Source organism: Canis aureus, chromosome 9, assembly GCF_053574225.1.
Source record: "Canis aureus isolate CA01 chromosome 9, VMU_Caureus_v.1.0, whole genome shotgun sequence".
NCBI classification, from domain to species: Eukaryota; Metazoa; Chordata; class Mammalia; order Carnivora; family Canidae; genus Canis; species Canis aureus.
This window is the reverse complement of record NC_135619.1, coordinates 5381205-5453293: the sequence shown is the minus strand read 5'-3', so window position 1 is coordinate 5453293 and position 72089 is coordinate 5381205. Positions and strand designations below refer to the sequence as shown.

Below are 72089 nucleotides of genomic sequence, written 5' to 3'. Positions count from 1 at the left end.
TTCTTTATTGAACTAATTGAACTATTGAACGTATTGAACTAATGCAAATGAACTAACGCAAATAAGGAAGAATTAAATAATTGCAGGTTTGGCTCTTTTACCAAAAGAAGAAAGAAAACATATTATAAGGGATACCCAAACTGCTACTCAGGAGCCGACCAGTGAGCAGTGAGACGTGGCTTCACAATTCAATTCAGACTTATTATTGACATCTGATTACTACAATGCACGGTAGCAAAACTGTAAACTCTCCTAGGATTTTTGATGCACCAAGATGTTGGTGCCTCAATCGTGACCAGTGATCACTCTCTCTGTTCCTTGAAAGTTGCTTGTGATAACACAGTCTGGAGCATAGTTTTTTCCAGTTTACAAGCATAAATGTCTCTAAAAAATCTAGAAATGTAATTGCCCTATGACACAGCTATCCATTTCAGCTATATACTCAAAAATGGACAGTATATAAAAATACCCAAAATACTGAATTATGTATTCCTGATTCTACCAAAAGTTGAAAGAAACCAAAAGGTCTATCACAAATAGTAATGGATAAACAAAATGAGATATGCCCTGCACGGGAGTATTATTAAACCTCAAAAAGCAAAGACATTCGGCAACATACTGAAAGATGGAGGTACCCTGAGGACATTATGGCAAATGAAACGTCACAAAATGACCAAGATAGCATAATTCCACTTCTTTGGGGTATCTAAAGTAGTGAAACACATGGAAAGAGAAAGCACAATGGTACTTTCCAAGGACTGGAGGGATGGAATAATGGGGAGTTACTGTTGAATGAGCAGAAATATTCAGTTTCTCAAGGTGAAAAGTATTATAGAAATGGCTGGTGGTGCTGGTTGAACAACAATGTAATGGACTTAATACTACTGAAGTATACACACAAAAAATGTTAAAATAGTAAAACTCTATGTTAAAATGGTAGAATTTTATAATTAAATTTATAAAATGTGAGGAGGGGCTCCTGAGTGGCTAAGTGAGTTAAGCATCTACCTTCATCTTGGGTCAGGATCCCAGGGTCCTTGCATCTAGCCTGGTGTTGGCTGCCTACCTGACAGAGAATCTGCTTCTCCCTCTCCCTCAGCCCTTCCCCCCAGTTCCTGTTCTCTCCTGCTCTCTCTCACTCTCCAATAAACGAATAAAATGTTAAGAAAATTTCAAGGTGACACTCGTTAAGATTTCTACCCTACAGATCTGCCTTCCAAGCAAATATAAGAGGGTGGGCAGTGCCAGACCAATTATCAACCATCCATTACCATCGGAATTTTAAGGTCCTATGGGAATGGAGTTAAGGTGGAAGGAAGGAAATACAGAGATAGAGGATATTGCACTGTTGAACATTGGTCAAACAAAGAGTGCTGGGAAGTGTGCACACTGAGCCATAGGTTGGCAAAAAAGTGCTTTGAGAGAGTGTTGAAGTGAGGGGCAGTAACACACAAAGAGGAAAATCCACTCCCTGCTCCTTCACGGTGTCCCCCCAAGAGCTCCTAAGTATGGTCACTTGTGGATAAGACAGGTAGGAAGCTGGTAAACCTCCTGTATGCAAACTGAGCTCTCCTATGCCACAGCTGTTAATAAGATGGAATGGACACTAGTACAAACTACGTCACAGAGCAGGCCTCTCTGAAAACTAAATGTGAGTACAACTGACTCACAGCAAACAAACCTAGTTAAAGTAAACACTACACACAACACTGAGACCCTCACCTGTCCATCTTGCAGCTTGTGGCTTGCTACAAGCATACCCAACCAAGGAGGACAAGAAGAGTGAGCTTCTGGAAGTGGCTAGTGAGCATGTGCAGAAAGCAGCCTCACTCAGCCAGACTGGGAGAAATTACACAAATTCAGTCAACACCATCCTAGACAAAGCAAGCAAAAGGGAAACTCTCACCACCCTGTATGGCCTCATAGGATCAAGAGAGGCCATCGAGTTTGTACCACATTGTCCCAAGGCAGGAGGAAACAAATACACCAACCATGGTGAAGCTTTCAAGTCTGAATGTGTCTGGATCTGAGCTATGTACTCTCTGTACACTCTGAAAAAAGCAATTTTTTTTCTTTCACCGCATCAATTTTCCCCTCTGTGATCAAGCATTCAGGCCTATAGAAATGGCACCCTCTCTCACTTCTAACTTGACCTAAGATGAGGTAAACTAATAATATAGAAGCATGATTCCCTCTGACTCCATTTTAAGTCTTGGGGGAAATGGACCAATCAAGAATTGCCTTAATTCTACTGCACAGGAGTTAGCACTATAAGGAGGGAAAGAATCCAGTGTACTGACATGTTGGGTGACAGTACTAGCTCACCCTGTGTAAAATGTATTACACGAATCTAATCTCAAGAGTTTCCCAGTAAGAACAAGACAATTAGTAAATAACCAACAACCATCACACAGGGTTGAGTGGAGGCAGCAGGTGCCTCGGATGCACAGTGTGCTTGCTGCACAGAAGTACAGGTGAGTCTTCAGGCTGGGTGCCTGCGATGTGCAGGAGAGGTGTTGGGCCATCCTATTCAAGAAAACAGTGAGTCTTTGGTCTTCTTTTTCGGCCACAGAGGAACGAATGTCTATCATGAGCTGGGGACCTTTCCCAAATTCTTGCTTATACCAAGGCAAGTGTCTGAGCCACTGTCTGAATAACTCCAGTTGATGGCAGAGGTGTTTCCCTCCTGGACACTCAAAGTAGAAGGATGCGGCTCCACATTCTCTCCTTGGCTGACTCCTATGCAGAAAGAAAAGGTCAGAACAAAGAGAGCAGATTCCACGTGATAAAATTTCCAAATTCTCGTTTTTGCACTAATTGGAGGAAGCCTGAGTAAAAAACCATTCTTGACTTCTGAAGAATATCCACTAATATCCTCTCTTTCCCATAAACGCTCAATTCATAGTTCTCCTGCTGCCACAAGGACGTGATTAATGCTCTCATGGATGTCTTCATGGCTCCTGTCATGCTGATCAGCTTCAGAGCTTCAGAATTGCAGCCTTCAGCCAGCTCAGCTCCTTCTCCTCTCAGGCCGCCCCTTCTTTCCTCTAACAGTACTTTCCCACACCGTCCACCCAGCCAATAAGAAAAAGCTCCTGTTTCTGACAGAGCCTGGTCAATCAGAATGCACTAGAATGAACCCTCCACATGTTCTGTGTGTGTTCTGTGTCAGCACAGGTGCACTACTGTCAGTGGCCACATCTTGACCCATTCATCTGGAAAATCGTTCTCTCTTAATTGTACCCCTGAGAGACAAATTTCTGTAATCTGTCAATCTGTAAAACCACTTGAGAGGGGAGGAGCAAGATGGCGGAGGAGTAGGGTCTCCAAATCACCTGTCTCCACCAAACTACCTAGAAAACCTTCAAATTATCCTGAAAATCTATGAATTCGGCTTGAGATTTAAAGAGAGACCAGCTGGAATGCTACAGTGAGAAGAGTTCGCGCATCTATCAAGGTAGGAAGACGGGGAAAAAGAAATAAAGGAACAAAGGCCTCCAAGGGGGAGGGGCCCGCGAGGAGCCGGGCTGAGGCCGGGGCGAGTGTCCCCAGGACAGGAGAGCCCCGTCCCGGAGACGCAGGAGCTGCACCGACCTTCCGGGGGGAAAGGGGCTCGCAGGGAGGGGGAGCAGGACCCAGGAGGGCGGGGATGCCCTCGGGCTCCCCGGGACAGTAACAGCAACTGCGCGCCCAGGAGAGTGCGCCGAGCTCCCTAAGGGCTGCAGCGCGCACGGCGGACCCGGAGCAGCTCGGGGGGCTCGGGCGGCGGCTCCGCGGAGGGGGCTGCGGGGCCCCGGGAGCAGCTCGGAGGGGCTCGGGCAGAGGAAGAGGCTCCGTGCAGAGGGGGCTGCGCGGTTCCAGGAGCAGCTCGGAGGGGCTTGGGCGGCGGCTCCGCGGAGGGGGCTGTGGGGCGGGAGCGCGAATCCAACAGCGCAGGCTCCGGAGCACAGGGCGCCGGGACACAGCCCAGGATCCCGCCTCCCCCGGGACAGGCAGAGGCCGGGAGGGCCCAGGACAGCGAGGACGCTCCTGCCCCGAGCTGAGCAGATCAGCGGCCCCGCCCGGAGCCTCCAGGCCCTGCAGACGGAGTTCCTGCCGGAGCTGAATCCAGGTTTCCAGAGCTGCCCCGCCACTGGGGCTGTTCCTCCTGCGGCCTCACGGGGTAAACAACCCCCACCGAGCCCTGCACCAGGCAGGGGCACAGCAGCTCCCCCAACTGCTAACACCTGAAAATCAGCACAACAGGCCCCTCCCCCAGAACACCAGCTAGACGGACAAGTTCCAGGAGAAGCCAAGGGACTTAAAGTACACAGAATCAGAAGATACTCCCCGGTGGTTCTTTTTTTGTTTGTTTGTTCTTGTTTTTGTTTTTGTTTTTGTTTTATTTTGCTTTTTGATTTGTATCCTTCCCCCACCCCCTTTTTTTCTCCTTTCTTTTTCTTTCTCTTTTTCTTCCCCTTTTTTTTTTCTTTTTTTTTTTCGTTTTTTTTTCTTTTTCTTCCCTTTTTTTTCTCTTTCTCTTTTCTTTCCTTCTTTCTCTCCTCTCTTTTTCTCTTTTTCCCAATACAACTTGCTTTTGGCCACTCTGCACTGAGCAAAATGACTAGAAGGAAAACCTCACCTCAAAAGAAAGAATCAGAAACAGTCCTCTCTCCCACAGAGTTACAAAATCTGGATTACAATTCAATGTCAGAAAGCCAATTCAGAAGCACTATTATACAGCTACTGGTGGCTCTAGAAAAAAGTATAAAGGACTCAAGAGACTTCATGACTGCAGAATTTAGAGCTAATCAGGCAGAAATTAAAAATCAATTGAATGAGATGCAATCCAAACTAGAAGTCCTAACGACGAGGGTTAACGAGGTGGAAGAACGAGTGAGTGACCTAGAAGACAAGTTGATAGCAAAGAGGGAAACTGAGGAAAAAAGACACAAACAATTAAAAGACCATGAAGATAGATTAAGGGAAATAAACGACAGCCTGAGGAAGAAAAACCTACGTTTAATTGGGGTTCCCGAGGGCGCCGAAAGGGACAGAGGGCCAGAATATGTATTTGAACAAATTCTAGCTGAAAACTTTCCTAATCTGGGAAGGGAAACAGGCATTCAGATCCAGGAAATAGAGAGATCCCCCCCTAAAATCAATAAAAACCGTTCAACACCTCGACATTTAATTGTGAAGCTTGCAAATTCCAAAGATAAAGAGAAGATCCTTAAAGCAGCAAGAGACAAGAAATCCCTGACTTTTATGGGGAGGAGTATTAGGGTAACAGCAGACCTCTCCACAGAGACCTGGCAGGCCAGAAAGGGCTGGCAGGATATATTCAGTCCTAAATGAGAAGAACATGCAACCAAGAATACTTTATCCAGCAAGGCTCTCATTCAAAATGGAAGGAGAGATAAAGAGCTTCCAAGACAGGCAGCAACTAAAAGAATATGTGACCTCCAAACCAGCTCTGCAAGAAATTTTAAGGGGGCCTCTTAAAATTCCCCTTTAAGAAGAAGTTCAGTGGAACAGTCCACAAATACAAAGACTGAATAGATATCATGATGACACTAAACTCATATCTCTCAATAGTAACTCTGAATGTGAACGGGCTTAATGACCCCATCAAAAGGCGCAGGGTTTCAGACTGGATAAAAAAGCAGGACCCATCTATTTGCTGTCTACAAGAGACTCATTTTAGACAGAAGGACACCTACAGCCTGAAAATAAAAGGTTGGAGAACCATTTACCATTCGAATGGTCCTCAAAAGAAAGCAGGGGTAGCCATCCTTATATCAGATAAACTAAAATTTACCCCAAAGACTGTAGTGAGAGATGAAGAGGGACACTATATCATACTTAAAGGATCTATTCAACAAGAGGACTTAACAATCCTCAATATATATGCTCCGAATGTGGGAGCTGCCAAATATATAAATCAATTATTAACCAAAGTGAAGAAATACTTAGATAATAATACACTTATACTTGGTGACTTCAATCTAGCTCTTTCTATACTCGATAGGTCTTCTAAGCAAAACATCTCCAAAGAAACGAAAGCTTTAAATGATACACTGGACCAGATGGATTTCACAGATATCTACAGAACTTTACATCCAAACTCAACTGAATACACATTCTTCTCAAGCGCACATGGAACTTTCTCCAGAATAGACCACATATTGGGTCACAAATCGGGTCTGAACCGATACCAAAAGATTGGGATTGTCCCCTGCATATTCTCGGACCATAATGCCTTGAAATTAGAACTAAATCACAACAAGAAGTTTGGAAGGACCTCAAACACATGGAGGTTAAGGACCATCCTGCTAAAAGATAAAAGGGTCAACCAAGAAATTAAGGAAGAATTAAAAAGATTCATGGAAACTAATGAGAATGAAGATACAACCGTTCAAAATCTTTGGGATGCAGCAAAAGCAGTCCTAAGGGGGAAATACATCGCAATACAAGCATCCATTCAAAAACTGGAAAGAACTCAAATACAAAAGCTAACCTTACACATAAAGGAGCTAGAGAAAAAACAGCAAATAGATCCTACACCCAAGAGAAGAAGGGAGTTAATAAAGATTCGAGCAGAACTCAACGAAATCGAGACCAGAAGAACTGTGGAACAGATCAACAGAACCAGGAGTTGGTTCTTTGAAAGAATTAATAAGATAGATAAACCATTAGCCAGCCTTATTAAAAAGAAGAGAGAGAAGACTCAAATTAATAAAATCATGAATGAGAAAGGAGAGATCACTACCAACACCAAGGAAATACAAACGATTTTAAAAACATATTATGAACAGCTATACGCCAATAAATTAGGCAATCTAGAAGAAATGGACGCATTCCTGGAAAGCCACAAACTACCAAAACTGGAACAGGAAGAAATAGAAAACCTGAACAGGCCAATAACCAGGGAGGAAATTGAAACAGTCATCAAAAACCTCCCAAGACACAAGAGTCCAGGGCCAGATGGCTTCCCAGGAGAATTTTATCAAACGTTTAAAGAAGAAATCATACCTATTCTCCTAAAGCTGTTTGGAAAGATAGAAAGAGATGGAGTACTTCCAAATTCGTTCTATGAAGCCAGCATCACCTTAATTCCAAAGCCAGACAAAGACCCCGCCTAAAAGGAGAATTACAGACCAATATCCCTGATGAACATGGATGCAAAAATTCTCAACAAGATACTGGCCAATAGGATCCAACAGTACATTAAGAAAATTATTCACCATGACCAAGTAGGATTTATCCCTGGGACACAAGGCTGGTTCAACACCCGTAAAACAATCAATGTGATTCATCATATCAGCAAGAGAAAAACCAAGAACCATATGATCCTCTCATTAGATGCAGAGAAAGCATTTGACAAAATACAGCATCCATTCCTGATCAAAACTCTTCAGAGTGTAGGGATAGAGGGAACATTCCTCGACATCTTAAAAGCCATCTATGAAAAGCCCACAGCAAATATCATTCTCAATGGGGAAGCACTGGGAGCCTTTCCCCTAAGATCAGGAACAAGACAGGGATGTCCACTCTCACCACTGCTATTCAACATAGTACTGGAAGTCCTAGCCTCAGCAATCAGACAACAAAAAGACATTAAAGGCATTCAAATTGGCAAAGAAGAAGTCAAACTCTCCCTCTTCGCCGATGACATGATACTCTACATAGAAAACCCAAAAGTCTCCACCCCAAGATTGCTAGAACTCATACAGCAATTCGGTAGCGTGGCAGGATACAAAATCAATGCCCAGAAGTCAGTGGCATTTCTATACACTAACAATGAGACTGAAGAAAGAGAAATTAAGGAGTCAATCCCATTTACAATTGCACCCAAAAGCATAAGATACCTAGGAATAAACCTCACCAAAGATGTAAAGGATCTATACCCTCAAAACTATAGAACACTTCTGAAAGAAATTGAGGAAGACACAAAGAGATGGAAAAATATTCCATGCTCATGGATTGGCAGAATTAATATTGTGAAAATGTCAATGTTACCCAGGGCAATATACACGTTTAATGCAATCCCTATCAAAATACCATGGACTTTCTTCAGAGAGTTAGAACAAATTATTTTAAGATTTGTGTGGAATCAGAAAAGACCCCGAATAGCCAGGGGAATTTTAAAAAAGAAAACCATATCTGGGGGCATCACAATGCCAGATTTCAGGTTGTCCTACAAAGCTGTGGTCATCAAGACAGTGTGGTACTGGCACAAAAACAGACACATAGATCAGTGGAACAGAATAGAGAATCCAGAAGTGGACCCTGAACTTTATGGTCAACTAATATTCGATAAAGGAGGAAAGACTATCCATTGGAAGAAAGACAGTCTCTTCAATAAATGGTGCTGGGAAAATTGGACATCCACATGCAGAAGAATGAAACTAGACCACTCTCTTTCACCATACACAAAGATAAACTCAAAATGGATGAAAGATCTAAATGTGAGACAAGATTCCATCAAAATCCTAGAGAAGAACACAGGCAACACCCTTTTTGAACTCGGCCATAGTAACTTCTTGCAAGATACATCCACGAAGGCAAAAGAAACAAAAGCAAAAATGAACTATTGGGACTTCATCAAGATAAGAAGCTTTTGCCCAGCAAAGGATACAGTCAAGAAAACTCAAAGACAACCTACAGAATGGGAGAAGATATTTGCAAATGACATATCAGATAAAGGGCTAGTTTCCAAGATCTATAAAGAACTTATTAAACTCAACACCAAAGAAACAAACAATCCAATCATGAAATGGGCAAAGGACATGAACAGAAATCTCACAGAGGAAGACATAGACATGGCCAACATGCATATGAGAAAATGCTCTGCATCACTTGCCATCAGGGAAATACAAATCAAAACTACAATGAGATACCACCTCACACCAGTGAGAATGGGGAAAATTAACAAGGCAGGAAACAACAAATGTTGGAGAGGATGCGGAGAAAAGGGAACCCTCTTACACTGTTGGTGGGAATGTGAACTGGTGCAGCCACTCTGGAAAACTGTGTGGAGGTTCCTCAAAGAGTTAAAAATAGACCTGCCCTACGACCCAGCAATTGCACTGTTGGGGATTTACCCCAAAGATACAAATGCAATGAAACGCCGGGACACCTGCACCCCGATGTTTCTAGCAGCAATGGCCACGATAGCCAAACTGTGGAAGGAGCCTCAGTGTCCAACAAAAGATGAATGGATAAAGAAGATGTGGTTTATGTATACAATGGAATATTACTCAGCTATTAGAAATGACAAATACCCACCATTTGCTTCAACGTGGATGGAACTGGAGGGTATTATGCTGCGTGAAGTAAGTCAGTCGGAGAAGGACAAACATTATATGTTCTCATTCATTTGGGGAATATAAATAATAGTGAAAGGGAAAAGAAGGGAAGGGGGAAGAAATGTGTGGGAAATATCAGAAAGGGAGACAGAACGTAAAGACTGCTAACTCTGGGAAACGAACTAGGGGTGGTGGAAGGGGAGGAGGGCGGGGGGTGGGAGTGAATGGGTGACGGGCACTGGGTGTTATTCTGTATGTTAGTAAATTGAACACCAATAAAAAAAAAATAAAATAAAATAAAAAAAAACCACTTGAATGCTATGTGTCGTATATTCTGCAAAGTACTGAAAGACGGAGTAGAAATTCTGATGAAACATCCACCTGCAACCTCAAGATAATATAACCATATGACGTTATTATGAAGAGATTTCATTTTCTCCAATCAAAATGCACGGCATGTCCTCCAATGTAATTACTGACTCATAGCCTCAGGAGAATTTCTTTTGAAGTATTAGCCTTCTATCCTGTCATGCTTCCTACTTCCTGGCCAATTGGTTCACATTCCACACTCCATCATCTATCTCCTAAACTCCACTAGAGTGTCCGCTCCCCAAGACTCATTGATAAAGGTCTCCAGTCCGGTGAGTTCCAGTATTCTCTCTTTTTGCCAAAACCCCTTTCTCATTCACATTAATGTCTTGGAAGTTTCTGATGACCTCTGTAACAGTGAATCCAGGCAATTATAAAGATTCTGAGTGGAGCACCCTGGTGGCTCAGTGGTTGAGCATCAGCCTTTGGCTTAGGTTGTGGTCCCAGGGTTTTGGGATCCAGTCCCACATCAGCTACCCATAGGAAGCCTGCATCTCCATGTGCCACATAATGTGTCTGCTTCTGTCTCTGTGACTCTTGAATAAATAAATAAAATCTAGATAGATAGATAAATAACTAAATAACTAAATAACTAAATAAATACAATTCTGAGTGCTATGGGAATGGTGCCAACAGGAACCTGACCCTAAAGAATGATCAAGAGAAACGTTCTCCGAAAAACCAAGACTACCTCATTTCCAAAAGTCAAGCCCCTGTCCTATGATTCCTACAAATGGATCCTCTGAAATGACAAAGAATAAAACTACTCTTTCTTCTTCCTCCTCCGCTCTGAAAGATTTAAAGACAGTTATGGTGAAGAATATCAACTCAATACTTAAACATACGTGTATATATGAAATGTGTTTTTATACATGGAAAGCTTCTCATTCTGAGAATCTTCCATTCTCTCCTATTCCCCATAAAAGAAGAATTCTCAAAAAAAAAAAAAAAGAAGAAGAATTCTCCAAGTCTTTTTGGGCAAATTTCCTCTTCTTAGAGAAAGATACTTACGTCAATATCTGCACTTTTCACATGTGGCTCTCCTAACCGAATACAATGATATGAATGTGAACATTCCAGTGAATGACTCCTTCTGTGAATTAACTATCGAAAGGTAAGTTGTTGAAATTCCAGGCACCATGATGATTTCATACAATATTGTTTGACTTAAGGTCAAAGAGTTGTCTAGGAAAAGCTTTATCTATGCCATCTCAATGACTGCCTGCTGCATGAGTGCTCCGTTCCAGTGATCATTTCTGCAGACAGTGTGTAGTTTTGATTATAATACTCATCCTTCCTTCAAGGGATGCCCATCTGGGACACTAAATTTATTTGCTATGTTGGGGAAAGTCTTTAGAAATATATGTAGGTGTTCACATGGCAGCATCACCATTCACTTTCTCCTACAGAAACAGTGAGTGATGGATGAGTTTCCTGGTAGAATAACAGTGGCTCAGCCCCAGTCTCCTTTCTTGCCCAAGGTCCCAGACATTCACCCAAATTGGAACTCTCCATTCGGGCATTCCAACTGATTGGACCACGACTTTCTCAGACACACACGGCAGAGCTACGACTGGGCTTGCATTAGACACTTTGTCTTCACCCAGCAATTGTCCTACAACAAAAAGGCAGGGGAGAAATTTCTAAGTAGGAAGTGAGAAAATGCACTCTCTTTCTTGTCCAGCTCATTCACTACCTAATTGTTCCATACTGTCATCCTGAATGCAGTCTCTGTTGTATAAAATGAAGCTGGACCAAAGGACTTCTAAGGGCTCTTCCACCTCTAAATTTCTTTTATACTACATAACAAAGCAAATATTTATTGAGACCTGGTTGTGTGCACTCTGGACTGGTGTCATCAAGGGATGAAACTGCTGGCATCATGGAACCCCAGGACCATTTTCACAAACACATGTGATCTAGTGGTTTTGATGTTGATCCTAACCCACCCTGAGGCCTCCTCAGAAACTGGGACTTAGTCCTCAAAACCAGATCCTCTCTTGGATTTCAGTTCTCCTATGACATCGAATATCTATCAAGGAGAACTAAATCCATATTAACATGGAATAAAATGGGACTGTATTCACTGAGTGTCAAGTCCTTCACAGGCAGTGAGACCAGGGGGCTCCATCGCTGAGCCTTAGGTAAGTAGGATGTTCTTCAGGGGACATATTTCTTTACATAGATTACATATATGGTACAGAAAAATGGAAGAATCTCCACATACAAAACAATCTAGAGGAGGAGGGTGAGCTATTAATACGGTAATTGAGAGGCAAGTTCTAAAACAGCCTAGTTACTTTCTGGATCCAGCTTTCTCCTGAAAGCTTTAGTTTGAAGGTTTAAAATGTCCAGCCAGAGATGGTTCGAAAATCTTCGAGATCATTTCAAAATGAAAATTGGAAAAAAAAAAAAGAAAAGAAAAGAAAAGAAAATTGGGCATCTTATGTAAAAAAAAAAAAGAATAAAGGTGTGTTAGGTTGTTTCTAGGGGAGCATTTTTTAAAATGTTTAACTCTTTAAACGTATTAGTTTTATATCTCTCAATTTGATTTTTTTAAGAATTTATTTATTTATTCATGAGACAGAGAGAGAGGCAGAGACACAGGCAGAGGGAGAAGCAGGCTCCATGCAGGTAGCCCGACGTGGGACTCGATCCCGGGACTCTAGGGTCACGTCCTGGACCAAAGGCAGGCGCTAAACCTCCGAGCCACCAAGGGACCCCGTGAATTGGATTCTTTAAAGAATTTCTTCTTTTCAACCATTTCAAAAAAGATTCAAAGAAAAATTAGGCAAATGTACTGAGGTTTCCAGTGCACCTCCTGCCCCCGCACAGGCATAGCCTTCCATTTATCATCTTCCCCATGACAAATTTCACAATGAAGGATATCACCCAAAGCCTACAATTCTAGGGTTCCTTCTTGCTGCTGTACTTTCTAAAGGTGTGAACACATGTATAAAGCATGTACCCATTCTGTAGGTTGTCTTTGAGTTTTGTTGACTGTATCCTTTGCTGTGCAAAAGCTTCTTATCTTGATGAAGTCCCAATAGTTCATTTTTGCTCTTGTTTCTTTTGCCTTCGTGGATGTATCTTGCAGGAAGTTACTATGGCCGAGTTCAAAAAGGGTGTTGCCAGTGTTCTTCTCTAGGATTTTGATGGAATCTTGTCTCACATTTAGATCTTTCATCCATTTTGAGTTTATCTTTGTGTATGGTGAAAGAGAGTGGTCTAGTTTCATTCTTCTGCATGTGGATGTCCAATTTTCCCAGCACCATTTATTGAAGAGACTGTCTTTCTTCCAATGGATAGTCTTTCCTCCTTTATCGAATATTAGTTGCCCATAAAGTTCAGGGTCCACTTCTGGATTCTCTATTCTGTTCCACTGATCTATGCATCTGTTTTTGTGCCAGTACCACACTGTCTTGATGACCACAGCTTTGTAGTACAACCTGAAATCTGGCATTGTGATGCCCCCAGATATGGTTTTCTTTTTTAAAATTCCCCAAGCTATTCGGGGTCTTTTCTAAAGATATTTGCAAATGATATATCAGATAAAGGGCTAGTTTCCACTATCTATAAAGAACTTATTAAACTCAACACCAAAGAAACAAACAATCCAATCATGAAATGGGCAAAAGACATGAACAGAAATTTCACAGAGGAAGACATAGACATGGCCAACAAGCATATGAGAAAATGCTCTGCATCACTTGCCATCAAGGAAATACAAATCAAAACCACAATGAGATACCACCTCACACCAGTGAGAATGAGGAAAATTAACAAGGCAGGAAACAACAAATGTTGGAGAGGATGCGGAGAAAAGGGAACCCTCTTACACTGTTGGTGGGAATGTGAACTGGTGCAGCCACTCTGGAAAACTGTGTGGAGGTTCCTCAAAGAGTTAAAAATAGACCTGCCCTACGACCCAGCAATTGCACTGTTGGGGATTTACCCCAAAGATACAAATGCAATGAAACGCCGGGACACCTGCACCCCGATGTTTATAGCAGCAATGGCCACGATAGCCAAACTGTGGAAGGAGCCTCGGAGTCCAACGAAAGATGAATGGATAAAGAAGATGTGGTTTATGTATACAATGGAATATTACTCAGCTATTAGAAATGACAAATACCCACCATTTGCTTCAACGTGGATGGAACTGGAGGGTATTATGCTGAGTGAAGTAAGTCAGTCGGTGAAGGACAAACATTATATGTTCTCATTCATTTGGGGAATATAAATAATAGTGAAAGGGAATATAAGGGAAGGGAGAAGAAATGTGTGGGAAATATCAGAAAGGGAGACAAAACGTAAAGACTGCTAACTCTGGGAAACGAACTAGGGGTGGTGGAAGGGGAGAAGGGCGTGGGGTGGCAGTGAATGGGTGACGGGCACTGGGGGTTATTCTGTATGTTAGTAAATTGAACACCAATAAAAAATAAATTAAAAAAAAAAAGCATGTACCCAACACTTACTATCATACAGAGCAGGATCACTCCACTAAACATACCCTGTGCTCTATTTATTCATCCCTCTGCCTCCCCTCAAAACCAGGCAACCACAATCTTAATACCTCCATATGTCTAGCTTCTCCAGACCATCATGGGATCATATCATACCCTATATAGCCTTTTCAGATTAGCTGTTTTTACTGAGTAAAATGTATACGAGGTTGCCCTGTCTCTTCAAGGCTTCATACTTACTGTCTTCTTAGCGTCAATCATATTCCATTATTTAAACGTACCACCATTTATTTATTCATTCACCTCCTGAAGAACATACTGCTTACTTCCTCATTTGGGCAAATGTGAATAAAACTTCCATAAAACACCTGCGTACAACTCTGTGTGCACATAAATTTTCAACCTTGTTGGGGAAATAGGAAGGCCACTGCTGGATCACGTAGTATGAGTGTTTCGCTGTGTAGGAAACTGCCAAATCCCTTTTTGAAATGTCCATGTATACACTTTCCTTTGTAGTAATTTCCCAACAAACTTTACTACACCCCTTGCTGCATACCAAAGCCCCAGAGAGTCCAAAGCAGGCACAGGCACAGCGGGTGGTCCTGCCAACAGCTCACTTCACACACAGCCTGCTGTGACCCAGAACCTGAGCCTGCACATGTTCCTGCCTGTGTCCTGCTGCCCTATGTATAGCTTCTGCTCAGGCACCTATTCCTCCCACTTCTGGGACTCACTCATTAAAGACAAGTACGAAGATAAAATCATTAGGAATTTCAACACATTCTTAGGATTTCACAGCATTCAATGAAGGGCAGGGGTCCTTGGGAGAGTTGCAGGCTCTGTGACTGTCAGGTCACATATTCGAGAAGCTACCTCTGCTCCCAGCTACTGCGAGTCTGTCCAGCTACCTCCATCTAATTTTTCAGGGTCCCAGTCCTTCCTACCAATGTCCTGCATGAACATAAAAACCGGCACAGGCTGGAATTCAATTTCTGCTGTAATTGGACCACATGATAGGTTCAACTTTGAGTTTGGTCTCAGAAGTCTTTGTCTCTGGCTACAACAGAGAAGAGATTCCTCTGCACAGTCTTGGAAGCTTTCTGCTCCCTTTCCCAACCTGGGAATGATGTTGCAAAATCATGAGTAATAGATTCATTCAAAACGTGAGGAAGAGCAATGCATTTTCATGGAACGGAATGAAAATCTCCACAAGCTCTTCTCCACAAGGTGGTCTTTAAAAATGCCTTAAAAGGATATACTGTGGTCAGTGATATATGTCCACACATTATATAAATTGATCATGCCTCTCTCTCTCTCTGTAACTATCATAAATAAACAAAAATTTAAAAAAATTGATCAGTAGAAGTCATTTAGACTTGTGGTTCTATAGGGCATTCGATAACAGATACCCGGAGGATAAGCTCTCCTGTCACCTCAGATTATTAACTTAGGAATAATAAGAGCTCAATAATAAGAGCTCAATAGAGCTACAGTCTAAAATCTTCCCTTTGTTCATGTATAAAATGAACTACTTCTTTACCAGTGATTATATTACTGAAACAGAAAATATATGTAGTGGGATAAGTAGAATTCCTGGACTTCAATAAAAATACGTAATTCTATTTCTATTCCCAAGACTGAAAAAGCTAACAGAGAATTGAAAGAACATTGTCCACCTTCTCTTCATATTTCCTTGAACACGGACCACCTACAGGCTAAGTAAGAATCTCGGTATTTCTATCTGTTGACGGGTATCTATTTTTTCAAGCCTGTTCTATTTCTATTATTTTACAGGTAGTTTATAGGTAGTGCCCAGAGATCTATTTATCAGGGCATTGGATATGCGCATCTCTATCATTTGCTTCAAGCTCCTTCATAGAGGTTTTTACCTACAAAGAATTTTCTGGGAAGAAAAAGGGCAAGGAAAGTAAGTGAAAGAACAGCACTGATGCACCTAATATTAGGAGGAAAAAAGTATTGTAAGAGAAAGCTGAAATTGTAAAACTGCACAGGCTGCTGTGGGGGCAAATGCCCTCCCCGGGGAAGTGCTGGTGCTGCAGGCCCAGTGGCAGTTTCGGAACAGGCTGCAGATCACCAGGGAGCACTGTGCCTCCACCGCACACAGGTAGGTGGCTGAGTCTTCCAGCTGAGAGGCCGCGACGTGGAGGGTGCTGAACAGTTCCTTAGCATTCAGTGTGCAGTTTAGCCTTCCGCTCTGCTTCATCCCTGAAGCTATGTAAAACAGCCTGGTGAGGCTGCCGCCCCCGGGATTCTGTCGGAACCACTGCACACTGCTCACTGCGCTAGAGTAATTGCACTTGAGGATAGAGCTGGCTCCCTCCTGCAGGCTCAGGGCTGAAGGGCTCTGCTCCACCTTCATCCCTGTCACTACTGCTAGAAAGAGAAAAACAAACACATATGATATCACTGGAGAGCACTGATGCAGCTTTCAATCTCTAAACATCCCAAGAAACACCACTGAGCATATAGGACCCTCTAGCTCAGTGTCAGCTCCCTGGACCACTCCCCAGGCCCCATTCTGGATCGCCTCACTCACAGCAAACATGGACCCACAGGAGCCCCAGCAGAGCGTCCCAGTGTCTCTTCATGATTCCTTGTCTAGTCAATGAGGTGCCTTCACCCCTACTCTACAGAGTGTACAGTCCGGGTCCAGAGATACTCTGTTCTTACACTCAATCTGTTCCACTAGAATCACGGGGCACCAATCACACCTCAGTCCCATCATTCACAAAACTCGAGACTCCTCCCACAGTGCCCCAGTGACACTGCACAGTAATGTCTTCAAAATTGCACTTGCCAACACTGCCGAGGGAGAGGGGCAATATTTCCAATATAGAAAGATATAAGAGTTCTTTTTCTTTTCATAAACACGTTACATAAGAAATGTATGGGTTAGTGTGTGAGGAAAGGTGGAAGATATTTCTAGAAGTGTCAGCATCTCTGGGTTATGCAGAACCTTGATAAATCAGAGGGAAGAGTGACTCCATTCCCAAAATTGCATCATTGGACAGACGAGGGGAGAATTCAGTTATATAAAAATAGTTGATCGTGGTGAACCATCTGATAGTCTGCATTGGGTATTGCAGAAATATCTACAATTTCCTGATATCAAGATAGTTCTAGAAACCAATAGAGACATTTCCCATCTGCATAATGATTCCAAACAGAATTTGGTCAGAGAAAAATAAGATGTCTGCATAACGTCCTCTCTAATTTAATTTCCAGCTCTCTTAGTCTCCTGTGCAACTGGTGGACACCTGCTCACTTACACAGCTGAGTCTGGCCAAGTCACACATGGCCGGTCAAAGTCAACATTGTCCTCTACCTTTCCTTCTATTTCTGTTCCTTACTTTTTCCTCTCTTCTTCTTCTCTACATTCTTGTTCTCTCCACTCTCAGCATGGATGTACGAAGAGGGAGGATATCTGCGGTATTGAAAAATTTCAATGGCAGTAATTTTCGGGGATTTTATTCATAACAATTGGCAGCTTGTAAACCATGTTTTCTATTGAGCTTCCATGGAGACATCACAATGCCCAGAAAAATCCTACCCTGTTCTGAGAATAATTACTTGGATATAGGGTCATGGCCTCGACATGTCTGAAGTTGAAATGGCAGAGCTGAAAACATGAGATGAACTGACACAGATTCCTTCCCCCCCCCCACACACCCCCCACTCCGCCACCTTTGCTATCCAAATGGACTGGCTCACTTGATTTCTGTTCTCTCCTTCACTAACATTCAACCCTGGACCATCAGAAAGTCTTGGTGTCTTGTACGGCCCGCAGTGCCCCCTAGAGGACTCAAACAGTCAGCAAAGACTCCTCAGACCAGGCAATCAGCAGGCACAGATCCCCTGCCCCATTCATTCCAAGCTTCCTGATGAAGGAAACGCAGATGGTCAGAGAAGAAGATAACTGCTTAGATTGAATGGGGATTAAAAGTGAACCAAATCTCACTTTTAAAATAGAATTGTACAGAAACTGATATCGGAAATTAATTTAGTAAATCTCATCTTGTGTATTTGATTTCCTTATCTTCATTCAATGGAAATCCATAAATATTACGGAGCATTTAGTTTCAACACTGTAATTTCCTAAAGATTCAGAAGATATAAAATTTTACTGGAATATTATTCAACCATCTGAAATAATGGTATCTTGCCATTTGTCACTATGTGGCTGGTGGTAGAGAGCATAATGCTGAGGGAAATAAGCCAGTCAGAGAGAGACAAAGAACCTATGATTCACTCATGTGGAGTTTAAGAAACAAACCAAACAAGCAAAGGGCAAGAATATCATAGAGAGAGATAAATCGAGAACCAGATGCTTTATTAAACGGAACAAACCATGGTTACCAGAGGGAGAGGGCCGCGGGATGGGTTCAATAGATGAAGGGATGAGGGAGTGCCCGTGTCCTGATGAGCACCGGGTGTTCTGTGGAAGTGTTGAATCGCTATATTGTACACCTGAAAAATATAACCCCGTGTGTTAACTTTTTGGAATTAAAAATAAAACAACAAACTAATAAAACATATAAAAGTGGAAAATGTACTAGTTTACAATGTACAGAGAAAACCAACATATACATAACTATAGTAGAGTCAACGAGTAGGACCTTAAGTGGAGTGAAAACTAAAAACTATGTGAACCGGAGGAAGGAGAATATGTATAGTTTAGGTTTGAACAAAATCTTAAGAAGAAGGTGACTATTCTCTTTTCTACTTTCTCGTGATGAGAATAGGGGACAAGATGGATAAACATTTATGCTGGCTTTTATGATTTTTATTGTTTTAACAATAGGAGGAATTTGTGAGTACATGAATTACTAAGAGTAATCAAACATTACCTACAAAGTAAAATCCCTTTTACTACCCCTCCAAATTCTGACCTTTTCATCACTTATCACCCTAATTTTTTCTTCATCTTGACGATTTGGAGTTGATGTTTCCATATGTTTTACTAGGTTAAAATCACCAGAAAATACATAATAGTTTATTATACTTTATTATAATACAAATATACATTCTGGGTCTACCCTTCTGTAACTTGCTTTAAAATCTCAATAGGAAATTGTATTGTTCCTAATATATTAACCCATAATCAACCGTCTGTTCCATTATCTTCCATATTATGGCTATATTTCCATTTATACATCCTTTCCTTTACTGATTCAAGCTTAAGATTATTTAATCTATGAAATATTGAACTAAAATAAACCCTATCAAGTATTCCTCACATGGGCACATGATCTTCCTAGAACAGAGATGACGAAAAGCTGAATGAATATGCCCTGAGGCTAGCAGGTGAAAATTACTCCAAGTACAGGAAAGTTGGGACAAAGAGTCTGAGGAAGAAAGAAAATAATTCATCTTCTGATCATTCTGTTTGACAGTTTTCATTTTTTTAAAGATTTTATTTATTTATTCATGAGAGACACACAGAGAGAGAGACAGAGACAGAGACACAGGCAGAGGGAGAAGCAGGCTCCATGCAGGGAGCCTGATGTGGGACTTGATCCAGGGTCTCCAGGATCAGGCCCTGGACTGAAGGCGGCACTAAACCGCTGAGCCACCGAGGCTGCCCCAGTTTCCACTTTCTATTGTCATTAGAGAGAAAGGCACTTTACTTTTCCCAAATCGACAGAGAAAAGGAGAAACGTTTATCAGTCCAACAGAAGAGAAAAGGAAGAAGTGAAGCATATGGAGCAAAACCAAGATATTAGAAATTACTCCAAATATATCACTAATCAAAACATAGATAAAAAGAAGTTATTAAACCAAAACAACTATTGCTCCATATCGCTTAAGAAACAAAAAGACAATCAAGAAAGGTGAGCAGATAGGATGAGATTTACCTGCTGCCCCAGTGTACAAAGTCTAAAGGCCTGTCCTAACCTGCCAAATACACAGAACCATCAGAGAGATGCCGAAACAGTTCAGGCTAGCCAAAGAGGCAGTCAAATTAGATCTAAGAGAACCCCTAGCCAGCAAACTAATTACTGCTAAAGGGAGGATCTATTTTTTTTTAAAAAGGCAGAAAATACAGGACGCCTGGGTGGCTCAGTGGTTCAACATCTGCTTTCAGCTAAGGCTGTGATCCTGGGGTCCTGGGGTCCTGGGATCGAGTCCCACATAAGGCTCCTATGGGAAGCCTGCTTTGTCCTCCGCTTCTGTCTCTGCCTCTCGCTCTATCTCTCATGAATGAATAAATAAAATCTTTTAAAATTATATTAAATTAAATTAAATTTTAAACATCAGAGGATAAAAAATAAATCAAACTAAAAACCTCAGTACAACAAGGGAAACAATCAACAACATCAAAAGTCATCCCATGGAATGGGAGAGAATATTTGCAAACCACATATATGATAAGAGGCTCATATCAAACTATAGAAGGAATTCCTAAAATAGCAGTTTTTAGACACCAATAAGCCAATTAAAAATGGTTTAAGGACTAGAACACACATTTCTTTAAAGAAAACTTTCAAATGTCCAACCAGTATATGAGCAAATACTCATGTCACTGTTCATCAGGAAAATGCAAATCAGAGCCCCAATGAATTAGCACCTTCTACAGTCATGCAATTACATGAAAATGGACAGTCCTATTCAGCATTTCAGATTTAACATGTTGGTATAGCCAGAACTTCGCAGAAAAAACCACATACTTCAAACATGTGGAAGTTTCTAGTTCCTTTTTAATGACGACATGCTCAATGTATTTGCCGTGACTTTTACGATACAGTATCGGGTATATCCGTACTTTAAACACTAAAACAAAATGATGGCTCTTATCAAAAACACAACATACACATGTTTCCGAGAACGTGAAAGAGATTGGAATATTCGCACGCTTTGGTGAGAATTCACAGTGTTGCAACCATGGAAAACAATATAGAGGCTCTTCAAGAAGTTTAAAATACAGCTATCAACCGATCCAGTAATTCCACCTTCAAGTATTTATCGAAAAGAATTGAAAGCACACTCAGGAGAGACATCAATCACTCCTATGTTTCCTGGAGCAGTGTTCACAATAACAAAGATGGATAAACAATTTGAATGTCCATCGACAGATGAATGGATAGAGAAAATGTGGTATATACATAAGTGGAGCACTATTCAGCCTTAAAAAGAAAAAAGGAAATCCAGCAACATGCAACCACATGAACAAAATAGTAAACTCTGTCAAATGATTAAATTATTTTGCTGAATCCACAGACTTCTTCGGTAACATATGTAAAACACAGCAGTAGTCTTCTCTATGGTTTTATTCCTTGTCCATGTCTAAAAACTCTACTTCATCGAAAATCAAAAAGTTAGGTATGCCGGGACACCTGCACCCCGATGTTTCTAGCAGCAATGTCCACAATAGCCAAACTGTGGAAGGAGCCTCGGTGTCCATCGAAAGATGAATGGATAAAGAAGATGTGGTTTATGTATACAATGGAATATTCCTCAGCCATTAGAAACGACAAATACCCACCATTTACTTCAACGTGGATGGAACTGGAGGGTATTATGCTGAGAGAAGTAAGTCATGGGAGAAGGACAAACAGTGTATGTTCTCATTCATTTGGAGAATATAAATAATAGTGAAAGGGAATATAAGGGAAGGGAGAAGAAATGTGTGGGAAATATCAGAAAGGGAGACAGAACATAAAGACTCCTAACTCTGGGAAATGAACTAAGGATGGTGGAAGGGGAGGAGGGCGGGGGCTGGGGGTGAATGGGTGACGGGCACTGAGGGGGACACTTGTTGGGATGAGCACTGGCTGTTATTCTATATGTTGGCAAATTGAACACCAATAAAAAAATAAATTTAGAATTAAAAAAAATGATAATATGCAACCACATGGATGAATCTTGAGGACATTATTCTAACTGAATTAAGCCAGTCCGATAAGACAAAGATTGCATGATTTCACTTAAATATGGTGTCTAAAATAGTCAAACTGCTAGAATCAAAGAGAGAATCAAAGAAGAGCTGCCATGAGCTCTGGGGTTGGGGTAATGGGGGGATACTAATTCATGAGCAAGGTAAAAGAACAGAGAGTCGCTTTAAACATTGTACCCATAGTCAACATCCATGTATTATACACTTAAAATTGAAAGAGGCTGTATCTTAACGGTAAGTGTTTTCTCATGTTATAAATTCAATTTGAAAAAGGAAGACACCACAACACTGATGCTACCAGTGCTGGTGTCCAAAAATTACAAGTAGCCCAAGTAAATCCCATGAATTTCACCAAGATAGTAATGATAGTAGATGTTACAAAATCATGAATAATAGACACTACAAGATAGTAATTAGTAAAAGTATCATGTGCACACCCCGAAAAGGCACACTCATTAACAGGGAGCGCTAAAACCAAAACATGGAATGAAGCTCAGGGGTATATTGTTAGAAAGCAACTTAGATACTGAGGCGAGACTGACTGTCTCTTCTTTACACGGATTGGTTATAATATCAGAAATTAGTCAGTGGGCATCTCACATGAAACTTGGGAAACAAACAGTGCAAGTTTTGCTTATGATTTCCAGAAGCATAGCAAAAAATGGTACAGGTCAACTTAGTCGTGCAAAATAAGCTAAATTAAGCTTTATTTGTAGGACTAAGCTGATTTCCTCATGCTCTTTGCCCAGGGAATTTTCAAGGCTGGTCTGTTATTTTTTTCTTTTAACACAGTCAAGGATGCCCAGGAGGACTCATTTGTGGCTAACACAAACGTGCAACTATGGTGCCACGTTGAAACACAAGGGTAACAGTTTCTTACACAACCAAACAGACTCCTACCATATGATCTAGCAGTGACAATCCTTGGGGTTTACCCAAAGAGCTGGAAACGTCTGTCTACACAACAACTTGCACACAACTGTTTATAGCAGCTTTAGTCACAATTGCCAAAATAGAGAAGCCAGGAAGATGTCTTTCAGTAGAAGAAAGGGTAAGGAAACTATTGTACAGCCAGACAAGGGTATTGTACTCAGTGCTGAAGAGAAATGAGCCATCAAGCCACGGAAAGACATGGAGGAGACTTACCTGCGTATTTCTAAGTGAGAGAAGCCAATCTGAAAAGGCTACATTCTGTTTGCTACCTAGTATGTGACATTCTTGAGAAAGACAACACTGTGGAGACAGTAAAAAGATCATGGATTGCCAGGGGCTAGACAGAGGAAGGGAAGAACTTCCCTAAGGGAAGGAAAGTCTAATGGTGAGCAAAAGTCAAAAAGCTTAGTAATACACAACATTTGGGGGAAATTTTTTATTGTGTGCCTTTCAATTGCTCAAAAACCAACTTCCAATCTTCTGCTGGGTTGAGAAAGTGATCGTAGTTTCCTATGAAAGGCTGTGGAGTGCATGGCTGTTCTGTGACTTAGAAATGTTCTCACTCAATCCACATATTTCACTTCCCTCCACCCCCATACCTTCAACACAGACAAACACACACACACACACACACATACATACCCACCAATGTGGGCAACACCATCTTCCTTAATTACCTAAAATACCATGGTGCTTCTCCCTGTCCCATTCTGGGGGCACAGCACACACTGAGGTGCTTCCACGCTAGGCTCAAGTTTCTCCCATCTAGTACTACCTTCATGCAAGTTTGCCTTTCACCATACACACCTCATTCTCTAAAATTGCTTAGCATCACTGTGTGATGATAGCTTCTGTCATACTTCTCTTTGGGTTTGCAAATTTCTGCCTTTTGAAATATCTTTACTATCTTTTTAATAGAGTTTTAGAGAAATCAAGAGATAAATGTGTATTATCAATCTCCCAGGGGTATTTTTAGAGATTTTCTTTTTAAGTAATCTCAACACCCAACATGGGGCCTGAACTTACACCCTGAGATCCAGAATTGCAGCTCTACTGAGCAGGTCAGCCAAACACCCCTAGTCTACAATTTTATCCAACTGTCTGGAAATATTCTTATTATATAATATTTTGAATTATTTAAAATGCATTTTGACGTGCATTTGAATTTATAGAGCTTTGAAAAAAATTATATTTTAAACCAATTAAAAATTAATTTAAGTGTACAATATATAATAATGAGGAAATATATTAATATTCTGATCATAGCTCATTAATAAAAGGAGATAATAATTAAAGAAGGTTTCATGGCACCGGAATGGATCAGGTAAGCAAATGACTTGGCTGACTCTTGGCTTTCACTCAGACCGTGATCTCAGGGTCCTTAGATCCAGTCCCTTTTTGGGCTTTGTGCTCAAGGGAGAGTGTGATTGAGATTCTCTCTCTCTCTCTCTCTCTCTCTGCCATTCCCTGCTCTAGCTTTCTCTCACTCTTTCTCTCTAAAATAAATAACTAAATGGGCAGTCCAGGTGGCTCAGCAGTTTAGCACAGCCTTCAGACCAGGGTGTGATTCTGGAGACTCAGGATTGAGTCCCATGTTGGGTTCCCTGCATGGAGCCTGCTTCTCTGTCTATGTCTCTGCCTCTCTCTCTCTCTCTCTCTCTCTTTCTCGCTCTCTCTGTGTGTCTCTCATGAATAAATAAATAAAATCTTTAAAAAAATAAAGTAAATAAATACATCATCTTAAAATATTTTTAAAAAGAAGATTGCAAAATCATTGGCAAAATCTGTATAGTTCCCTCTCTGTGTCATCTATTGATTTATATTGTCAGGAAATAGCAGTGCAAGAGCATTTTTTCTCACCATATTTCCTGGGCACGGAGAACAATCTCCCTTCAGTTCCTAGCCAGAGAGCCAACTGATCTATTTCAGGGGCCAGGACATGAACCCTTTCATGATTCTGTTTCTGCCCCCATGCCTTCATTTTGAACACCAGCCTGTGTCTACCATCTGATATCCCAGAGAAGAAAGCAGGGCAGAAGTCCCTGGCCTCTTTCTTCCTGTTTGTCTTCCTTTCTTCCCTTCCCTTCTTTCTTTACTAAAACTGAGTTTGGGAGCTCTAGCTCTCCCATCACCTCTCTCGTCATACTCCATCAGGAAGACAATGGGCAGAAGCCACGATCTTGGGCACACCTTGTCTTTCGAAAAGTGTCAAAAGGCACAGTACTACCCACCAAGATTGTCTGATCAACTTGTGCGGCTGGACTCTCACAGCAAGAATCAGGCAGGTGCCACCTCATTGTTACATGGATTTATGTTGAAATTGCTTACTCCCTGGCTGAGGAACTCTTGGCATCAAACTATTTTAAATGTCACTAATGAACACTTGATGTTGTGGAATGTCACTTCTGGTTCCTAAGCTCCAGCCATTTGTCTGACTTTGTAACAACCAGACATTGAAAGACAAACAGCCACAGGCTGTGCTGGAACCAGAGTGGATCAGTCAGAGAGGCTCGGCATCCAGGCCCTGCTCTGCTCAGAGTTTGCACCCAGCTCCCCCTGCAGTCCCTATCACTGTGTCACTCAGGGCACAGTAGTACACAGCTGAGTCTGACAGTTGCACCGAGCCTTTCTTCAAGTGGAAGGATCTGGATGTTTTGTCCAAGGTGGCTTCAAAACCTTTGTTGCTTCCCTTTTCCTTGTCTGTCACAGCTTTCAGGAGGAGCTGTGGACCTTCTCCCAGATACTGGACATACCAGAATAGAGTGGGGGATCCTGTTGTCGAGTAGGTACAGTTTATAGTCAGGAAGGCCTCTTCTGAGAGGATCACTTGGCCTTCCGTCTGGTTCACTGAGTCTCCATGGGTTTGTCCTGGGGGAAAAAGAAAACAGATCTGTGTCACCTTGGGCATGAAGCTCTTAAATAAAATTATAGTTAAAGGTTTTGACGACACAATGGAAAAAAAGAATCCAAATTGTAAGAGGCATTTCACTTACCAAGCAGTAAGAAGAGTACAATCACAACCCCTGGAGCACACTTCATCTCTGGAGCGTCACCTAGATAATGTTTCTCCTTCTTAACATGAAAAAATGTTCAAGTCACGGAGAAATGATCAGTGAAAACCCACATTTCAGCCAGGAAATCAGAACGTGGTGGGAAGCTGCACCCCCTGGTGGACAGCGGCTGACATGAGTGTATGCTGGCCAGAATCCGCCCAAACTCAACAACCTCTTTCATCCCTGACTTCATGAGGCACATGTCAGGCTTCAGGTGGCACTTACTGAATATATGATGGACAGGCCTCACTTTGGCATCTCATACACTAAAATGAACACCATCCAACACCGTACCCCACCGTACCCCAACATTAAGAACAGTGACTGCCGCTATTTTTTAAGTACTCACTATATATTTGTTAAATTACACAAAAGTTATGAACAAACAGCCTTTACTTGAAATGCAGTATTTAAGTGGTTCTAAAATAATACCAGGTATGTCGACAAGATGGAAAACAGTAGGGGCCCCAAGTCACCTGTCCCCACCAACTTACCTAGATAATTTTCAAATCTTCTTGAAAACCAACAAATTTGACCTGAGACTTAAAGAGAGAACAGCTGGAATGCTACAGAGACAAGAGTTTGCGCTTCTAACAATTATGTATTGTACACTTAAAATTGAAAGAGGCTGTATCTTAACGGTAAGTGTTTTCTCATGTTATGAATTAAATTTGAAAAAGGAAGACACAACAACACTAACGCTACCAGTGCTGGTGTCCAAAAATTACAAGTAGACCAAGTAAATCCAATGAATTTCACTAAAAAACTATGGTGCTTCTTCTCCCTGTCCCTTTCTGGGGGCACAGCACTCACTGAGGTGCTTCCACGCTAGGCTCAAGTTTCTCCCTATCTAGTCTTTCATGCAAGTTTGCCTTTCACTATACACACCTCATTCTCTAAAATTGCTTGGCGTCACTGTGTGATGATAGCTTCTTTCATATTTCTCTTTGGGTTTGCAAATTTCTGCCTTTTGAAGTATCTTTACTATCTTTTTAATAGAGTTTTAGAGAAATCAAGAGATAAATGTGTATTATCAATCTCCCGGAGTATTTTTAGAGACTTTCTTTTTAAGTAATTTCAACACCCAATCTGGGGCCTGAACTTACAACCCTGAGATCCAGAACTGCAGCTCTACTGAACAGTCAGCCAAATGCCCCTAGTCTACAATTTATCCAAATGTCTGAGAAATATTCTTATCATATAACATTTTGAATTATGTAAAATACATTTTGACATGCATTTGAATTTACAGAGCTTTGAAAAAATTGCATTTTAAACCAATAAAAAATTAATTTAAATGTAAAATAAATAGTAAAGAGGAAATATATTAATATTCTGATCATAGCTCATTAATAAAAGGAGATAATAATGAAAGAAGGCTTCAGGGCACCTGAGTGGATCAATCAGTTAAGCAACTAGCTGACTCGTGGTTTTCACTCAGGTCATGACCTCAGGGTCCTTAGATCGAGTCCCTTTTTGGGCTTTGTGCTCAAGGGAGAGTGTGATTGAGATTCTCTCTCTCTCTCTCTCTCTCTGCCACTCCCTGCTCTAGCTTTCTCTCACTCTTTCTCTCTAAAATAAATAACTAAATGGGCAGTCCAGGTGGCTCAGCAGTTTAGCGCAGCCTTCAGACCAGGGTGTGATTCTGGAGACTCAGGATTGAGTCCCATGTTGGGCTCCCTGCATGGAGCCTGCTTCTCTGTCTTTGTCTCTGCCTCTCTCTCTCTCTCTCTCTCTCTCTTTTTCTCGCTCTCTCTGTGTGTCTCTCATGAATAAATAAATAAAATCTTAAAAAAATAAAATAAATAAATACATCTTCTTAAAATATTTTTAAAAAGAAGATTGCAAAATCATTGGCAAAATCTGTATAGTTCCCTCTCTGTGTCATCTATTGATTTATATTGTCAGGAAATAGCAGTGCAAGAGCATTTTCTCTCACCATATTTCCTGGGCACCGAGAACAGTCTCCCTTCAGTTCCTACTGTCAGAGAGACAACTGATCTGTTTGGCCAGGACATGAACCACTTTCACGATTGTGTTTCTGCCCCCATGCTTCCGTTTTGAATATCAGCCTGTGTCTACCACCAGATATCCCAGAGAAGAAAGCAGGGCAGAGGTCCCTGGTTCTCTTTTTCTGTTCCTCCTCAATTCTTCCCTTCCCGTCTTTCTTTACTAAAACCAGGCTTGAGAGCTCCAGGTCTCCCATCAGCTCTCTCGTCATACACCATCAGGAAGACACTGGGCAGAAGCTACTTGCTTGGGCGCACTTTGTCTCTCTAAAAGTGTCAAAAGGCACAGTACTACCCAACAGGGTGTTCTGAATAACGTGTGGGACTAGACACTCACGGCAAGGACCAGGAAGATACAATTTCATTCATATGTGGTTTTATCTTGAAATTGCTTATACCCTGGCTGAGGAACTCTTGGCATCAAACTATTTTAAATGTCACTAATGAACAACTGGAGTTGGAGGTGTTACTTGGGTCCTATGTTCCATCCATTTGTATGACTTTGCATCAACCAAACACTGAGAGACAAAAACCACAGACTATGCTGGAACCAGAGTGGATCAGTCAGAGAGGCTCGGCATCCAGGCCCTGCTCTGCTCAGAGTTTGCACCCAGCTCCCCCTGCAGTCCCTATCACTGTGTCACTCAAGGCACAGTAGTACACAGCTGAGTCTGACAGTTGCACCGAGCCTTTCTTCAAGTGGAAGGATCTGGATGTTTTGTCCAAGGTGGCTTCAAAACCTTTGTTGCTTCCCTTTTCCTTGTCTGTCACTGCTTTCAGGAAGAGCTGTGGACCTTCTCCCAGATACTGGACATACCAGAAAAGAGTGGGGGGCCATGTTGTCGAGTAGGTACAGTTTATAGTCAGGAAGGCCTCTTCTGAGAGGATCACTTGGCCTTCCGTCTGGTTCACTGAGTCTCCATGGGTTTGTCCTGGGGGAAAAAGAAAACAGATCTGTGTCACCTTGGGCATGAAGCTCTTAAATAAAATTATAGTTAAAGGTTTTGACGACACAATGGAAAACAAGAATCCAAATTGTAAGAGGCATTTCACTTACCAAGCAGTAAGAGCAGTACAGTCACGACCCCTGGAGCACACTTCATCTCTGGAGCGTCACCTAGATAATGTTTCTCCTTCTTAACATGAAGAAATGTTCAAGTCACGGAGAAATAATCAGTGAAAACCCACATTTCCCCAGGAAATCAGAACGTGGTGGGAAGCTGCACCCCCTGGTGGACAGCGGCTGACATGAGTGCATGCTGGCCAGAATCCGCCCAAACTCAACAGCCTGTTTCATCCCTGACTTCATGAGGCACATGTCAGGCTTCAGGTGGCACTTGGAACTCTGAACAGCAGCAGTCCTAACCTCTCAGGTCTACTTTGTTCTTCAGACATTGCATGATATGGAAGTTCTTTAACATGGCATCCCAGGGCATTTCTGTAGCTGAGAGGATTAGCAATCTTCTAAATAATTTTACTAGAGTACTTTATAGTCTCGTGTGTCCATGTGGGCCGGCGAGAAATCCCCTGACTGCCAGAACAGGGTGGAGGTCAAATACAGAAAAAGTGATAAGGAGACAAGTCATTGCTGAGTGATTCTGTATTTTTTTGGCACTGTGCCTTAAAATTAAGAATAGTGACTGTCCTTATTTAAGCACTCACTAAGTATTTGTTAAACAGAAATGAACAAATGGCTTTTTCCTGAAAGCCATATACTTCATTGGAAAATTTTAACAGCTGTATGGAATCCTATCTTTTTGATAAAGGTTCTCAAAACAAATGTCACACTGCTTTATAGTCAACTGTTTCAATAGGCAAATATTTCTGATTCATATAATCTTTAACAAATGGAAAATATGAACTCTAGACAGAAGAATCATTATAAATAAAGTTGTCAAGACCTTAATGATCTGAAATCCTTCTTTTCATTAAAGATTTATTTTATTTATTTAGAGAGATTGACAGTGCAAGAGCAAGAGCAGGGCAGAGGGGTAGAGGGAAAGGGAGAGGGAAAGATCTATTGTCTGAGCGCTCCTTCTGGCTGAGCACAGAGCATGACACGGAGCTCAGTGTCACAGCCCTGAGATCCTAACTCGAGCCAAATGCAAGAGTTTGATACTTAGCTGTTGGAGCCACCGAGGAGCTCTGATCTGAGATTCTTAGCTTATAATCTCACTGTTTTGTTGACTCCAACCTCAGGAAACCTATATATGTGAATCAAGCCACAAATACGAATGCTACACTCAACAGGTTTTAGCCTCAACTATGCTTTCTATTAACATCCACCACATTTTGTTGCCAAACTTTAATCAAAAACTTTTCCTTATTGGGACACATGGGTGGCAAGGCGGTTGAGCATCTGCTTTCAGCTCATGGCATGACCCCAGAGGCCTAGGATCAAATCCCGCATCCAGCTCCCTGTGAGGAACCTGCTTCTCTGTCTGCGTGTGTCTCTGCCTTTGTCTCTGTGTCTTTCATGAATAAATAAATAAAACATTTTTTTTACACTCTTCCTCTCATTGTAAGAAATCTGGATTTTCAGGATACAGTTCTCCAGATGGGCACATCTTCTCTAAAGCCCTATAAATCCTTACCTCTAGACACATAGATGGAAGAGGCTCAAGCTGTTTCCTCGTGGCCTTTCTCCACAGATTCAGATCAAGGAATTTCATGAATCCAGAGCCAACATGGAAACAGTTTCCAGATGCACAGTGGAGTAAGAAATTCAGGCCCGGTTATTTCTTGGCTTCATGTGTCCCTTCCTCTCCTCTCCTCTACCTTCCAATCACAGTATTAGAACCTGCCTAAAAACTATGTTAAAAAGGAATTCACGACAAGCAGCTACAAACTCATATACAGACATGCAGAAAGAATGCCAAACAGGTTGGGATGATGCTGGGTTGAAAATAAACAGTATAGCACATAGGTGTGGAGCATCATTACCTATAACTTTCTGTAAAACAAACTAATTTCTAAACCACTGCAAACCTACGGGAGAAATAGTTTGCATTTTAGGTCACACGAAAATATTGCACAACAGTGAGGGAAGATATACATAGTAAATTTGGATACCTCATGGCTTTATTTATGGGTAACTTTCATAAAAATAAACTGTGCCGATTTGAAGTGAGCGATTCTGTAAGATTTGACATATGTATGTATTTGTGAAGTCCTCACCACATTTGAGGTAATGAGCGTATGCATCACCTAAAACGCTTTCTCATGTCTCTTTGTAATCCTTCTCTCAACCCGCACCATCCTCATTTCCAGGGAATGTTTCAGGCATTAGTTAGTCTGCATATTTTATAATTTTGTATAAATATTCTACAAATTGTACTCTTTTGTCTGGCTTCTTCTCAACATAATTATTTTGAGATTTTTTTCATTGGTCATCTTATCAAGAGTTTGTTTCTTTCTGTTGCTGTGTCATATCCTATCTTGTGCCTATAAAACAATTTGTCTATTTAGCTGTTGCTGACCATATGGATTAGTCCCAGTGGGCTGTGACAGATAAAGGTGCCGTGAATTATTGAGTATAAGACTTTTTTTCTGAGTATGAGGCTTTTTATAGACAAATGCTTTCATTTCTCTTGAGTCCATATTTGGGAGTAGAATGGCTGGATCATATGGCAGGTGTACATTTGGCTTTCTTAAACCAATTTGTTGTAGTAGCTGTTTTGAAGATTTCCTTGCATTTTCTGCTCAATTATGCTGCCTATTAATAAAGATCAGTTCACTTCTTTCTTTCCAAACTGTATGGCCTTTTTTTCTACCAGGTGGCTTATTGAGTTGGCTGGAACCTCTACTTCCATATTAAATACACGAGGTAAGAACTAAAATTCTTCCCTTAATTCTGAAAGTAACGAAAAAGCAACTAAGCTTTCACCATCAAGTATGCCATTTGACGCAGCCTTCTGTTGAGCCCTTCTGCAAGGTGCAGATCCCCTTCAATTCTATCTAACTCACTGGCACTTTCTCTCAGGAAAGGATCTGGACTTGGTCAAATGCTTTTTCTGTACCTATTAAGATTGCACTCCTAAATTGTTCATCTGATACTCATCAAACTCTTTCAATACATTATTGTTAAATTGACAGAATTAAATTGAAAAAAATTAAAGAAGACATCACGCTACAATTTACAAATAATGAAACAAAGCTCAAAAGGGCCAGGAAAATTCACGGCAGAACTAAGAGTTTTGAACACAGAGCTGGATCATAGCAAAACCCTGTTTTTGCCACTACAGATAGTTGACAAAGAAACGTTGAGAGAGACTCTAGAGGGTAGCAAAATGACTTCTTCCCAAGCCTTTGGAATATCTCAAGACAGTCTTTTACCGGTTCTTTATTAATGCAAATGGAACTAATGAGGAAGAATTAAGAAATTACAGGTTGACTCTTTTACTGTTATAATGGATCCATAAACTGCTATTCAGGAGTTGACCCATGGGTAGTGGCCTCACAGTTCCATTCAGAACAATTATTAGGCATCTGGTGTAAGTAATACGGTGTAGCAAGAGGCACAAACTCTTCTAGGGCTTTGTGACGAGCCGATCTACTGGAGCTCCATCCATGACTAGTAATCATGCTCATTCTCTCTTCCTTGAAACTTGCTTCTGTTAACACAGTCTAGAGCATTGTTGTTCCAATCAACAAGTATAAATATTCCTCAAAAATCTGAAATAGAATTGCCTTATCATCCAGGAATTCAATCTCACGTGTCAACTCAGAAATGGAAAGAATTTGTCTATATATCTGAATTATTGAGATGATTATAAATTCCTATTTCCACCAAATGGTGGAAGCAACCCAAATGTCCATCCACAGATAGACATAGATAAACAAAATGTACTCTGTAAAACACTGGAATATTATTCGACCTTTAAAAAAAAGAAATTCTGTTACATGCTGCAACATGGATGAACACTGAGGGCATTATGTCAAATGAAATGTCACAAAATGACCAATGCTGAATAATTCCAATTCTTTGAAGTATCTGAAGCAGTAAATCTCATGGAACAAGAAAGCAGATTGATACTTTCCAAGGAATGGAGGGATGCAATAATGGAGAGTTATTGTTTAATGGGTAAAAATATACAATTTTTCAAGGTGAAATGAATTCTAGGAATGGATGGTGGTGCTGGCTGAACAATGTAAATGTATTTGATACCACCGTACATGTCAAAGAAATGTAAATGGTTAAAAAGTAAGTTAAAATGGTGAAATTTTGTATTTAGAACCCATCAAGAGATTCTTCTTAAGATTTCTACTCTACACATCTGCCTTTCTAGCAAACATAAGAGGGTGTTAGAATGCAAGACGTTGGTTTATCAATCATCCATTACCATTCAAACTTGAAGGCACAAGGGACGTGCAGTTAGAGGTGGGAAGAGGAAAGTGGAGAGAATGTGGCAAAAAAGGATCAAACAAGGAGGGCTCGAGAGTGTACACACTGAGCCACATGAGGCAAAAAATGCTCTTGAAGGAGTGTTGAGGGGCAAGAAACACAAAAGGACAATTCACACTCTGCTCCTTCACCATGTACCCCTAAGAGCTCCTAATTCTGATCTTTTGTGGATAAGACTGGCGAGAAGCAGTTAAACCTCCTTTTTTTTAAAAGAATTTTTTTTAAAGATTTTATTTATTTATTCATGATAGTCACAGAGAGAGAAAGAGAGGCAGAGACACAGGCAGAGCGAGAAGCAGGCTCCATGCAGGGAGCCCAATGTGGGATTCGATCCCGGGTCTCCAGGATCGCGCCCTGGGCCAAAGGCAGGCGCCAAACCACTGCACCACCCACGGATACCCGCAGTTAAACCTCCTATATGCAACCTGAGCACATCTAGGCTAGAGAGATGTGTTAATAAGATGGAATGGACACTAGTACAAATTACGTCACAGAGCAAGTCTCTTGAAACTAAATGAGAGTACGATTTAGTACTCGCAATAAATAAATCTAATCAAACTAAATCCCTAAATGGTACGAAACAGCATGATATAAAACAAAAAAAGGAAACCACACAGATAATTCATGGCCTTTCTTATTCTAACGATGCCTGTATCAAAGATATCCTCAATGAATTGTAGTGAACAAATTTATCTGAAAATCCAACAATTCACACACATTATTACTGATTTTTGAGTCAAGATTTCTAAATTTCCTTAGCCAAATCTTCTAGCTGAATCTAATTGCAAAATGGCAACATGTTTACTGTGGTTATTCTAGTCTTCGATAACAATTTCAACACAAATTTACAGGGATCTTTTGGATGCAGGATAACTCTTAACTGGAGAGGTGTTTTCTGAGAGTGAGAATTTCCCTCTAGCCCTGCGCCTGTGCTGCCACAACCTTAGCCTCATCCTGTCTGGGATGGCAAATCCCTGCCTTGGGCCCTACAGCAGGAGCAGGCATCAACAAGAGCTGTGGGGCTTGGGTACACCTCCCTCCAAGGTGCCACTCACTGTGGGCTCCCTCAGTGCACAGGAATACATTGCGGAGTCCATGAGCTCTGAAGTGTAGATGACGAGTTGGATGGATTTTCTTGTCTTCTGAAAATGCAGTGAGTAGCGACATTTGTGGCATTTTGCTGGCTGTAAGATTCTTGATGGATAAGGAACATCACCACCTCACTACTGAGCTGCTTGTACCACAATAGACTTTAACGGAGTTCACTGGTGTTATATGTGCATTCCAGGATGACAGCCCCCTTCTCCGGCACTGACTTTGCTGCTTGGGCTTAGTTCCCGTCTGGGCAATACTAGATCCTGAAGGAAAAAGCATGGGATCAGGGGTTTCAGAATAGGTGATGTGGCACAAAACACTTCTACTTTACACATGTCCTTCTCAAGGTACCCACAAGATACTGCCCATCTCTCTTGATTTGAAGTCATACAGGTGGCACATTCGCACAGGGACCATCCTGACCAAGCCACATGGAAGCTATGACCACCTTGAGAAGCCTGGAGGCACCAAGTTTTAGTTCTCCCACTAGATGAAAAATGTCATCTGCTTCTGCAATTTCAGGGCTCAACAGTGTGAGGTGAGACTGCCAAGGTGAGGGGGGATTGTCTGGTACATCCTGCTTTGGTCCCAGAACAGGAAACAGGACTTTCCTGGTATAGCAAGTTGTGTGGGTCCTGTCACACTTCTCTTTGTACCAGCTGAGAGTCTCACTACCCAAAACTCTTTTGCATTAAGCAACTTTAATAAAAACATTAAATCTGAAAATAAACTTGAGTAAGATTTATATTGAAACGAAGACTTAGGATAGATGGTTTAACTGTGATATGTTCATTCACTGCATTTGAGATAAAAGTCGCTGGGTGGCACTTATGAACATATGATGGACAGGCCTCACTTTGGAAGCTCATACACTAAAATTAGAATGATACAGAGGATATTAGCATGGCCCATGTGTAAGAAGGACATGAAAATTCCTGAAGCAGTACATAATCATTTAATACTACCTGTAATGAATTCTAGAAACCACATAACATGTAAGATCATGAAAACAAGATATAAGAATCTTGTATGCTCACACTATGTGATTTCACCCAAGGCAGAAATAGGTCACTTATGCCAAGAAGGCAAAGTGTTTAGACTATTCATTGTAGCTCTGTCAAGCTACCTCTGGTGAATGCTAGTGTTCCTCCTCACTGTCAGGGTCTGGTCACATGCCTCCCTGGGCCGGACAGCAGAAAAATCTAATCACTCTTGGCTAAAGAGCTCAGGCTGCAGGGCTCAGACAATAGATCCTGTCTCTGAGTCCTCCTCCTCCTCACTGTTTAGTTTCCACAGCTCAGCGATTTAGAATGGCCAGAAGAGACACCAGAGCTTGGTCATTAGGTTACCAAACTCTTATATTTATTTCATTCCATTACATCAGCTGAATCACAGTAACCTTCCATGCTTTGTATGCTCAGGTCTGAGCGCTGAAGGTGACCACTCAGTCTACTTAGATTCCTTCCCTTAACCTCAAGACAGACACACACACACACACACGCACACCTACGCACACACACATTCCCACCAATGTGGGCCATGAAATCTTCCTTAATTCACAAAAAATATGTGGTGCTTCTTTTCCTTGACCCTTTCTGGAGGGCACAGCAACACTGAGTGCTTCCACCCTAGGCCTGGTTTTCTTCTTTAGTATCTTTGTTCGCTCCTAAGCATATACAGCTCATTTTCTAAAATTGGTTGACTTTACTGTCTGCTGATAACTTCTTTCATGTTTCCCTTTGTGTTTGTGAATTTCTGCCCTTTGGGATGTCTTTACTAAACTTCTTAAAGAGTATTAGAGTTATGGGAGAAGCTCAGTCATTTAAGATTTTGCATTCAGCTCAGGTCATGATCTCAGGGTCCTGGAATTGAGCCTCAATTTAAGGCTCCCTGCTCAGTGAGGAGCCTGTGTTTCCCTTTCCATCTACCTACTTGTAGACACTTGTGCCTATGCACTCTGTCTCTCAAATAAGCAAGTAAAATATTTTCCAAAAAAGTGAATTTTGGAAATCAAGAGATAAACAAGTATTATTATCTACAATGGCGGTTTTTTAGACTTTTTTTTAAAGCAATCTACACCCAACATGGGCTGAAGCATAAAACCTGAGATCCAGAGTTGCAGCTTTATCTACAGAGCCAGGCAGGCATTTCTTTTCTTTTCTTTTTTTTTTTTTTTTAAGGGCAGGCATTTCTAGTTTACTATATTTATCCAAGTGTCTGAGAAATTTGAAATTTTCAAACTACATTTTCATATCCTTATACATTTATACAAATTTGGAAATAAAATTTATATTTCAAAGCAACTAAATAAAGGCCCAGGGCCTCTCTCTTCCTTGCTTAGGTACATGTGTTCCTCCTCCTTTCTTCCCTTCCCTTCTTTTTCCACTAAAACCTGGTTGGAGGCTGAAGCTCTCCCATCACCTCTCCCATCAACCTCCATCAGGAAGACACTGGGCAGATGCCACCTTCTCAGGCACACTGTGTCTGTGTAAAAGTGTCATAAGGCACAGTAATACCCACCAGGCCTGTCTGACACACTTGTGGGGCTGGATTCTCACAGCAAGTATCAGGCAGGTGCCACCTCATAGTTACATGGATTTATCTTGAAATTGCTTACACCCTGGGTGAGGAACTCTTGGCACCAAAGTATTTTAAATGTCACTAATGAACAGTTGATGTTGTGCAATGTCACTTCCGGTCCTAAGCTCCAGCCATTTGTCTGACTTTGTATCAACCAGACACCGAGAGACAACCACAGACTGCGTGAGAACCCCAGTGGATCAGTCAGAGAGGCTCAGCATCCAGGCCCTGCTCTGCTCAGAGTTTGCACCCAGCTCCCCCTGCAGTCCCTATCACTGTGTCACTCATGGCACAGTAGTACACAGCTGAGTCTGACATTTCCACTGAGCCTTTCTTCAAGTGGAAGGATTTGGATGAACTGTCCAAGGTGGCTTCAAAACCTTTGTTGCTTCCCTTTGCCTTGTTTGTCAAGGCTTTCAGGAGAAGCTTTGGACCTTCTCCCAGATACTGGACATACCAGAATAGACTGGGTGTCCATGATGTTGAGAAAGTACAGTTCATAGTCAGGAAGGCCTCTTCTGAGAGGGTCACTTGGCCTTCCGTCTGGTTCACTGAGTCTCCATGCGTTTGTCCTGGGGGAAAAAGAAAAGAGATCTGTGTCAGCTTGGGCATGAAGCTCTTAGAGAAAATAATACTTAAATTCAGTTTTGCCGACATAGTGGAAAAAATTAAATTTTAATTTTAAGAGACATTTTACTTACCAACCATGAAGAATAGGGCAATCACAACGCCTGGAGGACACTTCATCTCTGGAGTGTCACCTAAATAATGTTCATCACTCTTCAACGTGAAGAAACGTGGTGTGAGGGAAATGATCAGGGGAAGCCCTCATTTCACCCAGGGTAGTGTTTGTGGTAGGAAGCTGCACCCCCTGGTGGACAGGGACTGAATGAACTATGTTGGTCAGGGTCCTCCCAAACTCCCCAACCTTGTTTCATCCCTGACTTCTGAGGCCCATGTCAGGCTTCAGGTGGCGCTTGGAACTCTGAAAAACAACAGTTTAACCTCTCAAGTCCATTTTGTTCTTCAGACACTCCCTGGTATGGAAGTTCCGTAACACATCATCCCGGGGGATTTGGTAGCTGACAGGGTAACCGTGTACTAAAGCATTTTACAACAGTACTTTATAATATTCTCATATACCCATGTTGGCCAGCCTATAATCCACCGTCTGTCAGAAAAGTGGTCAGGTTGATTACAGAGAAAGTAATAAGAAGAAAAGATATTGCTGATTGATTCTGTGTATTTTGGCACCATACTCCTAAACTGAGAATAGTGACCGTCATTTTTTAAGTATTCACTAATTGTTTGTTAAGTTACACAAAGTAATGAACAAATGCCTTTACTTGAAATACAGTATTTAAGTGGTTCTAAAATAAAACCAATAATAATAATAATATATCTTTTTAATAAGTTTTTCTGAAGAAAATAACTGCATTCTATATCCAAATGTTTTCATATTCAACTATTCCTAAGTTTCAGTATCATTTAAAAGTAGGAATTCTAGACACAAGAAACATCATCCATGGATGATTTTTTTAATCTGTTGCCAAATATTAATCAAATAATTTTCCCCACAAGGGAAGAAATCAGGATTATTAGGAAAAAGTTGGAGACTTACAGAACTTTCATAAAGTCCTGTAAACATTTATTCCTGGACACATTCAGAAGCTTAGCGCAGCTGTTTCCTGGAGGTGACTCCCCACACATTCAGGTCAAGAACTTTATGAGTTCAAAACAAAACAAAACAAAAAAAAGAACCACGGGGGAGTATCTTCTGATTCTTTGTACTTTAAGTCCCTTGGCTTCTCCTGGAAGTTGTCAGTCGGTCTAGCTGGTGTTCTGGGGGAGGGGCCTGTTGTGCTGATTCTCAGGTGTTAGCAGTTGGGGGAGCTGCTGTGCCCCTGCCTGGTGCAGGGCTCAGTGGGGGTTGTTTACCCCGTGAGGCCGCAGGAGGAACAGCCCCAGTGGCGGGGCAGCTCTGGAAACCTGGATTCAGCTCCGGCAGGAACTCCGGAGCTCTCCGTCTGCAGGGCCTGGAGGCTCCGGGGCGGGGCCGCTGATCTGCTCAGCTGGGGCAGGAGCGTCCTCGCTGTCCTGGGCCCTCCCAGCCTCTGCCTGTCCCGGGGGAGGCCGGATCCTGGGCTGTGTCCCGCCGCCCAGTGGTCCGGAGCCTGCGCTGGTGGATTCGCGCTCCCGCCCCGCAGCCCCCTCCGCGGAGCCGCCGCCCGAGCCCCTCCGAGCTGCTCCGGGTCCCGCCGGGCCCCGCCGTGCGCGCTGCAGCCCTTAGGGAGCTCGGCGCACTCTCCTGGGCGCGCAGTTGCTCTGTTACTGTCCCGGGGAACCCGAGGGCATCCTCGCCCTCCTGGGTCCTGCTCCAACTCCCTGCGGGCCCCTTTCTGCCCGGAGAGGTCGGTGCAGCTCCTGCTCCTCCGGGACGGGGCTCTCCTGTTGGAGAGGATGTGGAGAAAAGGGAACCCTCTTACACTGTTGGTGGGAATGTGAACTGGTGCAGCCACTCTGGAAAACTGCGTGGAGGTTCCTCAAAGAGTTAAAAATAGACCTGCCCTACGACCCAGCAATTGCACTGCTGGGGATTTACCCCAAAGATACAGATGCAGTGAAACGCCGGGACACCTGCACCCCGATGTTTATAGCAGCAATGTCCACAATAGCCAAACTGTGGAAGGAGCCTCGGTGTCCATTGAAAGATGAATGGGTAAAGAAGATGTGGTTTATGTATACAATGGAATATTACTCAGCTATTAGAAATGACAAATACCCACCATTTGCTTCAACGTGGATGGAACTGGAGGGTATTATGCTGAGTGAAGTAAGTCAGTCGGAGAAGGACAAACATTATATGTTCTCATTCATTTGGGGAATATAAATAATAGTGAAAGGGAATATAAGGGAAGGGGGAAGAAATGTGTGGGAAATATCAGAAAGGGAGACAGAACGTAAAGACTGCTAACTCTGGGAAACGAACTAGGGGGTGGTGGAAGGGGAGGAGGGCGGGGGGTGGGAGTGAATGGGTGACGGGCACTGGGGGTTATTCTGTATGTTAGTAAATTGAACACCAATAAAAAAAAAGGGGGGGGGGAAGAACTTTATGAGTTCAGAGCCAACATAGTGTAACGGTTTCCCAGATGCAGAGAGGAGTAAGAAATTTAGGCTTGGATCCTGTTTTAGGTCAGGTATCTCTTCGCTTCCCCTCCACCTTCCAAATATTGTCAGAAACCTGCCTCAAATCTATGCTACAAAGGAATTTTGGACAAGCACCTACAAACTTCTATTCAGATATGCAAGGACAATGTGAAATAGGTTGGAATCATGATGGTTGAAAATAAACAATATAGTACATACATGCAGGAAGACATCGTGTATAACTTTAAAAAATGTAGTTTCAGGGCAATCAAAGCCTGTGGGAGAAATATTTTGCATTTGTGTCACATGAGAAGACTTGTACAAGAGTGAGGGAAGACGCTGCGTGCTAAATGTGGATATTTAATGGCTTTTTTAATAGATAATTTACATAACCATCAACTGCACCAAATTGAACGATACTATAAGATGTGGTGTGTGTATCCACTTGTGAAGCCATCACCGCATCCAGATAATGAACATATGTATCACCGCAAATTTTTCTTCTTAATCTCTTTGTCATCCTTCTCTCAACCATCAATACACTCATTTCCAGGGAACCTTTTTGTTATGAATTAGTTTGCATGTTTTATAATTTTGTATAAACGGAATCACATGCACTCTTTGGTTTGGCTTCTTCTCAGCACACTTATTTTGAGATTCTTCCATAGTCATAATTATCAAGACTTTGTTCCTTTTGTTGCAGTGTAGTATCCCATCCTATGCCTATAAAACGAGGAGTTTATTCATCTATTGATGACCATGTCATCTAGCTCCAGGGTGACTGTTAATAAAATAAAGCTGCTAGTCACATTTGTGTATGTTTTATTTTACTTAAATTTATTTTGCCAACATATAGTATAACACCCAATGCTCATCCCATCAAGTGCCCTCCACAATGCCCATCACCCAGCTACCCCATCCCCTCGCCCACCTGCCCTCCTACTACTTTGTGTTCATTTCCCTAAGTTAGGAGTCTCTCATCGTTTGTCACCCCCTCTAATTTCCCCGATCAGTTTCCCTCCTTTCCCTTTTAATCCTTTTCACTAATTCTTATATTCCTCATATGAGTGACACCATATGATGATTGTCCTTCTCCGATTGACTTACTTCACTCAGCATAATAACCTCCAGTTCATGGAATGTCTTTACATCTGTTTATCTCTTCCTTGATTTCTTCCATGAGTGTTCTGTACTTTTTAGAGCATAGATCCTTTACCTCTTTGATTGCGTTTATTTCTAGTTATCTCACAGTTTGGGGTGCAACTGTAAATGGAATTGATTCCCTAATTTTTCTTTCTTCAGTCTCATTATTAGTGTATAAAAATGCAACCAATTTCTGTGCATTAATTTTAATCCTGCAACATTGCTAAATTGCCGTATGAGTTCTAGCAATCTTGGGGTGGAGTCTTTTGGATTTTCCAGATACTGTATCATGTCATCGCAAAGAAGGAGATTTTGACCTCTTCTTTGCCAATTTGAATGCCTTTCATTACTTTTCATGTGCTATGTGGTGAGAGTGGGTATCCCTGTCATGTTCCTGACCTTAGGGAAAGGGCTCTCAGTTTTTCCCCCTTGAGAGTGATATTCACTGTGGGCTTTTCATAGGTGGCTTTAATGATATTGAGATATGTCCCTTCTATCCCTACACTTTGAAGAGTTTTGTCAGGAACGGATGCTGTATTTTGTCAAATGCTTTCTCTGCATCTATTGAGAGGATCATATGGTTCTTGTCTTTTATTGATATGATTATCATATTGACTGTTTTAGGACTCGTGAACCACCCTTGCACCTCAGGGATAAATCTCATTTGGTCCTGGTGAATAATCCTCTTGATGTACTGTTCCATCCAGTTGGCTAGTATCTTGGTGAAAATTTTTGCATCAATGCTCATCAGGGATATTGGTAATTATTCTTTTTGATGGGGTCTTAGTCTAGTTCTGGGGTCAAGGTATTGCTGGTCTCATAGGACAACTTGGGAAGCATTCTTTCCATCTGTCCTTTGGAATAACTTTAGTAGAATAAGTATTATTTCTTCTTTAAATGTTTGAAGAATTCCCCTGGAAAGCCATCTGGCCCTGGACTTTTGTGTCCTGGGAGGTTTTTGATGACTGGTTCAATTTCCTCACTGCTTTTTGGCCTGTATTCTATTTCTTCTTGTTTTACTTTTGGTAATTTGAAGATGTCTAGCAATATACTCATTTCTTCCAGATTGCCTAATTGGCGGACATATAGTAGCTTATAATACATTTTTAAGATTGTTTGTATTTCCTTGGTCTTGGTTGTGCTCTCTCTTTTTTTCATTCATGATTTTATTAAGTTGAGTCTCTTTTCTTTTTAATAAGTCTGGCTAGGGATTGATTGATCTTATTAATTCTTTCAATGAATCAGCCCTGGTTTCATTGATATGTTCTACACTTCTGGTTTCTATTTCATTGAGTTCTGCTCAAATCTTTATTATCTCTCTTCTTCTGCTTGATCGAGGCTTTATTTGATGATCTTTCTCCACTTCCTTTAGGTATAGGGTTAGCTGTATATTTGAGACTTCTCAGTTTTTTGAGGGAGGCTTGTATTGAGGTATTCCCTCTTAGGACCGCTTTTGCTGCATCTCAAAGATTTTGAACAGTTGTATTTTCATTTTCGTTAATTTCCATGAATCTTTTACTTCTTCTATAATTTCCTGGTTGACCCTTTCATCTTTTAGTGGGATGCAGTTTAACTTCCAAGTGTTTGACTTCCTTACAACTCTCTTCTTGTGATCGAGTTCTAGTTTCAAAGCATTAAGGTCAAAATATGCAGGGGACAATCCCAATCTTTTGATATAGGTTGAGACCTGATTTGTGACCCAGTATGTGGTCTATTCTGGAGAAAGTTCCATGTGCACTTGAGAAGAATATGTATTATATTGCATTAGGGCAGAATGTTCTGTTTGTATATGTGAAATCCAGTTGGTTCTGTGAGTCACTCAAAGCCCTGGTTTCTTTGCTGATCTTCTGCTTAGAAGATCTGTCCTTTGCTGAGAGTGCCTTGTTGAAGTCTCTGACTATTAATTATTATTATTTAAGTATCTCTTAATTTTGATTATTAATTGGTTGATATTCTTGGCTGCTCCCACATTAGGGGCATAAATATTCATTATTTTTAGTCTTCTTATTAAAGGACAGACCCTTTAATTATGATATACTATCCCTCCTCATCTCTTATTACAAACTTTGGGATAAACTTTAATTTCTCTGATGTGTGGATTGCTACCCCAGCTTTATTTTTTTTTTGAGGTCCATTTGAATGGTAAATGGTTCTCCAACCCCCTCAATATTAAGGTGTCCTTAAGTCTAAAATGAGTCCCTTGTAGACAGCATATACATAAGCTTTTTATCCAGTCTGATACTCTGTATCTTTTGACAGGATCATTTAGCCCATTCATGTTCAGAGTAACTACTGAAAGATATGAATATCAATTTAGTGTCATAGTGTTACCTATTCAGTCACTACTTGTGCACATTGTTTCTTTTTTTAAGATTTTTAAAATTCATTTATTCATGAGAGGCACACACACAGAGAGAGGCACGGACACAGGCAGAGGGAGAAGCAGGCTCCATGGGGGAGCTTGATGCGGGACTTGATTCCGGGACTCCAGGATCAAGCCCTTAGCTGAAGGCAGGCGCTAACCACTGAGCCACCCACGGATCCCTGTTCAGATTGTTTCTATGGGTTCCCTCTTTGCTTACAGGGTCACCCTTAATATTTCTTGCAGAGCTGCTTTGGTGATCACATATTCTTTCAGTTTCTCTTCATCCTGAAAGCTCTTTATCTCTCCTATTCTGAATGACAGCCTTGCTGGAGAAGGTATTCTTGGCTGCATGTTCTTCTCATTCAGGACCCTGAATATATCATACTAGCACTTTGTGGCTTGCTTTGGCTCTGTTGATAAGTCTGTTATTAATATGATATTCCTTGAGAGCCGTGGCCGCCTGCGTGGTGTCACTAGGCCAGAAGAAACACCCAGCAGTTCCACTTACCTAACTTCATGAAGTTTTGCCAACTATAAGTAATCAAAAACGGAAAATTCTGCAAAAGCAGAAGAGTGTGAAAAGCTCTCTCTCGAAGAGGCAAAAGCATCAAAAGATTTGGAAACAAAGTCTTCATTCAGTATTAATGAAAACACAACCACTCCTGGGACTCGACTTTCTGAAAAGGCTCCTGTCTGGGGACAAAATAGGTGTGCAGAATAGGAAGGAAGAGAAAACATAATATCACAGAGTACACCTATATACTTTTCCAACTGGTTCTGAGTGTATTTTCATCTGTATCTTAGAAGATACTAAATTACAAAATTATGAAACAAAACAAAACAAAAACAAAAAACCCCAAACTTATATATCTACAAAAATTAAATTGAATACATGAAAGGAAGTCAAAAATGAAGAAAATAGGTACTAGATGTAATTGTAAAAATAGGAAACTTGAAAAAGAAAAACTGAAAAATGAAAAGTTTATAAAATATTTTAGCTAAGGCAGGAAAAAAGAAAGAATATTAGAAAATTTTAATGTGAAAGATAAATAAAAAGCAAAAGCCTTGAGTTCCTATACACTATTTTCCTTCAGTCCTGGACTTTCCAGGGCTGCTTGGTCTGTAAACGTGCTGTTACGCTGTTCTTCCAGCTGTCCTTCTGGGGAAGACACCTGCTATACTCATTCTCAGGTGTCTGTGCCTGGGCAGAGGAGCCCCACGCTTTGCCAGGTGGCCAGACTCCGTGTGAAACTCTTTGTCCGGTGAGGCCGTTGTTCCCTAGAGACTGTGTCTCCAGGGAGAAAGCAGAGGGAAAAAATGGTGGCAGCCAAATCTCCAGCCATGGAGTGAAAGCTCCCCTCGACTAACAAGCTACAGGCTCTTACTGCGTGCTGGATTCATCCAATTTTAAGGGTGACCAGTGGTGGGAGAACTTTTACCATCTTGTGCACTCATCAGCTCCCCCCCTAATGGAGGGAACTGAAGATAGTCCACTTCTGTTCGTTTCCAGGCCCTGGGGCAGAGAACATTCACCCGCTCAGCTACACACCGGCTCTGCCTCTCCCAGGTGTCCATGGAGGGGTGCTGTGTTCCAGTCCTTAGTTGGAACATTGGATGCCATTACTCCCATGATCAGACCACACTTTCTGGTTTATGCCATAAGTGGGGCTTTGTCCTGGGCTTCCTAGCCTCTCAGAACCCCTCCATGGGGCTGAGCTCAATTCTACCTCATATCAGTTTGAAGGACAGACAGGGCCTAATCCACTGTAACAGCTAGGACAAAAGTAAGGAAAGGGAACACTTCACAGGTGGTATTGCTTGCAAGATTGGGAATAAGTGCAGAACCCAGGTTTTAATCCCAAAAAGAAGGGGATGAAGGTAAGGAGGCCTTATGCCAAATAATTCAAATCACCTTTCATGAGCCAGTTTCTTTCTCACCTCATACAGAGCACAGAACAATGGATAGCCTGATCCTCTCAGATATCTAGCTAATTTTTTGGGAATGACCCAAAGGCACAGACGACAAAAACAAAAATACAGAAGTGGAATTGCATCAAACTAAAAAGCTCCTGCATGGTAAAGGAAACAGTCAACTGAGTGAAAGATAATTTATGGAATTGTAGAAAATATCTGTGAACAACCCATCTGATAAGAGACTAACATCCAAAATATATAAGGAACACAAACAACTTAACATCAATAAAATTGGAAAAAAAAATTTAAACAAAAGAGAAGATGCATATAAAGTGCCTACAGAAGGGAATCGTTTGGATTTAGCCCTCAACTAAACATAAACTCCTTAGGATCCTGTTCTATTCTCTCCAATAGCCTCAGTTTGTAGAAAAAAACACATAGCAAAGCTTTATTGAATGAACTGATAATGATACTTTGCTCTAGTACTAACAGTACTATTTTTAGTACTCATTGGTATTTCAACAGATTTTTTGTAGGCCTACTGTTTGTCAAGTATGCTCATATGTTTTGAAAATAAGCAAAATCTCTGCTCTCGTGGAATTACAATCTAGTAAGAGAAAGGCACAATATTTGAGCACAGACCTGGCAAGTCTGTTTGTTAGTCAAGTAAGTTAGAAGCTCATGAAAGTTCTCCTCTTATTACTTCTATTTTCTCAATGAATAGTTGAGAGTGTAGATATATGTATGAGGCTTTATTGCAAGGTTAAGTTTAGGACACAGAGTGGTATATGCAAAAGATGGAAAGAGACAGACCATGTGAAATAACCAAAAGAAACCTGGCATATTGTATGCGTATAATAGAAACTAAGCTTTCAGAATAGAATTATTGGAGGTAAAGAAGGCACAGTGGTTAATTTTATGTGTCTACTAGACTAAGTCATGGTACCCAGATATTTGGTCAAATGTCAAATTAGAAGTTGCTGTGAAGGTCTTTTTGTTTTGGGGTTTTGTTTTGTTTTGGTTTGGGTTTTGATGGTGTTTTGTTTTGTTTTGTTTTGTTTTGTTTTGTTTTGTTTTGTTTTTTTGAAAGACAGAGTCAGAGGGAGTAGGAAGGAAAGAATCTCAAGTAGGCGACACACCAAGTGTAGAGCCCAATATGGGGCTCCATCCCACAACCCTGAGATCATGATCTGAGCTGAATACAACAGTTATACACTTGACTGACTGAGCCACTCAGGAGCCTCTATAAAGGTATTTTTAAGATGAGATTAATGTTTAAGTCAATAGACCGAGAAAAGCAGATTACTCTCCATGACATGAGTAGGCCTCATCTCAGGAGTTGAAGATCTTAAGAGAAACAGATCAAGGACCTGGAGGTAGAAGGAATTCTGCCACCAGACTGCTCTGGGACACAAGCTGCAATACCAACTCTTTCCGGGGTCCAGCCTACCCACCTGCCTTATGGAATTTGGACTTGCCTGTCTCCACAATCACATAAGCCAATTCCTAAAATCTCTTTCTCCTGTGTCTGTCAATCTCTTTACACACACATACAGAGACTCGCGCATGGGCGCGCACACACACAGGCATGCGTGCACATGCTATTGATCTTATTTAGATTCTGTCTCTCTGGAGAACCCTGAGTAATACAGAGAATATTTTTAAAAATCAATGAAGAACTTTCATATTCGAAAAAATCAGTTTTAAATGTGTATACACCTAAATAACATAGATGGTTTGTTTGTGTTACATACTTTCATGAACATGTGTTGTGTTTCACAATAAAATGGTTAAGTATTGATGGTGAAGATATTGTAGCCCCAGAAATGGTTGATCCCTCAGGACACTCCCTTCAGGGAAGAACTAAAACACAAAATCAGTCCAGCAAACTCAGGAAGGAGAGGGTTGAGGGGAGAGAGGGGAGGAGAAAGGACGAGGGAAAGAGAGAGCAAGAGAGCGCAAGAGAGAGAGAGAGAGTCTCAGACAAGGTAACAGTCCATTCCCATCCATTCCTGTTCTGCTTAAAATAGGGGCACTATATTTGAAATAAAGCCCATTTTGAACAGCAGCCTCAGGAAAGGCAAGGATACTTACTGATGTGGGAGCAGGGCTGGCAGAGGACAAAGCACAACTAAAGTCCTGCAAACCACCCCCACCCAGGATGGGATATGTGGGATATTCTTCAGGAAGCTTCCATTTGTCTAATGTTTTGCCTTGCTAGAGGGAATAGCCATCTTTAACCTGACAATGCCAAGGCCTCCAGTATCTTGTAGGTCCTCCTTAGCATATGAAAATCCTTTTGGAATCTCCTTTTCCTTACCTCCTCCAACTCTGCAAGTATATAATCAGCCACCCCTCACATGCCCTGGACAGTTGCTCTTTCTGCCCACAGGTCCTGTCCCCTAGCCTTAGTGAAACCACCATTTTGCACCAAAGAAGTCTCAAGAACTCTTTCTTGGTCATCGGCTCCGGACCTCACCTATATTCCAAAACTTCATCATTACCACGACGGATTTTCATGAACTTCATCAGGAATTCTATGCAGTAATGGAAGAAAAGTCAGGAAATTTCCTGCAACATAGTGATAGGGTCCAGAACACTGAGGCGGCAGCAGCAGATTTCAAGGCAATTCAAGTAGCTGAGACTCTTCTGAATTCCAAACCCAAGTCTAATTCCTCCTCTTAAAGAGGAACACAAAAGATACTGTTGTGTCCAAGGTTGCAAATCCAAGAAACCACCGAGGAGGCGACACTGATGCAAGTACACAAGGGTTTATTAACAAACTCGAGCTTGGGTCCAAGTATACCTGTCACAGTGGAGCAGGAAGTTGGACCCTGAGGTGGGTTCCAGGTGAGTTTTATGGGCTGGTCTAAGGGACCTCCAGAAAGGGTGGAGGAATTTCTCAAGTTCTGTTTACATTCTGATATGGGGCTTTCAAGGGCATTAAGCTCTGTTCTCATTCTAATATGGGGCTTTTTCGGGCCTTAAGCTGTTTTTTCCTGTAACTGAAGTAAGGTAAAGTTCAGCTCTTATTCACAGGGGCCTGAGATGGCTGTACTTGTGCTAACACTGAACATAAGGTGGAATGGCCTTAATTTTCTCGGCCTCCACATTTCTCCCTCTCAGAGGAACCTAAGCAAGGACCCAATCATAGGTCCAGGTTGGTCTCAGAGTAAGCCAGGGGGAATGATTAAACCAGGATTCGAACCAACTTTGTTGCTGTTCTCATTCCTGTTTGCGTCCCAGTGAAGAAGCAACATCCTAGTTTAAGGCAGCACATTACCGTCCCCACCCCCCCGCCGTTGTAAGAAGACTAAGTCTAATCCCCTTCTATTTTTTTTTAATTGGAGTTCAATTTGTCAACATATAGCATAACACCCACTGCTCATCCCATCAAGTGCCCCCCTCAGTGTCCATGGACCCAGGAAGTAATCCCGTCGACCTTGAGAGCGGTGGGAGTGGTCAGGCTCACGATGTAGGGTCCCTTCCAGCCAGGTTGAAGTGTCTGGTGTTGGTATCTCTGGACGTACACCCAGTCACCTGGCCGATATAGATGGGGGTCCAGGGGTGGCCCAGTCTCTTACAGGGCCCTCAGCTTAGGCCACACCGGCTCATGGGTCCGTTGTAACATTTGGAGGGAGAAAAGCAGTTGGTGATCATCAAATTCAGCAAGCACCTCAGGTTTTAAATTGGTGATAACAGGTGAAGACCGACCATGATCTCGTAAGGAGTCAGTCCCATCTTATATGGGTTGTTCCTCACCCTATATAGGGCAAAGGGGAGGAGAGTCACCCAGTCCCTGCCGGTCTCCAGAGCTAATTTAGTTAAGGTCTCCTTTAATGTTTTGTTCATCCTCTCTATCTGTCCTGAGCTTTGGGGCCTATACGCACAATGTAATTTCCAATCTGCCCCAAGTACTAGTGCCACTCCCCGTGCTACCTTAGAGACGAGTCCTGGTCCGTTGTCTGATCCAATTCTCTCAGGAAAACCATACCTCGGTAAGATGTCTTCCAGCAGTTTCTTGGACACGGTCTGTGCCGTTTCATGTTTGGTGGGAAATGCCTCGGTCCATCCTGAAAAAGTATCTACAAACATTAGTAAATACCTGTATCCGTATTTTCCAGGTTTCACCTCAGTAAAGTCCACTTCCCAGTAGGCTCTTGGGCAGTCCCCTCAGAGCCGGGTGCCCGGGTTAGATCCATGGGCATTAGGTAACTGGCATGCATGGCAGCTTCCACTTTTTAAAATTTAAATTCAATTTACCAAGATGTAGTATAACACCCAGTGCTCAATTCATCTCGTGCTTTACTTAATCCCAAATTACTGTATCAAAACTTCTGCAAACCCTTTGTTTGTTTCCCGGAGTTATGAGTCTCTCATAGTTTGTCTCCCACTCTAATTTTTCCCCACTCAGATTCTCCCCCTTCCCTTATGGTCTCTTTCACTATTTCCTATATTCCACATAGGAGTGAAACCATATGATAATTGTCTTTCTCCAATTGACGTATTTCACTGAGCATCATACCCTCCAGTTTCATCCACGTCAAAGTTAATGGTAGGTATTCATCCTTTCTGATGCCTGAGTAATATTCCATTGTATATATAGACCACATCCTCTTTATCCATTCATCCATCAAAGGACATCTCAGCTCCTTCCACAGTTTGGCAACTGTGGACATTGTAGTTATGAATATTGGGGTGCAGGTCCCCCATCATATCCCCAGTGTATTTTCAGATACACTGAAAAGATGGGTTATCTGACTTTTTGATGTGCTGTTCTTCAGTTCAGTGACTATCTTCCATTCTTCTATAGGATTTGAAAAGTGTCACTACTTATTATATAGGCCCAGGTAAAGAGCATGGGTTGTCCATTACTTACATATTTTCTCATTCAGTCCTATGATCTTCCAAACATCCAACACACACACACACACACACACACACACACACACACGACACTATCTACCATAATTATTAAAATGTAATTGGTGCCACTTTTTCCTAACCCTTTCCAGAGGGTGTAGCACACACTGAGGCACTTCTCTACTATGTGCTACTTCGTTACTTCTATATTTGGTCTGCTTAGCAAGTTTGCATTGCTCCATATTGCTCCATATACATACAGCTCACCCTCTAAAATTTTTCTAATATCACTCTCTGTTATCATCTTTTTCTGTTCTCTTTGTAAGTTTATGCCCTTTACAATTCCCTACCATCTTTTTAACAGAGCTTCAAGGGGTACAGAGAGGAATATGTATGCCACAACTTCCCTTGGCACTGGAAGACCATCTCACTCAAGGCCTTCTTGTTAGTAGGTTAATGATTTATGTACTTACCAAGATGGAATGAGGGGCACAGTTTGTGATTTAGATATGAGCCACTTCCTCCATTATATTTCTGTCCCCATGCCTTCATTTTGAATATCAGTCCATGTCTGACACCTGACTTATTAGAGAAGAAAGCAGGGCAGAGGTCCCTGGCCGCTCTTTTCCTTGCTCAGGTATACTGCTTCTCCTCCTTTCTTCCCTTCCCTTCTTTCTCTCCTAAAACCTGGTTTGGGGGCTAAAGCTCTCCCATTCCCCTCCTGTCATACATACTCTGTCATAGGCACACTGGGCAGAAGCCACCTTCTCAGGCACACTGAGTTCCTCTAAAAGTGTCAATGCACCAGAGTGGCTGAACAACTTGTGGGGCTGGAATTTCACTGCAAGGATGAGCAAAAGACCACTTCATTGTTATCTGGCTTTATCTAGAAATTGTTTACACCCTGGCTGAGGAACAACGGTCATCAAACTGTTGTCAAAGTCACCAGTGAATAGTCAGGTGGAGAGTATTATCTTGGTTCCTAGGCTCTAGCTTTTGTATGACTTTGTATCAACCAGATGCTGAGGGACTAACAACCACTGACTGCGTGAGAACCCCAGTGGATCAGTCAGAGAGGCTCAGCATCCAGGCCCTGCTCTGCTCAGAGTTTGCACTCAGCTCCCCCTGCAGTCCCCGTCACTGTGTCACTCATGACACAGTCGTACACAGCTGAGTCTGACACTTGCAGTGAGCCTTTCTTCAAGTGGAAGGATTTGGATAAGCTGTCCAAAGTGGCTTCAAACCCTTTGTTACTTCCCTTCTCCTTGTCTCCTGATGCTTTCAGGAGGAGCTGTGGACCATTCCCCAGATACTGACACACCAGAAAAGGACAGGATACCCTGACATTCAGTAAGTACAATTCATTGTCAAGGAAGCCTCTTCTGAGACGGTCACCTGGCCTTCAGTCTGGTTCACTGAGTTTCCATGGATTTGTCCTGGGGGGAAAATAGACCTGTGTTACCTTCAGCACAAAGTCGGTGGATAAAAGGATAAAGTCTTTGCTGACACAATGGGGGAAAAAATCTAAATTTATGAGGCATTTCACTTACCAAGCATTAAGAATAGGACAATCACGATCCCTGGAGAACACTTCATCTCTAGAGTGTCACTTAAGTAATGTTTCTGCTTCTTAACCTGAAGAAATGCTGGAGTGACAGAGAAATGATCAGTGGAAGCCCTCATTTCACACAGCAAATGTGATTGAGGGAGGAAGCTCCACCTCCTGGTGGACAGGGACTGAAATGGGTGTGCCTTGGACAGAATCCTCCCAAACTCAACAATCTGTTTCACTCCTGACTTCATGAAGCGCATGCCAGTTTTCGGGTGGCACTTGGAACTCTGAACAGCAGCAATCCTAACCTCTCAGGTCTATTTTGTTCTTCAGAGACTACCTGATATGGAATTTCTGTAACACGGTATCCCAGAGCATTTTTATAGCTCACAGGGTAGCAATCTCATAGAACATTTTACCTGTACCTTATAATATTCTGATGTATCCGTGTGAGCCATCCTATAATCCCCTGACTGCCAGAAAAGAGGTTGTGGTTGAATACAGACAGAAAAAGTATTAGGAAGGAAAATCATTGCTGAGTGATTCTGTATTTTTTGGCTGGCAGTGTACCCTAAAATTAAGAATAGTGACTGCCATTTTCTACATGTTCACTAAAGAATTTTTGGATCCCTGGGTGGCGCAGCGGTTTGGCGCCTGCCTTTGGCCCAGGGCACGATCCTGGAGACCCGGGATCGAATCCCACGTCGGGGTCCCGGTGCATGGAGCCTGCTTCTCCCTCTGCCTATGTCTCTGCCTCTCTCTCTCTCTCTCTCTCTGTGACCATCATAAATAAATAAATAAATAAATAAATAAATAAATAAATAAAATCTTTAAAAAAAATAATTTTCAAATTAAACAAAAATAATGAACAAATGTCCTTTACTTGATACCTTATTTCCTTTAGAACCAGATACCTGGTTCTAAAATAATACCAATTGTAATACTACTTTCTTTTCAATGAAAGCATTTCAGAAGAAAAGTCATACTCTTTTATATTCAAATATTTTAATACTCAGCGATTCCTAATTTTCAGACTCATTAAAAAGTGAAATATATGAATTCTAGACAGAAGAAACATCATACATGAAGTTATCAAATCCCTGTAGAATGATCTGAGTTTTTTATCTTATATTCTCACTGTTTTGTTGACTCCAGCATATGGTGGCTAGTGTATGCCAATCAGGCAACAAATACTAATGCTATACTCTTAACAGGTTTTAGACTCAAGGATGCTTTCCATTATGATGCGTTTGTCAAATTTTGTTGCCAAGAGTTACAACAACAACAAATTTCCCCACAATGTAAGAAATCAGGATTATCCAAATAAAGTTTTGGAGAGGGACAAGTCTTCTGTAAAGCTCTGTAAACTTTTATCTCTACACACATAGATGCAAGCTTAGCTCAAGCTGTTTCCTTCCCACCCCTTTTCACAGATTCAGAACAAGGAGTTTCATGAGTCCAGAGTCAACATGGGAATGCTTTCTCAGATACAGAGTGAAGGAAGAAATTCAGGCCTGGATATTGCTCTGGTTCAGGTATCCCTTCCTTTCCTCCAATTTCCAAATCACATTGTCAAAATCTGCCACAAAACTCTGCTAGAAAGGAATTTTGGACAAGCCACTACAAACTTGTATTCAGATATGTAGGGAGAATCCCAAAGGGGTTGCAATGATGCTGGTTGAAAATGAACAGGGCACTTGATGGATTGAGCACTGGGTTTTATACTACAAGTTGGCAAATTGTATTTAAATGAATATTTTTTAAAAAATAACAATTTAAAAAAAGAAAATAAACAGAGGGCTTCTAAGTGGCTCAATCAGTTGAGCTTCAGGGTCTTGGTATCAACTGGGGTCATGATCTCAGGGTTGTAGGATGGAGCCCCACATGGGACTCTGAGTTCTCCAGGAATATGCTCAAGAGTCTCTGCTTTCCTCTCATCCTCCCCCACCGCCTCACCTGCCACCCATGCTGGCAATCTCTCTCTCTAAAATGAATAAATAAATAAATAAATAAATAAATAAATAAATAAATAAAGTCTTTGAAAAAGACTTAACAAACAGTATAGCACATGGATGCAGAAAGTCATGATCTATAACTTAATGAAAAAAACATACTATCAGGCCAATAAAAGCCTACATGAGAAATATTTTGCATTTGGGTCACACAAGAAACTTTGAGCAACACTGTGGGGAGATACGGCATAGTAAATTTAAATATTTAATGGCTTTTATTATTGCATATATTGCATAACAATAAACTGCATCAAATTAAACAATTCTCTGAGCAAAATGACTAGAAGGAAAACCTCACCTCAAAAGAAAGAATCAGAAACAGTCCTCTCGCCCACAGAGTTACAAAATCTGGATTACAATTCAATGTCAGAAAGCCAATTCAGAAGCACTATTATACAGCTACTGGTGGCTCTAGAAAAAAGCATAAAGGACTCAAGAGATTTCATGACTGCAGATTTAGAGCTAATCAGGCAGAAATTAAAAATCAATTGAATGAGATGCAATCCAAACTAGAAGTCCTAACAATGAGGGTTAACGAGGTGGAAGAACGAGTGAGTGACATAGAAGACAAGTTGATAGCAAAGAGGGAAACTGAGGAAAAAAGAGACAATTAAAAGACCATGAAGATAGATTAAGGGAAATAAACGACAGCCTGAGGAAGAAAAACTTACGTTCAATTGGTGTTCCCGAGGGCGCCGAAAAGGCCAGAGGGCCAGAATATGTATTTGAACAAATTCTAGCCTAAAACTTTCCTAATCTGGGAAGGGAAACAGGCATTCAGATCCAGGATTAGAGAGATCACCCCCTAAAATCAATAAAAACCGTTGAACACCTCGACATTTAATAGTGAAGCTTGCAAATTCCAAAGATAAAGAGAAGATCCCTAAAGCAGCAAGAGACAAGAAATCCCTGACTTTTATGGGGAGGAGCATTAGGGTAACAGCAGACCTCTCCACAGAGACCTGGCTGGCCAGAAAAGGCTGGCAGGATATATTCAGGGTCCTAAATGAGAAGAACATGCAACCAAGAATACTTTATCCAGCAAGGCTCTCATTCAAAATGGAAGGAGAGATAAAGAGCTTCCAAGACAGGCAGCAACTGAAAGAATATGTGACCTCCAAACCAGCTCTGCAAGAAATTTTAAGGGGGATTCTTAAAATTCCCCTTTAAGAAGAAGTTCAGTGGAACAATCCACAAAAACAAGGACTGAATAGATATCATGATGACACTAAACTCATATCTCTCAATAGTAACTCTGAATGCGAATGGGCTTAATGACCCCATCAAAAGGCGCAGGGTTTCAGACTGGATAAAAAAGCAGGACCCATCTATTTGCTGTCTACAAGAGACTCATTTTAGACAGAAGGACTCCTACAGCCTGAAAATAAAAGGTTGGAGAACCATTTACCATTCGAATGGTCCTCAAAAGAAAGCAGGAGTAGCCATACTTATATCAGATAAACTAAAATTTACCCCAAAGACTGTAGTGAGAGATGAAGAGGGACACTATATCATACTTAAATGATCTATTCAACAAGAGGACTTAACAATCATCAATATATATGCCCCGAATGTGGGAGCTGCCAAATATATAAATCAATTATTAACCAAAGTGAAGAAATACTTAGATAATAATACACTTATACTTGGTGACTTCAATCTAGCTCTTTCTATACTCGATAGGTCTTCTAAGCACAACATCTCCAAAGAAACGAGAGCTTTAAATGATACACTGGACCAGATGGATTTCACAGATATCTACAGAACTTAACATCCAAACTCAACTGAATACACATTCTTCTCAAGTGCACATGGAACTTTCTCTAGAATAGACCACATATTGGGTCACAAATCGGGTCTGAACTGATACCAAAAGATTGGGATCATCCCCTGCATATTCTCAGACCATAATGCCTTGAATTAGAACTAAATCACAACAAGAAGTTTGGAAGGACCTGAAACACGTGGAGGTTAAGGACCATCCTGCTAAAAGATGAAAGGGTCAACCAGGAAATTAAGGAAGAATTAAAAAGATTCATGGAAACTAATGAGAATGAAGATACAACCGTTCAAAATCTTTGGGATGCAACAAAAGCAGTCCTAATGGGGAAATACATCGCAATACAAGCATCCATTCAAAAACTGGAAAGAACTCAAATACAAAAGCTAACCTTACACATAATGGAGCTAGAGAAAAAACAGCAAATAGATCCTACACCCAGGAGAGAAGGGAGTTAATAAAGATTCGAGCAGAACTCAACGTAATCGAGACCAGAAGAACTGTGGAACACATCAACAGAACCAGGAGTTGGTTCTTTGAAATAATTAATAAGATAGATAAACCATTAGCCAGCCTTATTAAAAAGAAGAGAGAGAAGACTCAAATTAATAAAATCATGAATGAGAAAGGAGAGATCATTACCAACACCAAGGAAATACAAACGATTTTAAAAACATATTATGAACCGCTATACGCCAATAAATTAGGCAATCTAGGAGAAATGGACGCATTCCTGGAAAGCCACAAACTACCAAAACTGGAACAGGAAGAAATAGAAAACCTTAACAGACCAATAACCAGGGAGGAAATTGAAACAGTCATCAAAAACCTCCCAAGACACAAGAGTCCAGGGCCAGATGCCTTCCCTGGGGAATTTTATCAAACGTTTAAAGAAGAAACCATACCTATTCTTCGAAAGCTGTTTGGAAAGATAGAAAGAGATGGAGTACTTCCAAACTCGTTCTATGAGGCCAGCATCACCTTAATTCCAAAACCAGACAAAGACCCCACAAAAAAGGAGAATTACAGACCAATATCCCTGATGAACATGGATGCAAAAATTCTCAACAAGATACAGGCCAATAGGATCCAACAGTACATTAAGAAAATTATTCACCATGACCAAGTAGGATTTATCCCCGGGACACAAGGCTGGTTCAACACCCGTAAAACAATCAATGTGATTCATCATATCAGCAAGAGAAAAACCAAGAACCATATGATCCTCTCATTAGATGCAGAGAAAGCATTTGACAAAATACAGCATCCATTCCTGATCAAAACTCTTCAGAGTGTAGGGATAGAGGGAACATTCCTCGACATCTTAAAAGCCATCTATGAAAAGCCCACAGCAAATATCATTCTCAATGGGGAAGCACTGGGAGCCTTTCCCCTAAGATCAGGAACAAGACAAGGATGTCCACTCTCACCACTGCTGTTCAACATAGTACTGGAAGTCCTAGCCTTAGCAATCAGACAACAAAAAGACATTAAACACCTGCACCCCGATGTTTATAGCAGCAATGTCCACAATAGCCAAACTGTGGGAGGAGCCTCGGTGTCCATCGAAAGATGAATGGATAAAGAAGATGTGGTTTATGTATACAATGGAATATTCCTCAGCCATTAGAAACGACAAATACCCACCATTTGCTTCAACGTGGATGGAACTGGAGGGTATTATGCTGAGTGAAGTAAGTCAATCAGAGAAGGACAAACATTATATGGTCTCATTCATTTGGGGAATATAAATAATAGTAATAGGGAATAAAAGGGAAGGGAGAAGAAGTGTGTGGGTAATATCAGAGAGGGAGACAGAACATAAAGACTCCTAACTCTGGGAAATGAAGTAGGAGTGGTGGTAGGGGAGGAGGGTGGGGGGTGGGGGTGAATGGGTGACGGGCACTGAGGGGGGCACTTGACGGGATGAGCACTGGGTGTTATTCTGTATGTTGGCAAATTGAACACCAATAAAAAATAAATTTATTATAAAAAATAATGATAGCTACAGTGAAGAATATCAACTCAATACATAAAATATGTGTATATATGAATTGTGTTTTTAAATATGGAAAATGTCTTGATTCCGAGAACCTTCCATTCTCTCACCCATTCCCCATGAAACAAGAATTCTCAAACTCTACTCTGGGCTAGTTTTCCTCTTCTCAGAGGAAGGTAGTATTTTCACTTTTGAGGCTTGACACTCAAAACTGAAAGTAATTGTGTGAATGTGACCATTTTTATGAATTACTTTCTTCCATGTGTTAACTGTTGCACAGATAAGGCCACAGCTTGGGCAAAATTCCTGGCTTTACAATGATTTCATAGAATACTGTTTTACTTATGGTCAAAGTTTGGCCTAGAAAACCTTCATCTACCTTCTTCATAGACTGTCAGCTCATGAGTCTTGCAACTCCAATGATCCTTTTTGCAAACAATGTGTGATTTATGACATTACACTCGTCCTCCAAGGGACGTCCACCTGGGATAATAAATATGTATGCTATTTGGGGGAAACTCCTTAGAAATACTTGTAGGTATTCACATGACACCATTACCTTTGCTTAATCCTACAGAAAAAGAGTGTGATGGATGAGTTTGTTGGTAGGATAACAGTGGCACAATCTGAGGCTCCTTTCCTGCCCAAGTTGTCAGACATTTACACATGTTGGAAGTCTCCATTCAGGCATTCAAACTGTTTAGACTAAGGCTTTCTCAGACCCAAATGGCAGAGAGATGATCAGGCTTGCGCTAGGCACTTTCTCTTTACCCTGCAGGATGGTCCTATAGCAAGGAGGCAGAGGTAAGAATGCTAAAGAGGAAGTGTGGAAACCCACTGTCTTTTTCTGTCTTTCTCACCCAGCTCACTCACTAGTAGTTCCACTTATGTCATCTGTATACAGTCTCTGTTTTGTAAAATGAAGTTGGGCTCTAGGATTTCTAAGGGCCATTCCAACTCTAAATTTCTTTTACGCTATATAACAAAGCAAATGTTAACTTTCTGGTTGTGTGCACTGTGGATGGGTGTCAGAGTGGGGTGAAATTGTCTGTATCATGGAACCCCAAGACCATACTCACAACTACATATGATCTAGTGGGTTGATCTTAACCAACCCTCAGGCTTATTCAGAAGCAGAGAAATGGTCCTGAAGATGAGAACCTATCTGGGATTTTAGTTTTCCTGTGAGATCTATAATATATCAAAGGAACTAAATCCATATTAACATGGAATAAATTGGGACTCTCTTCGCTGAGTGTAAAGTCTTTCATGGACCATGAGACCAGGAGATTCCATGGCTGAACCATGTGTAAGCAGGATGTTCTTCTGGAGATGCATTTCTTTTATATTTCTATTATATATAATATATATATTATACAATAAAAAGAAGGGCTCTTCACAGTTGAGACACATAGACAAGGCAAAAGAGCCTACTAATATGGAAAGCAAGATGCACTTTTTAAAACAGCTTAAAAGCTTACTAGATTCCAGCTTTCTCCTTGAAACTTCAGTTTGGAGGTTCAAAATTTCCAGTCAGAGGTATCTATACAATTTTTTATATCATTTCAAAATGAAAAATTGGATACTTTATTCAAAAAGAGGAGAAATGGTATCACTAGGTAATGTTTCTAGGGGAGTCATTTTTCTTTTTTTCTTGTTTTTCTAAAGATTTTATTTTATTTATTCATGACAGACACACACACACACACAGAGAGAGAGAGAGAGAGAGAGAGAGGCAGAGGGAGAAGCAGGATCCATGCAGGGAGCCCAAGGCAGGACTCGATTCCAGGACTCCAGGATCACGCCCTGAGCCAAAGGCAGGTGCTAAACTGCTGAGCCACCCAGGGATCCCAAGGGAGTCATTTTTCTAAAATGCTTTAACTCTCCAAGCGTATTAGTTTCATGTCTCTGAATTTAATTTTTTAAAGACTTTCTTCTTTTCAATCATTTCAACCATTTTCAAAGAAAAATAAGGCAGATGTACTGAGGCTTCCAGTGCAACTCCTGTCCCCAGACAGGCATGGCCTCTCCCATTCCCCAGGACACCTTTCACAATGGAGGAGCCTATACTGCCACATGATAGCACCCAAGCCCCACAATTTAATTAGGTTTCACTCTTGTACATTCTAATGGCATGAACAAATGTATGAGGCCTGTATCCACCACTGTAGTATCATCGAGAATAGGTCACTACACTCAACATCTCTGTGTTCTATTTATTCTTCCCACTCCACTCAACCTTTGGCAACCACAATCTTTTACTCCTTCCAGTGTTTTGCCTTTTCCAAAAGTCATAGAATCAGAATCATACCACAAGTAGCCATATCAGATTGGCTGTTTGGACTTAGTAAAATGCATACGAGATTCCCTTATTTCTTCATGGCTTGATAGGTCCTTTCTTTTTAGTAGTAAATCTTGTTCCATTGTTTGGATGCACCAAAATTTATTTATTCATTCCCTTATTGAAGGACTTACTGCTACTTCCAAGTTTTGGCAATTATGAATAAAATTGCTATAAAACACCTGTGTACAAGTCTGTGTTTGGACATATGTTTTTAACTCCTTTGAGTAAATACTCAGGAAGGCCACTGCTGGATCATACGGTAGAGTATGTTTAGTTGTGCGAGGAACTGCCAAACTGCTTTATTGAAATGCCCACGTATACACTTTCTTTTTGTACTAATTTCCCAACAAAATTTACTGCATTTCTTTGTTGCATGTCAGAGCCCCAAACAGACCAAAGCAGGCAGAGGCACAGCAGGTGGCCCTGCCCACAGCTCACCTTGCACACAGCCTGCTGTGACCCAGAACCTGAGACTGCATGTGTTTCTGCCTGTGTCCTGCTGCCCCAGGAACATGTGCTCAGGATCCTCCCACTTATGAGACTTGACTTATAAAAGACAAGTACAAAGCTAAAATTATTATGAATTTCAACCCAGTGATAGCACAGCATTAAACCAAGGCTGGGGTCCTTGGAAAGGGTGGGGGCTCTGTAACTGCACAGGTCACATACTCAGGAAGCTGCCTTTGCTCCCAGCTCCTGGAAATCTGCCCACTTACCTCCATCTGTTTTTTCTCCAGATGCCAGTCCTTCCTATCAATACCCTTTCCTTGGGAGAGGTGGGGCAAGTTGGCAGAAGAGTAAGAGTCCTCAAATCACCTGACCCCACCAACTTACCTGGATAACTTTCAAAACACCCTGAACACCTATGAACTTGACCTAAGATTTAAAGAGAGAACAGCCAGCATAGGAAAATGCTCTGCATCACTTGCCATCAGGGAAATAAAGAAAAGATCTTGAACCATGGCTACTTTTTAGTCTTTTGTCATATATATTTTTTATTCTGATGCTCTTGAAAAATGTGTTTCCTGATCAAAACTTCACAGCGTAGGGATAGAGTGAATATTCCTCAGTATCTTAAAAGCCATCTATGAAAAGCCAATAGCAAATATCATTCTCAATGGGGAACACTGGGAGCCTTTCCCTTAAGATCAGGAACATGACAGGGATGTCCATTCTCACCATTGTTATTCAATATAGTACTACAAGTCCTAGCCTCAGCAATCAGGCAACAAAAAGAAATAAAATGCATTCAAATTGGCAAAGAGATTTCAAACTCTCCCTCTTCGCAGATGATATGCTACTGTACACAGAAAACCCAAAAGGTTCCACCCCAAGATTTCCAGAACTCATACAGCAATTCAGCAATATGGCAGGATGCAAAATCAATGCACAGAAATCAGGTCCTTTCTTATACAGTAACGGTGCGACTGAAGAAAGAGAAATTAAGGAATCAATCCCATTTACAATGCACTAAAAAGCAGAAGATACCTAGGAATAAACCTAACCAAAGAGGTAAAGGATCTATACCCTAAAAACTACAGGACACTTCTGAAAGAAATTAAGGAAGACACAAAGAGATAGAAAAATATTCAATGCTCATGGATTGAAAGAATTAATATTGTGAAAATGTCAATGTTACCCAGGGCAATTTACACGTTTAATGCAATCCCTATCAAAATTCCATGGACTTTCTTCAGAGAGTTGGAACAACTTATTTTAAGATTTGTGTGGGATCAGAAAAGACCCTGAATTGTCAGTGGAATATTGAAAAAGAAAACCGGAGCTGGGGGCATCACAATGCCGGATTTCAAGTTGTACTACAAAGCTGTGGTCATCAAGACAGTGTGGTACTGGCACAAAACCAGACACACAGATCATTGGAACAGAATAGGGAACCCAGAAATGTGCCCTCAACTCTATGGTCAATTAATATTCAACAGAACAGGAAAGACTATCCACTGGAAAAAGGACAGTCTCTTCAATAAATGGTGCTGGGAAACTTGGACAGCCACGTGCAGAAGAATGAAACTAGACCGTTCTCTTACACCAGGCACAAAGATCAACTCAAAATATGTGAAAGATCTAAATGTGAGACAAGAATCCATGAAACTCCTAGAGCAGAACACAGGCAACACACACCCTTTTTGAACTTGGCCACAGCAACTTCTTGCAAGATACATCCACAAAGGCAAAAGAAACAAAAGCAAAAATGAACTATTGGGACTTCATCAAGATACAAAGCTTCTGCACAGCAAAAGAAACAGTCAACAAAACTAAAGACAACCTACAGAATGGGAGAAGATATTCGCAAATGACGTATCAGATAAAGGGCTAGTATCCAAGATCTATAAAGAATTTATTAAACCAATAGCAAAGAAACAAACAATCCAATCATGAAATGGGCAAAAGACATGAACAGAAATTTTACCAAAGAAGACATTCACATGGTCAACAGGCACATGAGAAAATACTCTGCATCACTTGCCATCGGGGATATACAAATCAAAACCACAATGAGATACACCTCACCCCAGTGAGATTGGTGAAAATTAACAAGACAGGAAACTACAAATGTTGGAGAAGATGTGGAGAAAGGAGAACCCTCTTGCACTGTTGGTGGGAATGTGAACTGGTGCAGCCACTCTGGAAAACTGTGTGGAGGTTCCTCAAAGAGTTAAAAATAGAGCTACCCTATGACCCAGCAATTGCACTGCTGGGGATTTTCCCCAAAGCTACAGATGCAGTGAAAAGCTAGGACACCTGCACCTGATGTTTCTAGCAGCAATGTCCACAATAGCCAAACTGTGGGAGGAGCCTCGGTGTCCATCAAAAGATGAATGGATAGAGTAGATGTCGTCTATATATACACTGGAATATTATTCAGCCCTCAGAAAGGACGGATACCTACAAATTGCTTCGACGTGGATGGAAATGGAGGGTATTATGCTGAGTGAAGTAAGTCAATCAGAGAAGGGTATCATTATATGGTTTCACTCATATGGGGAATATAAGAAATAGTGAAAGGGATTATAGGGGAAAGGAGAGAAAATGAGTGGGAAAAATCAAAGAGGGTGACAAAACATGAGAAACTCCTAACTCTGGGAAATGAAGAAGGGGTAGTGGAAGGGGAGGCAGGCATTGGGATGGGGTGACTGGGTGATGGGCACTGAGGAGGGCACTTGCCAGGATGAGCCCTGGGTGTCATACACTATGTTGGCAAACTGAACTCCAATAAAAAAAATATATTTAAAAATACATAACATAATAAAAGATCATGCTAGAATTTAATATGTGCTCTAATTGTGCCATATGCAAGTTTCAACTTTGGGTTTGGGTTCAGAAGGCTTTTTCTCTGGCTACAACAGAGAAGAGTTCCTTTAGGGGGTCCAGGAAGCTTTCTGCCCCCTTTCTCAAACTGGGAATGATCTTATAAAATCATGAGGAATAGATTCATTCAAATGCAAGGAAGAGCAATGTATTTTCGTGGAACAGAATGAAAATATCCATTAGCTCTTCCCCAGAAAGTGCTATTTTTTTATAAATTTATTTTTTATTGGTGTTCAATTTACCAACATACAGAATATCACCCAGTGCTCATCCCGTCAAGTGCCCCCCTCAGTGCCTGTCACCATCACCCCCCCCACCTCCACTTCCACCACCCCTCATTCTTTTCCCAGAGTTAGGAGTCTCTCATGTTCTGTCTCCCTTTCTGATATTTCCGACTCATTTTTTTCTCCTTTCCCCTTTATTCCCTTTCACTATTTTTTATATTCCCAAAATGAATGAGACCATATGTTTGTCCTTCTCCGATTCACTTATTTCACTCAGCATAAAACCCTCCAGTTCCATCCACTTTGAAGCAAATGGTGGGTATTTGTCATTTCTAATGCCTGAGGAATATTCCATTGTATACATAAACCACATCTTCTTTATCCATTCATCTTTCGATGGACACCGAGGCTCCTTCCACAGTTTGGCTATTGTGGACATTGCTGCTAGAAACATCGGGGTGCAGGTGTCCCCGCGTTTCATTGCATGTGTACCTTTGGTGTAAATCCCCAGCAGTGCAATTGCTGGGTCGTAGGGCAGGTCTATTTTTAACTCTTTGAGGAACCTCCACACAGTTTTCCAGAGTGGCTGCACCAGTTCATATTCCCACCAACAGTACAAGAGGATTTCTCTTTCTCCACATCCTCTCCAACATTCCACAAAGTGCTATTTAGAAGTGACTGAAATTGATACTTTTGTCAGTGATACATGTCAACACATTGTATAAAGTGACCAATAGAAGTCATCCTGTCATCTCTGATTCAGTAATATAGGAATAATATGAGCTTATCCAAGTCAGTTATGCTCTAAAATCCTCCCTTTATCAGTGCATAAAATAATAGTACTTATTTACAGAATATTGTCTTACTGAAATAGAACATATATGTGATAAGAAAAGTAGAGTGCTTGATTCTCAATGAAATCATTTTATTATATTTTGCACTTCCAGGAATGATAAAGCTGAATGCAGACTTGAAAAAATATTGCATATATTATCTTTATATTTCTATAAAAACAACTACTCACAGGTGAGTAAAATTTCAGTCATCTCTATTTGTAGATGACCATTTTTTTAGTCTTTTCCATTTTAGTAATTTATACATAATTTGTATGCAGCTTGCCAGGAGGTTGTTTTCCCAGGGCATCGGATATAGGCATCTCTATCACTTGCTCCAATGCTTCCATGGTTGAGCTTTTTACCTGCAAAGAGCTTTCTGGAAAGTAAAAGGGCAAGATATGCAAGTATAATGAAAGTTCTGCTGAGCCTATTTTAGGAGAAAAAAATGCTGTAACATAAATCTGAAAATCTGAAAACGTGCGGCTCTGTGCAAGCACATGCCCTCCCCAGGGAAGTGCTGGTGCTGCAGGCCCAGCGGCAGTTTGGGGGCAGGCTGCAGATCACCAGGGAGCACTGTGCCTCCACCGCACACAGGTAGGTGGCTGAGTCTTCCAGCTGAGAGGCCGCGACGTGGAGGGTGCTGAACCGTTCCTTAGCATTCAGTGTGCAGTTTAGCCTTCCGCTCTGCATCATCCCTGAAGCTATGTAAAACAGCCTGGTAAGGCTGCCGCCCCCGGGATTCTGTCGGAACCACTGCACATTGTACGGAGTACTAGAATAATTGCACTTCAGAGTACAGCTGGCTCCCTCCTGCAGGCTCAGGGCTGAAGGGCTCTGCTCCACCTTCATCCCTGTCACTACTGCTTGAAAGAGAAAAACATACACAGATGATATCACTGGGGAGTTACCGATGCAGATTTTAAACCTGTAAAATATCCCAAGTCACAACCATGATGATGTAGGACCCTCTCAAACCTCAGTGTCAGCTCCACTCCCCACACACTGTGGACTGCAGATCGCTCCCCAGCCCTGGTCCCGATGCCCCCACTCACAGCAACCATGCACCCACAGGAGCCCCAGCACAGCTCCCCAGTATCTCCTCATGATTCCTTGTCCAGTTATTGGGGTGCCTTCACCCCTACTGTGCAGAGTGTAGAGTCTTGGGTCCAGAAAAACTGTGTTCTTACAGTCAATCTGTTCCACCACAATCACTGAGCACCAATCACACCTCAGCCTCCTCATTCACTGAACTCGAAACTCCACCCACAGTGCCTCAGTGACACCACACAGTGATGTCTTCAAAATTGTGCTTGCCAATGGTGCAGGCAGCTAGGGGCGATATTTCCAATATAGGAGGACAAGAGGGTTTTTTTTTTTTTCATAAAACACTTTATGTAAGAAATGTTGGGGCTAGTGTGCGCAGAAAAGTGAATGATATTTCTAGAAGAGTTACACAGAACCTTGAAGAATCACAGGGAAGAATGACTCCATTCCCCAAATTGCAAAATTGACAGACAATGTGTGAACTCAATTATATAAAAACACTGATGTCAGGAAAACTATCTGAAAACATGCAGTGCATACTACAGAAATAACTGCAATTTCTCAAAATCAGGAGAGTTCTAGAAACCAAGACAGTCACCATCTGCATTAATAATGATTCAACCAGAATTTGCTGGTGAAAAATAGAATGTCTGCATATGTCCTCTGATTTAACTTCATCTCTCCACCTCTCCTCTGCAACTGGCAGACACCCTGCTCACCCACACAGCTGAGTCTGGACAAGTCACATGTTTCTGGTCAAAGTCATTTTTGTCTTCTCCCTTTCCTTCTATTTTTTGTTCCTCACTTTTTCCTCTTCTTCCCTTCATTCCTGTTCCCTCCACTCTCAGCAGAGATGTATGAAGAGATAGGATATCTGGAGTATTGAAATAGATTCAAGGCCAATATTTGAGGGATTGTTGATTTAAAAAATTGACAACAGGTAATGGGATGCTTTGTGTTGAGTTTTCATGGTCACAATGCCCAGAAAAATTCCTATCCTGGCATCTTTGAAGGATTATCTGCATAGTGGATTTATAGGATCATGACTTCGAGATGTCTGAAGTTGAAATGGCAGAACTAAAACCCTGAGATCAACTTTACACAAACCCTCTTCCCCCACGCCCCCACCTTTGCTATCTATAACTGGACTGGCTCAAATGATTTTTGTCTCTCTATGACTGCTCAACCCTTGCATCATCAAAAAGTCTTTGTATCTTGTAAAGCCTAGAGTGCCCCCTAGAGGACTGAAGTGCTCAGCCAGGAGCACTTCAGACCAAGTAGCAGACACAGAGCCCCTGCCCCATTCATTCCAAGCTTCCTGATGAAGGAAATGAAGATGGTCAGAAAAGAAGATACCTGTTTAGATTGAATGGGAATTAAAAGTGAACTTTATCCTACTTTAAAATGGAGTTGCATGGAAATTGATATAAAAAATAATTCGGTAAATCTCATCTCTTGATACTTGTTTGACTACTTTACCTGAGTGCAAAGTTCAAAGAAATCCTTAAATACTTATTGAGCTTTATTTTCAATGGGGTGTTTTGCTATTTGCTCAGAATATGTAAAAGTGTAATGGACTATTATTCAGCTATAAAAATAGAATGAAATATTGCCATTTGCAATGACATGCATGGAGATAGACTGTATAATGCTGAGAGAAATAAGTAAGTCAGAGAGAGAGAGAGACAAATACCATATATGTCATTCATGTGAAATTTAAGAAACAAACCAAAACATGCAATGCGAAAAAATAAGATAGAGAAATATAAGAAAAAGCTTCTTAGTTAAAGAGATCAAACTGTGAGACAAGATTACATCAAAATCCTAGAGGAGAGCACAGGCAACACCCTCTTTGAACTTGGCCACAGTAACTTCTTGCAAGATACATCCACGAAGGCAAGAGAAACAAAAGCAAAAATGAACTATTGGGACTTCATCAAGATAAGAAGCTTTTGCACAGCAAAAGAAACAGTCAACAAAACTAAAAAATAACCTACAGAATGGGAGAAGATACTTACTAATGACGTATCAGATAAAGGACTAGTATCCAAGGTCTATAAAGAACTTATTAAACTCAACAGCAAAGAAACAAACAATCCAATCATGAAATGGGCAAAAGACATGAACAGAAATCTCACAGAGGAAGACATAGACATGGCCAACAAGCACATGAGAAAATGCTCCGCATCACTTGCCGTCAGGGAAATACAAATCAAAACCACAATGAGATACCACCTCACACCAGTGAGAATGGGGAAAATTAACAAGGCAGGAATCCACAAATGTGGGAGAGGATGTGGAGAAAGGGGAACCCTCTTGCACTCTTGGTGGGAATGTGAACTGGTGCAGCCACTCTGGAAAACTGTGTGGAGGTTCCTCAAAGAGTTAAAAATAGACCTGCCCTACGCCCCAGCAATTGCACTGCTGGGGATTTACCCCAAAGATACAGATGCAGTGAAACGCCGGGAAACCTGTACCCCGATGTTTCTAGCAGCAATGGCCACAATAGCCAAACTGTGGGAGGAGCCTCGGTGTCCATCGAGACATGAATGGATAAAGAAGATGTGATCTATGTATACAATGGAATATTACTCAGCCATTAGAAGTGACAAATACCCACCATTTGCTTCGACGTGGATGGAAATGGAGGGTATTATGCTGAGTGAAATAAGTCAATCGGAGAAGGACAAACATTATATGGTCTCATTCTTTTGGGGAATATAAAAAATAGTGAAAGGGAATAAAGGGGAAAGGAGAAAAAATGAGTGGGAAATATCAGAAAAGGAGACAGAACATGAGAGACTCTTAACTCTGGGAAACAAACAAGGGGTGGCGGAAAGGGAGGTGGGCGGGGGGTGGGGAGGACTGGGAGACGGGCACTGAGGGGGGCACTTGATGGGATGAGCACTGGGTGTTATGCTGTACGTTGGCAAATTGAACTCCATAAAATAAATTTAAAAATTAAAAAATGAACATTCTATGAAAAAAAAGATCAAACTGATAGTTACCAGAAGGGACTGGGGTGGGGAGTGGGTTAAATAATGAGGAGATGAAGGCGTGCCCTTGTCTTGATGAGCACCAAGTGTTCTCTAGAAGTGTTGAATCACTATATTGTACACCTGAAATTAATATAACACTGTACGTTAACTAGAATTTAAATAAAAGCTATAAATGGATGTTGGATTTTTAAAAGAATATACAAAAAGTGATAACATACTAGTCTACAGTCTACAAGGGATGACAAAAATATACGTAAGTATAATAGAGTCAATGAGTAGGACCCTAAAAGGAGTGAAAACTAAAAGCCTTCTGATCCTAGAGGAGGGAAGAAAGCTTGTACTTTGGATGGCTGGATAAAATCTTATGAAGAAGGTGACCATTCTCTTTTTTCCCTTTTTTGTGACAAGAATAGGAGAGAATATACATAAACGTTTATGATGGCTTTTATGACTTTTTATTACTTTTAACCATAGGAGGAATTTGTGAATATATGAATTATTAACAGCATTATTACCTATAGACTAAAATCCCTTTTGACTACCACTCTCAATTCTGACCATTTCATCATTTAGTACCCTAATTCTTTCTTCACCTTGACAATTTGGAGTTGAAATTTCTCGGTATTTTACTAGATTTCAATCACCAGAAAATATACAGTATTTTGTTTAGACTTTGTTATAATACAAATACATACTTTGGGCATATTTTTTTCTGTAACTTGCTTTACTACTCAGTAGTAAATCTTGTAGGTCTTATTATTGTGTTAATCCATATATATCCATCTGTTCCATTATATATTGTGGATATACTTCCATTTTTACATCCTTTACTCTACTGAGTAATTGTTAAGATGATGTTTTAAATCTATGAAATACTATGCTACAACAAAAGGTTTCAATCATTCCTCACATGAGCACATTTCTCTAGGAACAGAAAGTAGGAAGAACTGAAGGAATAAGTCATGAGCCTACTAGGTGAAAACTGCTCCACAAAGAGGAAAGTCAGGGACAAAGGATGTGAGGACAAATGGAGACAAATCGTGTTCTGATTATTATATTGGATGTTTTTCCTTTACTATTATTTTTCTTAATGTGCATTGCAACTGTATTTCATCAGCTCTTTTGGTGAACTCTTTCTGAAATTACTGTCTTGATATGTACCTAGTGTATAGTTTGCTCCAGTTAGACCTGAGCTTTTCTAGATGTAGTAAATCAGCAAGAGAGAAAGCATACCCAAGGAAAAACGGTGATATATTCAAGGAAAAATATTAGAGGATAAAATTAGACATAGAAAAAATGTACACAACTGCACACATGCAAACACACACAATTTAAGGATACTTGTCATTAGAACAGAAAGAGAATTCTCCAGTGCAACAGAAGACAGTCTAGAGAAGAAAAGAAAGAAACAGAAACGTATGGAGCAAAACTGAAATACTAGAAATCACTCCAAATAGATCAGTAATCAAAAAATTATTGGATCAAATCAAAATTTTAAAACTTGCTACTATTGCTTAAGAGACAAGCCTAAAAGAAAGCAGCCAAGAAAGGTGAGCACATAGGATGGGATTATCCTGCTGCCTCAGTACGCAAAGACTAAAGTTTCCCCCTCACCCCACAAACCCACTCCACTCACCTAAGAGAGATTCCAAGGGATTCAGTTCTGCCAAAGAAGCAGTCAAAATGTCTGAGAGAACACCTAGTTAGCAAACTAAGGTAACTCGTACAAAAGGACGATCTAAGAAAGAAAAGATAGTGGTTAAAAAGTAGTATCCAACAGAAAAGAGAGGAGAATGGGGACAGAGGAAATACCAAGAAGAAAATGAGATTTATAGAAAAGAATGATAGTAAAATTAAGCAAATTCCACATCTTGATAAAGGATAAAAACAAGTGTGAATAACAGCTTCTACAGTTTCAACAGTGGTCTCTCAAATCTCCATTCTTTCACAACTGGGAATACTTTATGAACTACTGAAAATGCACATTTCTAACTCCTCTAAAAAGCACATTAAGTTGAGAAACCATCATCAAAATTCCGTATAATCTTTCTCTGCACAAGAAATCAAGCACTGGGTGTTATTCTATATGTCAGCAAATTGAACACCAACAAAAAAATAAATTTATAAAAAAAAGAAATCAAGTGCAAATTTAAATCAAGGGATACTTCAACCGTCTTAAGACATCACATTTATTTACTAGGAGGGTCAATTTTAGTATCATATTAAATGAAACGTATCACAAAAAAGCAACCTTGGAGTCATACCTACACATACAAATAACTTAAACATTTTAACAGCCTATCTTTCATATACATGCCTTAGTGCATTATTTACTAAATAAAAGTGTTCTTTTGTCTTATATATTCCCTTAGCAATTATGTATGGAGGTCTAATAACCTAATAAAAGATCCCCAATAAATAACCTAATTTATGGCTCAAGGAACTAGGAAAAGAATAAAATAAGCTCAAGGCCTACCAAAGAAAGGAAATAGCAAAGATTACAGCAGAAAGAGCAAAACAATACAAAAAGTCACAAACTAAGAGTTTTTTGTTTGCTTGCTTGTTTAGAAAAACAGAGTACACATAAGCTTTGGAGTGGGGGAGGGCAGAGGGAGAGAGAGCGTCTTAAGCTGGCTCCAACCCGAGCCCAGAACCTGACATGTGGCTCAATTTCATATATACAAATTGAAATCAAGATCTCAAAGAGTGGGATCCCTGGGTGGCGCAGCGGTTTGGCCCTGCCTTTGGCCCAGGGCGCGATCCTGGAGACCCGGGATCGAATCCCACGTCGGGCTCCCGGTGCATGGAGCCTGCTTCTCCCTCTGCCTGTGTCTCTGCCTCTCTCTCTCTATCCGTGACTATCATAAATAAATTTTAAAAAAAGATTTAAAAAAAATTTCAAAGAGTTATTAACTATTCCCGTTTTCATTGCAGCACTGTTCACAACAGCCAGGATGGGAAAACAGCTTGAATGTCCAACAACAGATGAATGGATAAAGAAAATGTGGTATATACATAAGAGGGTCCTAGTCAGCCTTAAAAAGAAAAAAGAAAATCCTATGATATGCAACCACATGGATGAATCTTGAGGACATTATGTTAACTGAACTAAGCCAGTCACAGGAAGACAAATATTGCATGACTCCACTCTAATGTATCTCAAATAGTCAAATACATAGAATCAAAGAGTGAATCAAAGAAGAGGTTACCATGGGCTCTGGGGACAAGGTAAGGGAAAGTTATTGATCCAGCAAGATGAAAGAATAGAAAGTTGCTGTACAGTATTGTACCCATGGCCAAAAATCATGTATTGTACGCTTAGATTTTAAGAGGCGATATCTCATGGTAAGTGTTCCTTACATGATATAAATTCCTTCCTATACCCCATGTTCATCTGTTTTGTTTCTTATATTCCATGAATGAGTG

General features: G+C 41.1%; 1 long non-coding RNA gene and 1 other non-coding gene across 2 annotated transcripts; both read left to right on the top strand.

The window, feature by feature from the left end:
* The first annotated feature begins 35382 nt into the window (after positions 1-35382).
* On the top strand, positions 35383-35489 carry LOC144321385 (U6 spliceosomal RNA). Its single transcript, XR_013387050.1, has one exon. It is a non-coding gene; the product is annotated as a U6 spliceosomal RNA (small nuclear RNA).
* Positions 35490-48100: 12611 nt separating this feature from the next.
* On the top strand, positions 48101-51054 carry LOC144320002 (uncharacterized). Its single transcript, XR_013385605.1, has 3 exons — positions 48101-48533; positions 50150-50238; positions 50911-51054. It is a non-coding gene; the product is annotated as an uncharacterized LOC144320002 (long non-coding RNA).
* The last annotated feature ends 21035 nt before the right edge of the window (positions 51055-72089 follow it).